The sequence below is a fragment of the Phaseolus vulgaris genome, chromosome 2 (genome assembly GCF_000499845.2).
Source record: "Phaseolus vulgaris cultivar G19833 chromosome 2, P. vulgaris v2.0, whole genome shotgun sequence".
NCBI lineage: Eukaryota > Viridiplantae > Streptophyta > Magnoliopsida > Fabales > Fabaceae > Phaseolus > Phaseolus vulgaris.
Genome location: NC_023758.2, coordinates 25,432,537 through 25,501,290, shown reverse-complemented (window position 1 = coordinate 25,501,290; position 68,754 = coordinate 25,432,537). Strand labels below are relative to the sequence as shown.

Below are 68,754 nucleotides of genomic sequence, written 5' to 3'. Positions count from 1 at the left end.
GGGATGTATGATTTCAAAATATTTTAAAAGGTTTTTTAATAAAATTCTTCTGTACTTAATTGAAAATTTTAAATATTAAAAATGTTATCATAAAATTATGTTTGACGTGAATATAATTTATACAAAATATAGCTGATAATTTAAATCTCTATTACTTAAGAAAATAAAAAAATTATAAAAAAATACCATAATTATACAAAATATAGTTGATAATTACATTTGATTTTTATACGAGGTGTTAGTTTTGTAATTTACTGATTTTTAAATATTTTTTTATTATAACATTGTTATTATGGAATTTCAACATTAGATCCAAATTTGTTTATGGTCATGGAACAACTACAAATAAGTAAAATCTAAAAAGTAATGTCACTACTCAGTTACATTTAATGCTAAAAATAATTATTTTTCTGATTTCTTGCTCATTTTAGATTGCCAAGATACTGCAAGCTGGAATTCTCTATAGCTTCTAGAACTTTAGAGATGTAAAGTATTTTTTGTTTTTAAAAGTATCAATGATATTTTTATAATTATGATATTTTTATAATTTTTTTTTATTTTCACAATGTGCAATACTTACTACTTTTAAAAAAATATATAGTTTCCATCTTTAAAGTTCTAGAAGCTAAGAGAATTTCAGCTTCCACTAGAGCAATTAAAAAAAAAGGCAAGAAATCATAAAAATTCCCTTTTTCAAATTTGTTTCCTAAACACTTTTTTTTTAATTTTAAAAATAAGGAAATAAATTTAATTGTTTCATCTTTCTTAGCATGTACTTAAGTTTTCACTAAGAACTATAAGATTGGGACACTTCTCTTGAATGGTGTATCCGTGTCAGACACACGTATCGGTGTCAACACTCATAGAACACTTATCGGTAAAGTGTTCAATTTAAAAAATATTTGTTGAATTTCTAAAAATTCTTGTATGATTTTAACACAATTTTAAAAAAGATAAATACAATAATTTTCTAAAAACTCAAATTTGTTGTATAAATTTTTATTATGATTATAGAAATAAGAAACAAATTCTTTTGAAACAGACATGAAAAACATCTTCCTGCTCCCAAAGAAATCTGAAGCATACTTATGCATATAAATATTTATTATCAATTTATATAATTTATAATTATAATATTTATATTCATATCCTCATATACTATATTTTAGAGATTTTATGTATCTCCATATCTATATACTACATAGCTAAAAACACAATATTTATAAGATACGTAGTAACAAACATTTAATATATGATATAAAAATATTTCTAGCTTCAGCAAACTTTTAACATGTAAAGTTAAAAATATTTCAAAACAAGTATTTCTGATTTAAAAAAATATAAAAGGAAATAATTGAATATAAACATTTAAGATTTAGGATAAAAATATAACAATGAATCGTTTTTATAAAAGGCTGATGTAAAGTTCAAAGAAAAATTTATTTGAGAATTTTAAAATATAAAATATATTAACATAAATTAAAGGTGTCACTTAAAATATTGTATTGGACCTATTTAATCTGTTTTTTAAATTAACTGCAATTTTTTTAATCATGTTTTATTTTCTGTCGAGTCAATATATTATTTTAAAATAGTTTTACAAAAAGAAAATTTATATATATATATATATATATATATATATATATTAAATAGGTTGGAATCATAATGAGTGACCTAAATTGGGTTGGGGAAGTAAAAGGAATATGAAAAGAGAATATGAAGAAATAAATTTTGTATCTTATTTTATTAATATATATTTATAAATGTAAAAGTGGATATTTCTTATATAGAAAAAAGATAAGAAACTTTGGTGCTTATTAAAAGTAAATACTAATCATATTTTATTTGAAGGAATCATACCAAAATTAACAAATATTTGACTATCTAAAAAATAATTATATTTACAACACGCTCTTCTTCTCGAATGTCCATTCCTTAAGTAATCTCATTAAACCTTATTATAGAAACTATATTACAAAAATACTAATTCTTCGAAATCTTCATTCATCATACATTATTAAATATTTTCCTATTAAAAAACATTATATATCAAGAAAATTCCAATTAAACTGTTCAGCACGTCTAACAATTTAGATCAATGTTTTATTTACAGTGAAATATAATACTTTGGAACAATAACTTTTCATCCTATTTTCTTGTTGATCGTGTTTATAATCCTATATATGTTCAAAATAAAAAATCATTCTTCTTAAATATTTTATTTTAAAATAGTGAAAAAACATACACAAACGCACATAATTTGAATGAGTTAGAATTTAATATTTATGTTAATTATAAGTAAATATTGTTATAAATTATCCTTTTAAGTTTTGTCAAAATATTAAATTTTCAATTTTTTTGTTTTTCTAATGAGACATGTACTCGTAAAAAAATTCAGTTTACTGATCGTATTGGTTATAAAATAGTGAAAAAAATCATATATCTACAAGAATTATGATTTAATGACTCGCATCTAATAAAAAAATAATCCTTTTTATTAAGAATTTATGGTTTTCTGTTTTTTTCTTGGTTAAAAGAAAAAAAAAAGAACATGGGAATATGAGAAAGTTTAATTTATAAAAACAATTGCATGTTAGCAACCCTTAATTATGAAAACCAAAATAAAGACAAATAATGATCGAAAGAATAATTATTAATCATGACATTAATAGAGACATAATCCTTGATAACCTAATCACCCTGAATGAGTCTTTTAACTTAATCACTTAAGTTCCTTTATCATAACACCATGTAAAAGAGTCTCCCTTTTTTGTGAAATTTTAGAGAAAACTTATTTAAGATTAGAAAGAAAATCTTAAACTAAAAAAAAAACTACAAATTAAAAATTTAAAACTTTTGCATTAAAAAAAAGTAAAACCACATCTTAAACACCAACTTTTTAAATTTAATTTACCATGTAAAGCACTGTGTTAATTATCTAAATGTAAGAACCTTGTTAGAACAATTTAAACTATGGGACTAATTAAATTTCTCCAAAAGAAAAAAAAAAGACGTTATAAAATTTTATGAAGAAAAAGGAAATAATAAGCATTATATATTATATTGTATCTTCTTTTGTGAACATAATATTACATGTTTATCTTCTTCCACCACATACGAAAATTCACACTAAATAATAATAGGTGATTGCTATCACATATGGAAAGCTTTAGATAGTATTTTAACACTACATCATAAAACTTGAAAGAGCCATGATTTTGGATATATAACATTGAAGAATCTACAGAAGAAGTTGAGAGGAGATAGTGGTGATGCATATGTAAATGAAGTTGATGAGTATTAATGAGTCATTTGGTAGTGTTTTTGGAGAAGATTTGTTGTATAGTGGGTGGAGGTTTAGTAAGAGCAGAGCTTGAACCATTTTCTCCCATTGAAGGTGGAGGATTTTTGGGAGAAAGAGCACTTTGGACTGTAACCTTTTTAGGTGGTGCCATGAATGCTACACTTGCAATACCTGCAAATTAAAGGCTTTCACAAACTTGTCCTTTGTTAAGGTAGATTTATAGGGATGTATATCATCTGAGTTTGTATTAAAATAGTCCAACATGTTGCTGTTTTGCCCACCATATATTCTCATGCATGCAACCCTAGATCACACCAGATTCTCCTTTATTTTATATTTCTTTCATACTATTATGATAATGTACCATGCCAATGAACATATTCAATCGGTAATGTTTGTTTCATCTCTAAAATCAAAATATAAGTAAAAATATTTAATTTTACACTAATTAATCTTTTGATTTGTTTGACTAGCAGTTAAATACTTTGTGTTCTTGCAAAAGGAGTTGAGGTCTCTTATTCAAGCTGATGACACAAACTTCACGGGTTGATTTCTCGGCTTCTCCTTTCACAATGCTACTGTCCAGGTTGGGCTTTCGGCTTCTCCTCTCACAGTGTTGCTCTCCAGGTTGGGCTTTCGGCTTCTCTTCTCACAGTTGGGCTTTCGGCTTCTTTTCTCATAGTTGGGTTTTTGGCTTCTCCTCTCATAATTGGGTGTGTGTACCTGAAAGGCGCTCCGATGTCAAAGTCAAAAATAGTTTATATATTCATCAGATAAAATTCACTCTTACTTACCTCTTGAATTGAACCTCTATTTATAAGGTTCTCTTATTAGACTTATAACTTATTTGGACATTTCTTTTTGCACCACTTATTATTTTAAACACACCCATGAATTTGGACTTTATTAAATTGGACCTTGTTACAGTGATTATATAAATATATATATATATATATATATATATATATTATCATTTATATGTATATAGTTTTCGGCATAACCTCTCTCGGTATATTCTTTCGGTCACACCTCTCGGTCCTAGCAGTACACTAGTCCTTTGGCATAAGGATTTTTGTTTATTTAGAAAAACTTTGTCTAAAATTAAAAATGTGTCAGAGAAAATCTTTCTTTAAAAATCATTTTTGATTTTGCATTAAATACCTCGTTTTGCGTATTTTAGGTAAAGGATTCACCTTACCGTTAGATGAGAAGTATTTTAATGGTTTAAGATGTTGTGACGTTTCAAACTTAGGGTTTTACTACCATTATAAATACCTTACTTCATTTGTTGTTTTTGGTGCTATCTTGTCTTCTTATTTTCTGAAAGTTCCAACGAATTGTTTCAAAGGTATAATGTCTATCTCGAGCTCTGTTTCCATTTCTGATAAATTTACAGGTTTTTTTAGCGCGGGTGGTGAATCTACTAGACGAGTGATACGAGTCGATCGAGATGCCGATTCCATCTCATCATCTGCCACTCTTTCATGTATGAAAGATTCAAATGAAGCCACTACAGCTGTCGTAGCCAACAGGGCCAAAAGGATTGTACCAAAAATAAAATTTTGCCCTGGTTATAACTGGGTTAATCCTAAAGTCCGAGAATTTTTCTCTCGGTACCGTTCCTCAAAAGATCTCCGTGATTTTCTTTCTAATACCCATATCTATTCTTCTAATATTATTGAGGATATAATTTCTTTTCGGCGTGCTGGGAATGTTGATAAGGTTTGTCATGGTCGTGAAAATGGACAGCAGTGAATTTTTTAATTTTTATGCATGTTTTTTTTACTGATCTTCACATTCGATTTCCATTTAGTGATTTTCAAATGGGTGTACTTAATTTTCTTAACATTGCTCCTACCCAACTTCATCGTAACGGTTGGGCTTCTATGCAAGCTTTTAGTTTCTTGTGTAAATTATTATTGTTTTCTCCTAGTCCGAAATCTTTTTTGTATTACTATAGTTCTCGGCCTGGTAAACGACCAGGCTGGTTGTCTTTAATTAGTAAGTCTAGAATTTGTTTTCTCAAGCCCTTTATGATGGAAGAGGCCCCGGCACCAACTTTATTGAAAGGCCACTAACATATCAAATAGAGTCAACCACTAGAGTTATGGTCAAGATGAACCAAGAGGACGCATTTTACATGCCATAAACTCTAGTATAGAGTTGCATTTTATTTCTTGTCAAAAATTAGCATAGGAACTTTATTTGTAATTTTCTTAGAATTAATTTTGGCACCTAAAACACCAACCTAGGTAAACTTAGAGTTTCTAAAAACCTCTAAATTTACCTAGGCCAGTCTAGAAAGCCCATGGAGGGGGTGAACATACAAACTAGACACACCCCTCCCCATGTGCTCATTTAGGCTCCACTTTTGGGAGGGAATTCATTTGAATTTCCCTCCACTTTCTTTTGAATTTCCAGCCCTCTAAACACTATAAATAAGAGGGCTTGGCTCATGTATTTTTAAGATTAATATACTTAGTGAATTACTGCCAAATTGTGCCAATTTCACTTCTTGTCCAAAAACCTTAGGTTAGGTTATTGATCTTCAAATCTCCCCCTTTCCAAAGAGAGTTGGTCTCACCACTCTCAATCCCTACCTTTCATGCACCTTCAAGGTCACCATCACTCCTAGGAGGACCTTGCACGCTTCCAATCCATAGAGCTTCCGCCGAACATCAATCAAATTTCCAATTCACGAAGGCATTTCTCCATCATTTGGTATCTAGAGCCATGGTCTTTAAGAGATAAGTGCCTTATTTCGTTTTTAATTTTTGTGTTCATTCAAATCCGTGTTGTTCTTCATGAATCCTTGATTGTCTTGCTGTTTTTTAGTTTAATTTTGTGTTAGATGTTGTTTTGGTTCAATCCAATCGGTGCATTCATGTTCAATTTGTTCTTGAGCTTCTATTTTGCAAATTTTGTGTAGGATCCATATAGATTTGAGTTGTTATTCTGTTTTTGGTTTATTTGAGTCTTTATTGCAATTCTAATCGGTTCATATTGTGTGTTTTGAATCATTTTGATTATTGAATCCAATTGTGTTTTTTCTAGTCATGTTTCTCCTAAATTGTCATCAATTCCATGTAGTGTTGTTTTTCATAATTTTGGTTTCTTGATTTGATTTGAGTCCAGTTTTAATCTGAGTTTGTTTGATCCTTTGGTGCATTTTTCTTTTTAGATTTCAGTTCATATTTTTGTGTTAAATCCATACAAATTCATATACATCAATTTCATTGTGTTCTTGAAGTTTCTTCAAACTGTTTTTAATTCCAGAATTAGGATCATTCTATTTTCAATTCTGTGTTGGCTGATTTTTCTTATCAAATTAAAATACGTTGAAGAAAAATTATGAAACTCTGGATTTATACAGATTGATGTATTAGAAAAATAAGAAAAAAATAATCAAATCAAAAGATAAAATATAAAAAAATGATAAATCAAACAAAAAAAGTGTACATCCTAGCGCCAACAGTAATTTGACAATATATTTGAAAACTTTATCGCAATTATTTGGTGCATTATTTTGGTATGATTCCAGCGCCAAAAGTTTTCTAAGATCTTGAATTGTTTGTGGTTCAAATTTCAGATTCAAATCTCAAATAGCCAGCTCGACATAAATTTTCTAAGTCACGCTTTTTGTGCCAAAAATTTCCAGTAGTACTGTTTTGTTTTGTTTTTAGTCAATTCTAGTGTCAATCTTTAGGTTCAATTTGTGTGCCATCTTTTATTGAGTGCTTATTTGATTGCTTGTCAAATTTATTCAACATTCCTTCTAGTTGTGTCATACAAATTATTCCATTTGTTGTTGTCCTATTCTAAATTTGAATTGTTCTTTGCTTTAATTTGTTGACCTCTAATTGTGGCTGAAAGAATTTCAAATTGGTGCTTGTTAAGTTGGAATTAACCATTGTGGTGAGTCCATCCCTACTTAGTAGGTACTGTTTTGAAGATTTTAATTGACTAACCATATAAGGTTAAGACAAGGAGCTGCAACAAATAGAAATACAAATACATACGCATTGTAGAGCACATCAAAAAAGATCAACCGCAAGCCAAGGAGTGCATAGTTTAGGAAATCTGAATTTTATTTTGTGTAATTCAATTTCTATTGTATTTCTTTTTGAATTGTAATTGCATCAACTTTGATTAATTAGTGGAATAATTACGTTTTAGACGATGAGTGTGTCTTCAATGGCTCTAAGTGTCTAGAAGCCTCACCTTAGGATTTGTCTAGTTTAAAGCTTTTTAGTTAGTAATCTTTAATTGTGCTTAGTTAATTGCTTTGCTTTAATTACTTGTTTGTATTGTTTAATTGCTTTGCATTTTCTTTCTTGCATACACAAGTGTTTTCATTCTTAATTGTGATATAAGTAAATTACTTAGAAAAAGATTTGTGAAAAGTCTTGAGGGATAGATTTTGGCAAGAAAAGACTTGGTACTTAAGAGATCCTAGTGATCCACCTCTATTTCCTAGAAAGCTACCTTCATTACTCTCCTTGTCTTTTTTTGGGGTAAATTACTTTTAACACAAAACCTTAACCATGTCTTCTCATTCTCGTCATTCTAATGAAAGTGAGGGAACATTTATCAAATCTCTTTTGGAAAAATAGCACAAGATGTTCAAGCACTTTCATATAGACAATTGCAACATGAGACCCAACTCAAAGAAGGGTATGCTCAATTTTCTTTGATACAAGATGAGTGGAAAATGGTTAAATAAAGATATGAATACAACAAATAAAAAGTAAGTTCTCATGCATCTAGCTCTAGGGTAGATAATTCTTTTGGGAAACAAAGCTTTAGAATTAATGAATATTATCAACCATCCCCTAGGAGAGCTAGAAAAGAAAGACAAGAAAACCCAAAGGAGGTTAGGGTAGAGCTACCTCATTTCTATGGAAAAGAAAATGTTGAAACATATCTAGATTGGGAAATGAAGGTAGAACAATTGTTTGCTTGCCATAGAGTAAGCGAGGAAAGAAAGGTACCCTTAGCCACCTTAAGTTTTCAAGGAAATGCTATTAATTGGTGGACTGCCCTAAAAATAGAGAGACATCTCCACAAGGAACCTCCCATTACATATTGGAATGACCTTAGGGGAGCCTTGAGATGTCGCCATATTCCCTCACATTACAATAGGAAGTTGATGGACAAGCTCCAAAGACTTCATCAAAGAAATATGAATGTAGAAGAATATTGGCAAAAGATGGTGTTATATATAAAAAGGGCAGGGATTAATGAAGAAAATCATACCACCATATCTAGGTTTTTAAGTGGTCTCAAACTTTAGATAAGAAACAAAGTTGAATTTTTACCTTTTAAAGATTTAAATGACTTTATTCAACTTAGCATTAAAGTTGAAAAACAAATTTTGAGAAAACAATCAAGTCAAAAACAAAGTTCATACTCTGTATCTTATGACAAGGAAGAGGTCCAAAGAGGGGAAGAGCATATAAAAGAAACATCTCTAGAACTTTCCCAAAACCTATCCGAGCATATCTCACACACTCAAGCTAGAGAAATTCAATGTTTAGAATTTCTTGGTAAGGGTCATCTAGCATCTCATTGTTCCAATGAAAGATCTATGATCTTAAGGAACAAAGATGAATATAGTAGCCAAGAAAAAGAAACTAGTGAGAGTGAAGAAAATGAGAAAGAAATAGAAAAGTCAAGTGAGGGGTTGTGTGAATCTAGAAAGGATGAGGAATATCATACAATACCCCTTACAAGCATAGTAAAAAAAGAATCTTTAAAGAGGGATTGCATAGGTAAATATATAGTAGTTTATTTTGATGACTACCTAAGACACCTTAGGCAAGTTTTCTTAGTGCTTAGAGTTAATAGTTTGTTTGCTAATAGTGATAAATGTACTTTTTGTGTTGATAGTGTAGTAGTGTCTTTGGGTTTTATAGCTAACAAAAATGGGGTACATGTTGACCCCGAGAAAATCAAAGCCATCCAAGAATGGCCAACACAACAAAATATAGGAGATGTTAGGAGTTTTCATGGTGTAACAAGTTATGATAGGAGATTTGATCCTAACTTCTCAAGTCTAGCTTCACCACTCAATGAGTTAGTGAAGAAAGATACTCCATTTTGTTGGATGGAGAAGCATGAGCAAGCCTTTCAAAGGTTGAAAGCTCAACTCACCAATGCACCTATTCAAGCTTTACCAAACTTTGTAAAAACTTTTGAGCTAGCGTATGATGCATCAGGAGTAGGAATAAGTGTTATGTTGTTGCAAGGTGGGCACCCAATCGCATAATTTAGTGAAAAACTTCATGGTGCAACCTTCAACTACCCCATCTATAACAAAGAACTTTATGCACTTGTGAAGGCCCTGCATGAGTCTTTAAAATATTTCAAGAGTCAACACAAGTTAAAAAACATGCAAAGTGGATGAGATTTCTTGAGCAAATTCCATATGTTATCAAATACAAGAAGGGCAATACAAATATTGTGGGGGATGCTCTATCAAGGAGACATGCACTCTTTTTAAAACTTGGAGCCCAAATTCTTGGATTTGAAAACATACCTAAACTTTATAAAGAAGATCAAGATTTTGCACCCACTTTTGCTAAGTACCAACATAGAGCACATGGAGGGTTTTATGTTTATGAGGGGTACTTATTTAAAAAAGAAAAACTTTGTATAACCAAAATAACACATAGAAAACTCCTTGTAAATGAGTCACATGAATGAGGATTCATAAGTCATTTTGGAGTTGATAAAACTTTTGAGCTTTTGAAAGAAAATAAAATTATGAACTCCTCCCTAAAGAAATCTTGTAAAAAGTTTCCAAAAACAATAGGAAAAAAAAAAGAATGGCAACTTCATAAAACTGATTTTTATACTGTGGAAACTAACACATTTGCTTTGTTTGATGATTCCCAAGATGGACATTTGATCCGGGAGGATGAGCATAGTTGTCAAACCAAGAGGCTGCTATTCGAGATCGACCCTGTAGATCTGAGGATAGATTTTCTCAAGAAGGAGGAGATGATGGACACCATCCAACCACATACATTCCCCTACTAATGCGGAGGACGAAGCCTTGGATTTGAGGACAAATCCTTTTCGAGAGGGAGAGGATGATGGAAGAGGCCCTAGCACCAACTTTATTGAAAGGCCACCAACATGTCAAATGGAGTCAACCACTAGAGTTATGGTCAAGATGAACCAAGAGGACGCATTTTACATGCCATAAACTCTAGTATAGAGTTGCATTTTATTTCTTGTCAAAAATTAGCATAGGAACTTTATTTGTAATTTTCTTAGAATTAATTTTGGCACCTAAAACACCAACCTAGGTAAACTTAGAGTTTCTAAAAACCTCTAAATTTACCTAGGCCAGTCTAGAAAGCCCATGGAGGGGGTGAACATACAAACTAGACACACCCCTCCCCATGTGCTCATTTAGGCTCCACTTTTGGGAGGGAATTCATTTGAATTTCCCTCCACTTTCTTTTGAATTTCCAGCCCTCTAAACACTATAAATAAGAGGGCTTGGCTCATGTATTTTTAAGATTAATATACTTAGTGAATTACTGCCAAATTGTGCCAATTTCACTTATTGTCCAAAAACCTTAGGTTAGGCTATTGATCTTCAAATCTCCCCCTTTCCAAAGAGAGTTGGTCTCACCACTCTCAATCCCTACCTTTCATGCACCTTCAAGGTCACCATCACTCCTAGGAGGACCTTGCACGCTTCCAATCCATAGAGCTTCCGCCGAACATCAATCAAATTTCCAATTCACGAAGGCATTTCTCCATCATTTGGTATCTAGAGCCATGGTCTTTAAGAGATAAGTGCCTTATTTCGTTTTTAATTTTTGTGTTCATTCAAATCCGTGTTGTTCTTCATGAATCCTTGATTGTCTTGCTGTTTTTTAGTTTAATTTTGTGTTAGATGTTGTTTTGGTTCAATCCAATCGGTGCATTCATGTTCAATTTGTTCTTGAGCTTCTATTTTGCAAATTTTGTGTAGGATCCATATAGATTTGAGTTGTTATTCTGTTTTTGGTTTATTTGAGTCTTTATTGCAATTCTAATCGGTTCATATTGTGTGTTTTGAATCATTTTGATTATTGAATCCAATTGTGTTTTTTCTAGTCATGTTTCTCCTAAATTGTCATCAATTCCATGTAGTGTTGTTTTTCATAATTTTGGTTTCTTGATTTGATTTGAGTCCAGTTTTAATCTGAGTTTGTTTGATCCTTTGGTGCATTTTTCTTTTTAGATTTCAGTTCATATTTTTGTGTTAAATCCATACAAATTCATATACATCAATTTCATTGTGTTCTTGAAGTTTCTTCAAACTGTTTTTAATTCCAGAATTAGGATCATTCTATTTTCAATTCTGTTTTGGCTGATTTTTCTTATCAAATTAAAATACGTTGAAGAAAAATTATGAAACTCTGGATTTATACAGATTGATGTATTAGAAAAATAAGAAAAAAATAATCAAATCAAAAGATAAAATATAAAAAAATGATAAATCAAACAAAAAAAGTGTACATCCTAGCGCCAACAGTAATTTGACAATATATTTGAAAACTTTATCGCAATTATTTGGTGCATTATTTTGGTATGATTCCAGCGCCAAAAGTTTTCTAAGATCTTGAATTGTTTGTGGTTCAAATTTCAGATTCAAATCTCAAATAGCCAGCTCGACATAAATTTTCTAAGTCACGCTTTTTGTGCCAAAAATTTCCAGTAGTACTGTTTTGTTTTGTTTTTAGTCAATTCTAGTGTCAATCTTTAGGTTCAATTTGTGTGCCATCTTTTATTGAGTGCTTATTTGATTGCTTGTCAAATTTATTCAACATTCCTTCTAGTTGTGTCATACAAATTATTCCATTTGTTGTTGTCCTATTCTAAATTTGAATTGTTCTTTGCTTTAATTTGTTGACCTCTAATTGTGGCTGAAAGAATTTCAAATTGGTGCTTGTTAAGTTGGAATTAACCATTGTGGTGAGTCCATCCCTACTTAGTAGGTACTGTTTTGAAGATTTTAATTGACTAACCATATAAGGTTAAGACAAGGAGCTGCAACAAATAGAAATACAAATACATACGCATTGTAGAGCACATCAAAAAAGATCAACCGCAAGCCAAGGAGTGCATAGTTTAGGAAATCTGAATTTTATTTTGTGTAATTCAATTTCTATTGTATTTCTTTTTGAATTGTAATTGCATCAACTTTGATTAATTAGTGGAATAATTACGTTTTAGACGATGAGTGTGTCTTCAATGGCTCTAAGTGTCTAGAAGCCTCACCTTAGGATTTGTCTAGTTTAAAGCTTTTTAGTTAGTAATCTTTAATTGTGCTTAGTTAATTGCTTTGCTTTAATTACTTGTTTGTATTGTTTAATTGCTTTGCATTTTCTTTCTTGCATACACAAGTGTTTTCATTCTTAATTGTGATATAAGTAAATTACTTAGAAAAAGATTTGTGAAAAGTCTTGAGGGATAGATTTTGGCAAGAAAAGACTTGGTACTTAAGAGATCCTAGTGATCCACCTCTATTTCCTAGAAAGCTACCTTCATTACTCTCCTTGTCTTTTTTTGGGGTAAATTACTTTTAACACAAAACCTTAACCATGTCTTCTCATTCTCGTCATTCTAATGAAAGTGAGGGAACATTTATCAAATCTCTTTTGGAAAAATAGCACAAGATGTTCAAGCACTTTCATATAGACAATTGCAACATGAGACCCAACTCAAAGAAGGGTATGCTCAATTTTCTTTGATACAAGATGAGTGGAAAATGGTTAAATAAAGATATGAATACAACAAATAAAAAGTAAGTTCTCATGCATCTAGCTCTAGGGTAGATAATTCTTTTGGGAAACAAAGCTTTAGAATTAATGAATATTATCAACCATCCCCTAGGAGAGCTAGAAAAGAAAGACAAGAAAACCCAAAGGAGGTTAGGGTAGAGCTACCTCATTTCTATGGAAAAGAAAATGTTGAAACATATCTAGATTGGGAAATGAAGGTAGAACAATTGTTTGCTTGCCATAGAGTAAGCGAGGAAAGAAAGGTACCCTTAGCCACCTTAAGTTTTCAAGGAAATGCTATTAATTGGTGGACTGCCCTAAAAATAGAGAGACATCTCCACAAGGAACCTCCCATTACATATTGGAATGACCTTAGGGGAGCCTTGAGATGTCGCCATATTCCCTCACATTACAATAGGAAGTTGATGGACAAGCTCCAAAGACTTCATCAAAGAAATATGAATGTAGAAGAATATTGGCAAAAGATGGTGTTATATATAAAAAGGGCAGGGATTAATGAAGAAAATCATACCACCATATCTAGGTTTTTAAGTGGTCTCAAACTTTAGATAAGAAACAAAGTTGAATTTTTACCTTTTAAAGATTTAAATGACTTTATTCAACTTAGCATTAAAGTTGAAAAACAAATTTTGAGAAAACAATCAAGTCAAAAACAAAGTTCATACTCTGTATCTTATGACAAGGAAGAGGTCCAAAGAGGGGAAGAGCATATAAAAGAAACATCTCTAGAACTTTCCCAAAACCTATCCGAGCATATCTCACACACTCAAGCTAGAGAAATTCAATGTTTAGAATTTCTTGGTAAGGGTCATCTAGCATCTCATTGTTCCAATGAAAGATCTATGATCTTAAGGAACAAAGATGAATATAGTAGCCAAGAAAAAGAAACTAGTGAGAGTGAAGAAAATGAGAAAGAAATAGAAAAGTCAAGTGAGGGGTTGTGTGAATCTAGAAAGGATGAGGAATATCATACAATACCCCTTACAAGCATAGTAAAAAAAGAATCTTTAAAGAGGGATTGCATAGGTAAATATATAGTAGTTTATTTTGATGACTACCTAAGACACCTTAGGCAAGTTTTCTTAGTGCTTAGAGTTAATAGTTTGTTTGCTAATAGTGATAAATGTACTTTTTGTGTTGATAGTGTAGTAGTGTCTTTGGGTTTTATAGCTAACAAAAATGGGGTACATGTTGACCCCGAGAAAATCAAAGCCATCCAAGAATGGCCAACACAACAAAATATAGGAGATGTTAGGAGTTTTCATGGTGTAACAAGTTATGATAGGAGATTTGATCCTAACTTCTCAAGTCTAGCTTCACCACTCAATGAGTTAGTGAAGAAAGATACTCCATTTTGTTGGATGGAGAAGCATGAGCAAGCCTTTCAAAGGTTGAAAGCTCAACTCACCAATGCACCTATTCAAGCTTTACCAAACTTTGTAAAAACTTTTGAGCTAGCGTATGATGCATCAGGAGTAGGAATAAGTGTTATGTTGTTGCAAGGTGGGCACCCAATCGCATAATTTAGTGAAAAACTTCATGGTGCAACCTTCAACTACCCCATCTATAACAAAGAACTTTATGCACTTGTGAAGGCCCTGCATGAGTCTTTAAAATATTTCAAGAGTCAACACAAGTTAAAAAACATGCAAAGTGGATGAGATTTCTTGAGCAAATTCCATATGTTATCAAATACAAGAAGGGCAATACAAATATTGTGGGGGATGCTCTATCAAGGAGACATGCACTCTTTTTAAAACTTGGAGCCCAAATTCTTGGATTTGAAAACATACCTAAACTTTATAAAGAAGATCAAGATTTTGCACCCACTTTTGCTAAGTACCAACATAGAGCACATGGAGGGTTTTATGTTTATGAGGGGTACTTATTTAAAAAAGAAAAACTTTGTATAACCAAAATAACACATAGAAAACTCCTTGTAAATGAGTCACATGAATGAGGATTCATAAGTCATTTTGGAGTTGATAAAACTTTTGAGCTTTTGAAAGAAAATAAAATTATGAACTCCTCCCTAAAGAAATCTTGTAAAAAGTTTCCAAAAACAATAGGAAAAAAAAAAGAATGGCAACTTCATAAAACTGATTTTTATACTGTGGAAACTAACACATTTGCTTTGTTTGATGATTCCCAAGATGGACATTTGATCCGGGAGGATGAGCATAGTTGTCAAACCAAGAGGCTGCTATTCGAGATCGACCCTGTAGATCTGAGGATAGATTTTCTCAAGAAGGAGGAGATGATGGACACCATCCAACCACATACATTCCCCTACTAATGCGGAGGACGAAGCCTTGGATTTGAGGACAAATCCTTTTCGAGAGGGAGAGGATGATGGAAGAGGCCCTAGCACCAACTTTATTGAAAGGCCACCAACATGTCAAATGGAGTCAACCACTAGAGTTATGGTCAAGATGAACCAAGAGGACGCATTTTACATGCCATAAACTCTAGTATAGAGTTGCATTTTATTTCTTGTCAAAAATTAGCATAGGAACTTTATTTGTAATTTTCTTAGAATTAATTTTGGCACCTAAAACACCAACCTAGGTAAACTTAGAGTTTCTAAAAACCTCTAAATTTACCTAGGCCAGTCTAGAAAGCCCATGGAGGGGGTGAACATACAAACTAGACACACCCCTCCCCATGTGCTCATTTAGGCTCCACTTTTGGGAGGGAATTCATTTGAATTTCCCTCCACTTTCTTTTGAATTTCCAGCCCTCTAAACACTATAAATAAGAGGGCTTGGCTCATGTATTTTTAAGATTAATATACTTAGTGAATTACTGCCAAATTGTGCCAATTTCACTTATTGTCCAAAAACCTTAGGTTAGGCTATTGATCTTCAAATCTCCCCCTTTCCAAAGAGAGTTGGTCTCACCACTCTCAATCCCTACCTTTCATGCACCTTCAAGGTCACCATCACTCCTAAGAGGACCTTGCACGCTTCCAATCCATAGAGCTTCCGCTGAACATCAATCAAATTTCCAATTCATGAAGACACTTCTCCTTCACTTTACTTCCTCATATAAGAACTTTAAAGGGGGTTTTTTCAAGATTCTGATAGAGGAATATGGAAGGAAATATTCCTTCAATGGTGATACCCCAAAATTTCCTTTCTATTGGACTAACCAGCCTTTGAAGTTCAACTCTTGGTCATATCACTCAATGGATGTCGAAGATCGTCGCGTTATCGAAGTTCTCAGTCACTTCTCTTACCAGATTCCTACTCGCGCTCTGTTACGATTAAACACTTCAAAAACGCCACGGAAAGATTTCATTTGTATGTATTTGTTCTAACTTTTGTTACGCAGCAAGAGATTTTTAACTTTGCTAAATGTTTTATTGATTTTCATATTTAATGACGGCCAATAATCCAAAAGCTCGGTCTTACTTCTCCAAAATCATGAGCAAAGCAGGTGATTTAACTCCTCGTCTTGAACCAGTTGTCGATCATGCAGTGGAGATAGAAGTTGTTGAACCTATCTCTCGGATCGAAGCAGTTGAGCCATTAAATGATGATCATATTGTTAGTCCTTCAAAGAAAAACAAGAAAAGAGATCGAAGTTGTAGGAGATCTCATTCGTCTTCTCGGCGTCATTGCCATGCCCAAGGAAGCCCGTCACAACCACTTCCAGATTCAATCTTTGTTGCTACTACTAGGTTTTCAAAATTTATTCAGACTACTGTTGATGAACCTTCGTATATTATGCTCAAGGCATCCGATGCTCCATCTTTGACTGATTCTATTACCGAGCTTTCAAGTCGGACTTTGCTGATTGGAAAAATGATGAAAGAAAAAAGTGCAAGCAATATTTCTTATGCTGAATTTGAAAAAATGAAGAATGAACTTGTTGAAGCGAATGAAAAGATTAAGTCTTTAACCTTTAAGGTGAAAGAAATAAATGTTTTGAATATTCAGCGTGAGACCAAAAAAGAGAATTTCAAAAATAAGATTGCTGAGTTGAATGCCGAAAAGTTGTAGAGTGGTGAAGAAAAAGCGCAAATTCAAAAATGAAAGTCAAAGCTTGAAGGATAAGCTGTTGGAATTGTCCACTACTAAAGAGATTGACAATAACACCATCCAACTCATGGAAAAAGAAATAAATCAACTGAAGGTGAACCTGTTTGAAGCCGAGAGCTTTGTCATTGAGCAACATAAGTTAGGTTTTGACAAAGCTCTTCAACAAACAAAGTCTTTTTACAAATTCCTGCTGATGAAGGAAACTTTGATGTCAAAAAGAACTTTTATAATGGTGAACTGATTCCTATCAATGAGATTCCGGATGAAGATGCAACAAAAATTAACATCATGAACTGAATGAGTATTAACTCAATTTTTTGTTATATATCCCACTTAGTTATTGGGTTTCAAATCATTTTGAGTGTCGTTATGGCTACACTAATGTATTATTTTGTAGTTTATTTAATTTAAAACTTTTCAGCTTTATTATTTATTCTTGTGTCTTTACCATGAGCAACTCAACCAATTTAATCTTTAAATGGTTTGGGTAAGTAAATTAACAACTCCTTTCGGTCATACCTCTTAGTGTAACTCTTTTCGTGTTACTTAAAATAATTGTTAGAAAGATTTTGACCATGAATGAAATTACTTAAAACTAATGTTTTTTATGGTACTTTTCTCTGTAAGGATTTATCTGAAAAAACATACATGTTTAAAGAACTTGATAACCTTTCAGCCATACCTTTCGGCTAATTGGTTGAAAACATAAGTGCTTAACGGACTTCACAACCTTTCGGTCACACCTTTCGACCAATGTGATTGGTTGAAAACGTAAGTGATTAACGTACTTCACAAGCTTTCAGTCGCAACTATCGACCAATGTGATTAGTTGAAAACGTAAGTGCTTAATGTATTTCACGAGCTTTCGGTCGCACCTTTCGGCCAATGTGATTGGTTGAAAACGTAAATGCTTATCAGAATAATAATTTTGACTTTTCGTTTTATTTGTAATATGCTTTCCAAGTTGCTTTAAATAGATTTCATTAAGAATGACTTTATTCATAATTGAGATACTTTTAAGATAGATTTGTCAGGAGGGTTTCACCTAGAGTGAAATCATCCAAGCCTGAGAAATCTTTAGAGCGTTTTCTTTGGCAGGGTTTCATTTGTAATGAAATCATACATGACCAAAATATTATAATATATTTCTCTCGGGAGGGTTTCACGTGGAGTGAAATCATCCAAGACCGAGAGGCTCTTAATACTGAACTTTATTGAGACAAAAAAAAAAAATTCCGGCTTGTGAAATATCTTCATTATATAATAAGTTTGTACACAAAAAGAAGCTTTTTGAATTATCTTCTAGCTAAAATAAAACTTTAAATGACTTGCATTCCACGTTCTCGGTATTGCCTTTTCTTCTAGTGTTTCCAACCTGTAAGCTCAATTTTTCAAATTTTCTAAAATTCTGAAAAGGCCTTCCCAATTAGATGATAACTTCCCTTGCTGTGGATCCTTTCGAGCATCAGTTCGCATCCTCCACACTAAATCTCCTTCTTTAAAACTTCTAGGTTTTACTTTGGCATTAAACTTTTTGGATGCTCTTCTCTTTACTGCATTTTCTTTTATTTTTGCTTTTTCTCGAAGTTCTTCAATAAGATCTAAATCTATTCCTAAACATTCGTTGTTGATATTTCAGTCTTCTATTTGTCTTCGTAATGTTAGCTCATTAATTTCTTTTGGTAACATGGCATCAGTGCCATATGTAAGATTGAATGGTGTTTCGCCAGTTGAAGTTTGCGGAGTACACCTATATGCCCATAATATTTCTGGTAATTCCTTTGCCCATAATCATTTCGCCCTTCCTAATCTTCTTTTTAGTTGTCCAAGAATAATTTTGTTTGCTTTTTGTCCTTACCTATTTGTTTGTGGATGCTCAACTGAAGTTGTTGTGGACTTAATTCCTAAATCTGCATAGAATTCCATAAGCTTTTTATCAATGAATTGTCGGTCATTGTCAGTTATAATAGTGTGTGGGATACCAAATCTACAAATTATATTTTTCACACAAATGTTTGAACTTGTTGGGCAGTTATTTTTGTCAAAGCTTATGCTTCTATCCATTTAGTAAAGTAATCAACAACGACAATCATGAATTTGGTTTGCCCACGTCCGAATGGAAATGGACCAAGTATATCCATTCCCCACTTAACAAATGGCCATGGAGAAATGATTCCTTGTAACTCTTGTGTTGGTATATGATTAAGACTTCCAAACACTTGGCATTTTTTGCATGCCTTGATATATTGATAGCAATCCTCTCGGACTGACGGCCAATAGTATCCAGCCGACAAATCTTTGTTGCCATTGTTCAGGCTCCACAGTGTAGTCCACAAATCCCTTCATGAAGTTCTTTGGTCACATATTCGGCTTGTTACTGTGAAAGACATTTTAACAAAGGTGTTGAATACCCTTTTTTGTATAACTCATCACCTATTAGAACAAAACTGACTGCTTTCTTTGCTATCTTAGAATCTACTTCAATGCGATGTTCTTGATTTTTTATCACTTTTACGTATGCTTTGATCCAGTCATCTTTTGTTGTTGTAACATTGAAGCATTCTTCTAAACCAACTGTAGGATTGTTAAGAGTTTTTGTATGACTGAATTATGTTGAATTTGCCGTTGTTGACTTGCCAACTTGGATAATGAATCTGCCTTTGAGTTTAGTTCTCTTGATATGTATTTTATCTCGGCCTTACTAAAGCATTGCATAATATTTAGAACTTTATAATAGTATTTCATTAACAATGGATCTCTTACCTGATATTCTCCTTGAATATGACCTACTGTAAGCTGAGAATCACTTTTGCATATGACATTATCAACTCCCATGTCTCTAGCCAAGAGTAGTCCTGCGATTAAAGCTTCATATTCGGCTTGATTGTTGGAAGTTTTGAATTCAAGCCTCAATGCCATCTCTATTTGGAAATTTCCTGGCCCTTCAAGTACTATCCTTGCTCTGCCTCCCTTCTTATTCGACGAACCATCTACATGTAAAGTCCATACCTCCTATTGTGTTAGTGTTGGCAGTTGAATAATGAAATTTGCAAGAGATTGTGCCTTAATTTCTCCTCTCGGTTCATCTTTGATTTCAAACTCTGAAAGCTCCACTGACCATGCTACCATTCTACCTACAAGTTTTGGTTTTCTTAAAATTTAGATATTGGATAATTAGTTCTCTCAATTATCTGATGATTCTGAAAATATGGTCGAAGGCGTCTTGTTGTGTACACAAGTGTTAAGGCTATTTTTTCAACCAGGGGGTATTTGGTTTCAGCATTTTGAAGGGATCTACTTACAAAGTATATTGGTTTTTGGTCTGGGTTCTCTTGGATCAAGGCTGCTCCTATAGCTTCGTGTGAAGTTGCTAAGTAGACTATGATGGGTTGAGCTAACATGGGTTTGACTAGAATGGGTGGTTCGGCTATCATACTCTTTATTTGGGAAAAGGCTCGCTCACATTGTTCATTCCACTCAAAAGTTTCTGTTTTTTTCAACAGTTTTACTATTGGTTTTGTTCTCTCGGCTAGAATTGGTAAAAACCTTGCTAACGCATTTAACTTCCCAACCAGTCTTTGTACCTCCTTCAAATTTGTTGGATTTCTCATTTTCATTATTGCTTCAAACTTATCAAGATTCATTTTAATTCCTCTGTTGGTTAGCATAAAACCTAAAAATTTCCCTCCCCTCACACCGAAAACACACTTCTTAGGATTTAAGCGTATGTTATACTTTCTTATTCGTGCAAAAACTTCTTCAAGATCTTTTACATGTCGTTGCACTTCACATGACTTAACAATCATGTCATCAACATAAACTTCCATGTTCTTTCCAATTTGTTCCCTAAACACCTTGTCCATCAACATTTGATATGTGGCCACAACATTTTTTAAACCAAAAGACATAACTTTGTAACAATAGTTAGCCATATCGGTTGTAAAAGTTGTCTTAAGGATATTTGGTCCATACATCTATATTTGATTGTACCCCGAATAAGCATCGAGAAAACTCATCATCTCCTGGCCAGATGCTCCATCAACCAACCGGTCAATACTTGGTAGTGGATATGAATATTTTGGACATGCTTTATTCAAATCAGTGTAATCAGTACACATTCTCCATTTACCGTTTGGTTTCTTAACAAGTACCACATTGGCTAACCATGTTGTATATTGAGCTTCTTGAATGAAACCAGCTTGCAATAACTTCTCGGTTTCTTCAATTACTGCCTTTCGTCTTTCTTCCCCCAACTTTCTTCGATTTTGTGCCACTGGTTTTGCTCCTTGACAAACAGATATCTTGTGAGAAATTACATCAAAATCTATCCTTGGAATATCAACTGCCTTCCATGCAAACAGATCTTTATTTCTTCGCAACACCGCAATCAATTTACTCAACAACTCTTCAGGCATACTTCCACCTATGTATGTACATTGTTTCTCATCTTCTCCAAGCATAATAGACGTTGTTTCCTCTTTTGGTTCTAATTTCTCATCATTCATTCTTGGATCCAAATCCACCATGGCCACCATATTCCTGCCATCTTCTCTATCCGTTTCTTAAGTCATTTTTAACCCAGCTGCATAACACTCTCGGGCATCTCTCTGATTAACATCAATGGTTTCTATTTCACCTTTCTCGGTTGGGAATTTCATCGCTAAGTGTGGCGTTGATACTATAGCTCCCAACTTATTTAAAAAAGATCTTCCCAATAAGCCATTATATGATCCACTACCAAATACCTAATTTTAATTTTCTTTGTTGCACTTCCTCTTCCAAATGTTGTTACTAAATCAATGTACCTTTTTGTATCCACCATTTCGCCCGAAAAGCCAATAATTTGTTCTCGGAAGGGCACCATATCTTCCTCTTTCATGTGTAACTTCCTAAAAGTATCCCAGAACAATATATCCACTGAACTTCCTTGATCTACAAGAGTTTTCATAATTGCATACTCTGTTATCTCTACTATTATTACCATTGGGTCATCATGATCAGGATCAATTTCCTAAAAATCTTCATCTGTAAAAAGCATTGGTGGCAAAGTTCTCTTCTTAAAAACATGATTAACTGTTCTGACGCTTCTCCAATATTGTTTTCTTGCCGGCGATGACTCCTTTCCAGAAAATCCTCCCGAAATTGTGCTGATAAAACCTCTTATAGGTATTCCTAAACTTCTCTCTCTACTTCTTCTTACCAATTGAGCATTCTGATAACTTCTTTCATTCCTTGCTTTCGGTCTACCTTCTCTTCTTTCATCCCTTTTTTTTCTATTCTTCTATTATCTTTTCTCTCAAATCTTTCTCGCCTCCTTTCTCCTAATTCTCCACCTCTCGGTTCTCTTTTTGGAATTTGCCTTGTTCTTGTATTTCCACTTCAGACAAAACGCCTCAATTGTCCAGCTTGAATCAACTCTTCTATTTTATCTTTCAGGCCGATACATTCTTCTGTATGATGACCATGTTTTTATGATACTCACAATGCTTGTTATGATCTACTCTCTCAGGTGTTCTTGCTTTTCTTGGTGCTGGTATGATTTATGTTGCCATTGCCTCCTATAAAATTCTCGTTCTGTTGGAGTTCAATGGTATATATTGTTGGAACTTACGGCTCTGAAACTCCTCTTTTGCTCTTTTGGCAAAATGTCCGCCTTCTCTCTCAACTATTTTTTTATCGCTTCCATCTATTCTTGCTTGATTACGAAATTCTCTTAACTCTTCCATCTGTATAAACTTCGATGCTCGTTGCCTCAATTGATCAAGGTTGGTTGTTGGTTTCTTACAGAGACTATCGGCAAATGGACCTGGCTTCAACGTTGTTATCATATGATGCATTGTGACTTCTGGACTAAGATTTCAAATGCCCAAAGCCACCTTTCCAAAACGTTCCTTAAACATCCTCAACGACTCTCCCTTTTCCTGTCTTATATTCACCAATGCAATCGACGTCAAATGATGAGGCCGACTAGTCACAAACTAAGCTCCAAACTTTTCTACCAACATGTCGAAACAATCAATACACAACAATGGTAAACGTGTAAACCAACTCAGAGTTGTTCCTTTCAATGTGGTTGGAAACACTCGGCACATTACAACATCATTCCATGTATATAAACTAATCTGAGTTGTATAAACTACAATATGCTCATCAGGATCTGTACTTCCATCATACTTGTCTATGGTTAAATTTTTCCAATTATCAAGCAATGGGGTTTCCACTATAACATCATAAAATGGATGTTTCTTAGATGACAGTCCGGTAAAAGTTCCAGATGTTTCAGGTAACCTTTTCCCTGTGGTTTGAAAACTTTCATCATTATGAATTCTTTCATTTGCTGGCACTTTTGGTTAAACAATTTCAAATGATGAGTTCAAAATTGTCTCTTCATGCAACTTTATTTTCATATGTGCATTTTCTGCTCTTAACATACTTAATTCTTCTTCATTATTTTTTTAATATTTCAAATTCTTTTTGTAATTGCATCAACATTTCCATCGACATCATATTTTGATTATCTCCCTGCCTTTCACATTGCTCCTCTCCTCTACTCATATCTGCTTCAGCTTTTTAATTATCTCTCGGCACCCAACGGTGGACGCCAAAATGTTCTTGCAAAAGGGGTCGAGGACTCTTATTCAAGTTGATGACACAAACTTCACGGGTTGATCTCTCAGATTGGGCTTTCGGGTTTGGGCTCTCGACTTCTCCTTTCACGATGTTGCTCTCCAGGTTGGGCTTTCGGCTTCTCCTCTCACATTGTTGCTCTCCAGGTTGGGCTTTCAACTTCTCTTCTCACAGTTGGGTTTTCGGCTTCTCCTCTCACAGTTGGGTGTGTGTACCTGCAAGGCGCTCCGATGTCAAAGTCAGAAATAGTTTATATATTCATCAGATAAAATTCACTTTTACTTACCTTTTGGATGTACCTCTATTTATAAGGTTCTCTTATTGGACTTATAACTTATTTGGACCTTTCTTTTTGCACCACTTATTATTTTAAACACACCCATTAATTTGAACTTTATTAAATTGGACCTTGCTACAATGATTTTATATATATATATATATATATATATATATATATATATATATTATCATTTTCATATATATTTTTATATATATAGTTTTCGGCATAAACTCTCAGTATATTTATTTCGGTCACACCTCTCGGTACTACGTGTTTGTAATTTGTTTATATTCAACTTTTATCTTATGTAAAAAAAAATACTTTTAGCGCGAAAGAATGAATTAAATTAAAAAAATATTTAATTGATACTGTAATCTGTATACAAACCTCACCACAAAAACATCACTCCAAAACAGCCTACATTATAGCATCTAAACAAATGCACTGTAAAGAAGCTATACACCCTAATCAAACCCACGGAAAATTATGTTTTAAAAATAATCCATCAAACTCAAAAGCTTAAGATAAAAAAAAAAAGAAAAAATAACTAATATCAAAGAAGGTAATTTTTTTTTTTGAATTAGTGTTAAATTAAATTTAAATTAATAATAAAAGAGCATATTTGAAATAAAATTGATAAATAAATTAGTATATGTCAGTATAATTTAAATTCGTCTCCATATTAAAAAAAGTTAAATTAATCAGGTATGTAAGTATCGGTAATTGAGAAAGAAAAAGGTTTTATTTTATTGCGAGTTGAATGCACGTTCAAATGGAGTTAGTTAAACATACAGTTACTTTTTATTAATAAATCTACCGAATTAAGTTCATAAATACTTTTTAATATTTTAAACACATATTACTATTTATAAACTCGATGTTTCTTGACAAAATAAAGTTTAAAAAAAATAAAATTCAAGCAATATGAAACAAAATATGTACGTGTTTAATGAAAACAGATCTTATTTAAGGCTTTCACTTTCAAAGTTAATTTTGTTCACTGTGTTTTGTTATTACAAGAATATATACTAACCATGGGCAAAATAATGTTATTCATTTTCTTGATCACCTTTTAGACAATGGTGCAGGAATTCAGGATAAAAAGGGAGATATGATCCTTTTTCAAGGTTGGAATTGTTTGAATAGACTCTGTAGATCCTTGAATGTCATTTGAAGTTTTAAAGCCTTTTCACTATTTTTCTTCAAGATATACATTGCCTTCTAAAACATATCAACTCAAACTTCTCAATCGACTCTGTCAGGTTAATGCATTTATGCAGGTCAGCTTCAAAATTATGATGTGCTTGTGCAGAAAGAACATGAGGGTTAGAAATTTCCTCTAGCCAGCTTTCTCAACCTCACTAAACAAGTACCTACAACTACATCAAAGAAATACATGCATCAACTCCATTATTGCCAACCACAAATACTCTTTCACTCCCAACTTAATCTTCAACATTTTACAAAAAAACCCCAATAATCAAAATACCATTAACCTCTCATCAAGACACTATCTTTGTTGAAAAATTAGAGAGTACAGGTGCATAATAGAAACACACACGGCAAACGCATTTCCATGTAAATGGCATGGTTTCAGAGGGTGCATATTGGACATAAGGATCCACCAACCTTTTACATTTCTTAACAAATCAGTCAATTCATCCAACCTAACAAAATCTAAAATTTATAAATAAAATGTCAAGCATGTCATAGAAGATAGGGATAGGAAATTGTACCGTATATGTTGTGTTTCCAACTTTTTTGTATTATTTAGTAGCATAGCATCAGAAAAGAAATAAAAATTGAGTAACTAACTAATCCAGCACAACTAGATTCTGATATTCTGGCCCAGAAATTGCAGTTTCCATGGCTTCTAAGGGGCTTAGCTCCCCCTCCTTATCCATGAACAATGTGAGTAAATTCTTAGAAAAGCCACTAAGCAGTGCCACTCCTTTCGCAGTAGCTGGCACTGGGGTGGCCTTAGAGTCTCTCAGATTCCAAAAAATTATCTGAGGCACGACATCACCAAACCCTTTCTCTTCAAACTTCCTAGTGATTGCTTCGTAATCAGTCTCCCAAGGATTTTTTGAGGCTTGATCAAACTCCATGTCACTGAACACAAACAACCTCTTTATCATCTGATCCGGCCTCAGATTCCCACTCACGGCCACCTCCAACATGAGATCAAACACCTTCTGAAAATCAGTGTTCATCCCCCAATCCATGTCCCTCATAAACTGAGTCTTGGACTTGAGATCTTCCCCTTCAATCAAATGAAGATGAGGGTCAGCAGAGAAAGTCACAACCTTCCCCTTCCAAGGCTCCTCACACAACTCAGACACCAACAACCCCAATGCCACACTCACATCCATGGGCACCCCGTCCATACTCCCAGACACATCGCAAACAGCCAAACTACTCTTCATCTTTCCTTTCTTCACCAAATCATCTACAACCCTCTTCCACTGCAACTCAGCCACATCCCCACCATCCTCATCATTCAATGATTTTATGATCTCATGGGGAAGCAAAGCACCAGCAGCAATAGTAGTCTTCCCTGACTTCACATCCTCCAAGTAAGCCTTAAACCTCTCGGAATCATGCTTCACGAATTTCTCTTTATAAAATTTCATAGCCACAGAAGCAACCCTATTGTAACGAATCAAATCCCAACGATTGGCCCCAATAAACACCTCAGGTAACTCCAACACCTTCCTCAAAGGCACCAACACCTCCTTCCTCAACCGATCGCGAACTCTATAAGCATAATGCGCCTCCTCAACCCCCACGTATTCATTATACTCCTCACGAGGAAAAATCCTCTTCGCAATAGTTTCACACAACAAAGTGTGACGATCGAAAGATGAGTCCACAGAGGGACACCATTTCGCGGCAAGACTGACTTTCGTCACCGACCCAGATTTCAAAAACTCGAGATCCTTCCTCAAACACTCAGCAAAATGATCAGAGACACGATCGTCAAGGAATCGGAAATCTGGGTCGCTCGTATAACGATCAACGAGCTTCTTCGCCAATGCCACCTTTTTCTCTTCTCTGGCAACATGTGCAATTTCTTTCTCCGAAGACTCGGTTTTGTCCTTCGCCCCATCGACCCTTTCGTTCAAAGCCTCCGTTTTTCCCTTCTGCTTCTTCTCAGTCTTAGTTCCTTCCCTCCTGTCCCCCCCACGTTTTCTCTTAAGCCACTCTGTTTTCTGAATTTTGCGGGCATCGGAACCTTCTAGAAGGAGGTAAAGGATTTCGGGGAGGTCCTTGAAGTATCCGAAGTCAGCGAGGGAGGGGATGTTAGCAGCGAGGGTTTTGGGGTGGTGGCGGTGGAGCCATATCGCCGCGCCGTAGAAGTTACTGCGGTCGGACTTGCCGGTACCGCGTATGCCACGGAGGTTGCAGACGAGTTTTAGGGCGGTGAGGGGGCTCTGGTCCCACGCAAGTTCGAGTCTTTGGAGGAGGGTCTCTGGTGGAGTGTCCGGAACCACGTGGAAGAAGAAATCCAGACATGGGTTCCCCGTGGTGAGAAATGTTAGGGATGAATTTTCGGTTAGGGTCATGTTTGAGGTTGCTATGGTGTTGAATGCTGCCACCATTTGGTCCATGAAGGGGTCACTTGGAGTGGTGCTTGTGACTGCTGGGGCTGGGGCTGGGGCTCCTTGGGTTAGGGTTGCGGTGGGTTTCACGATGTAGAGTTCAGGTGGACCTATGAGGGTTGGGGTGCCCATCGTTTTGTGATGACAAAGATAATGGATGATGTGAATTTAGGGTTCTTGTGAATGAATTGTTGCTAAGAAACTAGAATTGAATGAAAGCTTTAGGTTTTGATGAGGTCGACTTATTCAAGGAAGCTGAAATTTTGGATTCTGGGGATGAAATGGACGCAGGTGTTACCACACAAACATTAGACGAAAGGTAAAAGTGGCCTTTTATGGGATTCGATGAAAACGATGATGGGAACATGGCTGTATTTATAGCTTACTCATTCCTTGGGAATCAAGTTTCCCAGAATAAGTTTAATAAGGTTCTATAAAACCCAAATTCATTAAATAAAATTTTAATGTTTTATTGCATTTTATTATCTATTACATTTTTATACTTTTTCTTTTATACTATAAAATTTATACTTTAATTTTCATGTTTTATTTGGTTTGAAGTTGATATTAAGATATAAAACTTTTATTCTTATGATTTATATTTAAAATCTTATATTTTATATTATATCAGTGTATTCCAATTGAGAGATCTTACCCTTTTACATGACATAAAATTCTCACAGTTTTAAGGTTAAGATTAATGTGAAAGTTATGAGGTCTTAATTTTCTTTTTAATGAATTTCACTTTGTCGCGTCGCTTATAAAATTTCTTTACAACTTTTAAATCATGATAAAATGGTATGATTCTCCAACAGAGATGTTCTTATAAGACTTTTATTTTATTTTATTAGGTTGATGATATTTAAATAGAGAAACATCTTTTTTATTCTCATGACTTAGGGTTTTAGATTTTACTTACTTTAATTATGTCAATATTCTCTAATTGAAAGGTTTTATAAGTTTTAGTCTTAAAGTATCACGGTATGTATAAACTTTATAATGGATATGTCCTAACAAAACTTGAATAAATAAGAATAAAATATTATTAAAGTGAAGGTCAATGAGGTTTGTAATGGAGTAAAAATTATATTGATGTATTCAACAGATTAATATCCACAAAAAATAAACTAAAACATTGCATTGTAATATTTTGAAAACTTTTTTTTGTAATTATTGTTAAAATCATTAATGATTGTTTTCAATTTTATAATCTATTAATATATGTAATAGAAGTTATATTAATTTACATAGATTTAAGAATTGAGCATTATAAAACCTCTTTATTAGCACATGATGCAATAACATAAATTTTAATATTTTGATCTTAAACAAATAAAAAATTGTTCACAAAAATATATTTTTTTTAAAACATGTGTTTATCAACATGTTGCAAGAAAAATACAGTTATTCTAAGTATTTTTTTATTTTAAATAAATTGTGTGAATCTTGTAATTATATTTTTCTATTTTTGTGTAATATTATTTATTGTGCTTAATATTTAAAATTAAAAAAACGAATTAATTAATTAACTAAAATTATAATATTATAGATAATTTTTTAGTTATAATATTATTCTTTATATGATTAAATTAATATTAAAATAGTATTTAAATATATTAATTCAATTATTAGTTAAAAAATAGAATATAAATAACAAAAATATTAAAGTATGAATCTTGTAATCTCTTTAAAAATGAAAAGGAGATGCTAAGAATAATATGACACAACCAAGTCCACAAATTAGAAAAAATTTATAAATAAGAAAGGAAGTTGAATTTTATTTATTTATTATCGATTTTCTTACGTAGAATAAAAAACTTATTAAATAAAAAACAATTTTAAATACTAAAAATAAGTAACTGAGTAAATTGGATATTATTTTAAAGAAAAAAAACATATTGATATCAAAATTAATTTATGTTATTAATAAATATTTTATAAATTAATATCTAGTTATTAAGATTTTAACTACAAACTTTGAAATTCAAAATAGTTAATAACTAAAATTTTTGATAGTTAACTAGATACTAATTTATAAATGTTATTAATAATAAAAATTATTTCTGATAATAATATTTTTTTAATCTCTAAAAATTATAATAAAAATTATTTCAGATAATAATATCTTTTTAATCTCTAAAAATTATAATTTAGTAAGTATAGTGACTGATTATTTTTTTATAAAGATTGATTTCTATTTATAATTTTCTTGTAGTTAAATAAACAAATAGGATTTATTTAATTATTTTTTACATACTTTATTTAGTTATTTATTAAAGTATAAAAAGTATGAAATTTAAATGTGACATTAAATACGAAAAAAATTATTTGTGTATACTAATTATACATTAATCAAAATATTTAATATTCATTAAGACATGCATTGAATACTAATAATTATGATTTTTTATAAATCATTAAGACATGAATACTAATAATTATGATATTTTTTTATAAATCATTAAGACATGCATTGAATACTAATAATTATGAATTTTTTTATAAATCATTAATGCATTGAATTTATGGGGACATATTTATTGTTGTGCATTTTAGTATTGATTAATGTAACCTCCAAAAAAATTTAAGTATTTCATCAACCATTAAAGAATAATTTCATGTTTTTAGAATTAAAATTAGTGTTGCTCAATGTTTTATATACAACTTTATTTACATATTTTTTTATAAATCATTTAATTTATTAATATATTATTGATATTTACTTTATTTTATTAGACATTAAACCCTTTTTTATTAAAATATTAAAGTTTGATTCAATTTTATTACTCTTTCTTGCAATTTTTTATTGTTCAAAAAGTAATATTAATGACTATAACAAATTGAAAAAATTGAAAAATGAAAAAAAATATAAAAAAAGTGTCACGCCAACCCGTCAACCTGTCAACCAGCCCTCTGATGGGGCGAGTTACAAATTCCAACTTGTATCACCTTGGTGGACTAGTGGCGGGTCTAGCCAAAATGGGTTGGACTAGCCCGTTTTCCCACTTTTGATTTAGAGATGTTGGAGAGATATATATATATATATATATATATATATATATATATAATATTATAGATTTTAAAAGCAACTATATTAGATTAATTATCCAAATCTAATAGGAAATTATTACTTTGGTTTGGTATGTTTGATAACATAACACTATGAATGGAATTTTTTGGGTGAAATAAATAGTTAAGATTTTTTTTTGCATATCTCGCTCAGGCAAGATAATCCTCACTCAAGTGAGAATAAAATGAAAAATAGGGTGTTCTTGAGTTTGTTTTCGCTCAAACAAGAAGGAATTTCGCCCAGGCGAGACCCATTTTTGTCAAAGCGAGAGAGAATCTCGCTCAAGCGAAAATGGGGTGCTCTGATGTTGATTTTCGCTGAAGCGAACTCATTCTCACTTAAACTAGATGATTTTCGCTCAAGCTATCCTAAAAAAGCTGAAAACTATAATTTTTAGTTTCGCTTTTAAAAGGCTGGATTATTCCTGTTTTATTATTTTTTTAATTTTACTGTATTATTTTATACACACACAAATCTATCCAAGAAATTACATAATGTCTCAGTTCTCGTGTTTTGATTTGTTTTCCACATACTTGAATTTCAAACTTAAGCCTTTTATTAATTTCTTTATTAAGTAGATTGAAAGATGCCTTTATTTATTTCAACTTTAAAGGAAATCTATAGGTATGGTGCTTTTAGAAGGACTTATCTTTTCTCCCGTGCTTTTTGCCTGAATCATTTATAAGTGCTTAATTTCAATAATATTTCATATTAAAATATAGGCACTTATGAGTATTAATTGTTAAATTACATAGAAAATAATTCCTAATTCATGAAGTTATACCTTTATTCAGGTTTCTAGCGAAGAATGAAGATGATAGAGCTAAGGAGGAATGATATAAGCTAAAAAGAGAAAGTTGGAAGGTTCCAAAACAAATAAAAGCGCCAAAAAGCCAAACTTGGTAATAGGGAATCTCGAATAAGCGAGCTCATTCTCGCTTGAGCGAGAATGCATCAGGCAAATTAGGTCATTTTTATGTTTTTATCAATAAGCTCATCAATGCGACGCAGGAAGTCACCTAACCCTATCAAATTGTATTAAATAAGGGGTTAGAGGCTCAACCATAGTGTGCCAAATTAAGAGGAAAACACCATTGAGTGACTTGTAATCCAATTGGGAGAATAAAAGGTGTAGGAAACATTAGAGGAGACAGCCGTCAAGGAGAAACATCTTGAATCTTCTTTTCATGTCATCCTTGTGTGTACTAGTCATCATGAGTGGCTAATTATATCCTTTGGGATTTGGAAATCTATTCGAACTCTTATGTATTGAGGTGATATTTAAATATGATATAATATTTTGTTCTTGATTGATTATTGGTATTGTTGTTTTGTTTCTAATTCCTGATTTAAAATCTTAAATCTGACTGAAAAATATTTTTAGGATTTTGACCTAAACAACAATACTTAACATATTTGAGTGTTAGGAATAGACTTGAATTGTTAATTGTTATTAACGTTTGAGCTTGCTTATAAGTTGTTTTTATAAATATGTAAGAAATCGATATTTGGAAAACTTTCTTAATAATTTTATATGCAAGGAAATGATATAAATAAATTTTATATCGGCGTCAATTTCAATCAAAGAACATAATGTTACCATGCTAATCAAAATACATAAGAGTGAGAAAAATGAAACCTAATCCCTATTTTTCCAACTTGAAACAACAAATTCTTTGTTTGTTTTCTTATTAATCATCGCCAACACAACCACTTTCAACACACTTTTAATTGTTCTGTTTCATATTTAGAAAGTATTGTACTTAATAATTCAAATGTTCCTTGTGGAGAGACAGAAGTATTAAGGGAATGGCCATAGGAATGGGCGCATCATGACATCGTAAGATGTCTCGCCCGAATGAATTAGTTGGTACTAGAAATGTTAGAAAAAGTGAAAGAAAAGAGTAATAAGAGGTGAAAAGAACAGGAGACAAATTATTACTTCTAACAAGGTTGTGCACTTGTCCTAAAAAGTCATCAATCATGAGGAAGATGGAGGAAAATGACTCGAATCTTTTGTGTCTGTGTCATATCATTAATTGATTTTCCTTCTCGATCACACATTCAAACACTTCAAAGCTTTTGGATTATCAATAATCATAATATCTAAATTGAAGGGAAAAAAATCAATCAATTTAAAATTATAAAAAAAAAATTATATTAAGAGTAAAACATATCATCTAGGTCTCTTGACGACGTGATGACAAATATACACCAGAGCTTTTATCTTGGAAATTTTCGAAAAGTTAACCTAAAATCAACAATGTTTCCAAATCAAAGATCTAAACATATTCTCAAATACAATCATCCAACTATAAAATACCTTTCAAATTTAATGTCAAACATAAAATGTGAAAAACTTACTATAACATCCAATTGTTGGAGTGTAACTTTCTCATAGTCATGTTCAACACCGAGAAAGTAAACTTATTTCAAAATTCCCAAAATATATAACTAGAGTACTTCAAGAAAGTAACACACTCTTTTACCATTAACTATTGTTTTAAGTTAGTAAATTGTTCAATATAAATATTTTTTTTGTATAATTAAAATATGCTTTTCAAAATTATATTTTTTAATTCATCAGCAATACCAATTAATTTGAATAAATTAATAAAAAAAATATAATTCTTAAAAAAGTGAACATGATTAATGTTGTTATTTGACCATAAAAGATAAAAACAATAACGAAAGAAACGAGTTTATTAGTTAAATTTTAAATTAAGCATTAAAAATAGTAACTTACAAATATTGAGAAAGGAAAAATGATACTTTATTTAAATTTATAATCATAATTGCTAAGTTGAAATTTTAGTCTCTCTATTTAGTAATTTTAATTTTAAATATTTTAAATTTTTAATACATTTAGTTTAGTTTAATTAAATCTTAAATATTGTATTGGGTCGAGAAGTTGGAAGACAGGTAAACAAAAAGGTTGACCGAAAAACATAAATCAAATAAAAATAAGAAAAAGGATAAAAAACAGAAAGGGTGTATTTAAAGAAACTAGGTGCAAAGAGAAAAAAACTCAGTTGAGTTTAAAGTTCAATAAGAAAGTGTTATAAATAGATGATCAACCCAAGAGGTAAGTAAAATGAATTTATCTGATAATTAAGTAATACCAATTCTGACTTTGACATCAGAGCATACCCACTCGTGAGAGGAGATCGAGACCAAGAACTGAGAAATTCAGTTGACATAGCCCAGAGAACTTAGACTCTACAAGTCATCTAAGCCCAAGCCTAAAACAGAAAAACAACAAACCGAGAGAAGATTGTTTCTATGTCATAGCAAGAACATATATGTAAGACCCAATTTATTTAGGTTAAAAGATATGATTTTAAAATAAATGGAGAATGAAAATATTTTTAAAAATATATTAAAATAATTTATTTTTTACTGATTTAAAATTTCATCTCTTCAAACTTCTAAACAATCTACCTTGTTATTGAGATTCTTAGTTGATCTTTCATATTTCAACAATCATATTACACCAACAAAGAGTTATCAATGAATAGATTAAAACTTTTATTTCTTATATAGTTTATTCTATCTTTTTTTTAGTGGTAGAGTTTTATAATCTATATGTTTGAGTCAAATAAGGAATGCGAATATCCTAACAATTTTGAACAAGTGAAGATATTGGTGTATGAGTTGAAGCTTTGGAGATACTATGAGCTTATTTTGGAAGTTGTAAATACTATAGTTGTTTCTCGAGGTAGTTGATTCTATCAGCGTGCTCGCGCACTTTGTTACTCCAAACGACGCGGTTCCCTCACACCCTCGGAGCTCGGACTATGGCGGCCACTGACGACGGAGGCGCGGCGGAGAAATTCATAAGCGGGAGAGAAGAATTCGGCGACTCATCCAACACGTTCAGCGCGATTCTAGCAATGGCGCTGTGGCTTGGAGCTATTCACTTCAACATTGCCATCATCCTCTTCGCGCTCTTCTTCCTTCCTCTCCCAAAATTACTCTCGTTCGTTTTCTATCTCTCTCTAAATCGCCGTTCTTCATTTTTTGATTCACTTTAATTGAGTTTTGGTGTTTCGTGTGCCAGGGTTTTTGGTTTTCTGTTTGTGTTTTCGGTGCTTCCTATCGACGAGAAGAGCAGATTTGGCCGAAAATTGTCGAGGTAGTTTTTCGACCTCGTTACCTTTTCGTTTTTCACAAAGAACGGTTCGAATCTCTCTATTTGTACATTTCAGGTACATATGCAAACACGCTTGCAATTATTTTCCCATCACGCTTCACGTAGAGGATATGAAAGCCTTTCATCCTAACCGTGCTTATGGTTAGTTTACGCTCCTTCTTCCCAGCCTAAGATGAATTTATCTTGAAATGGAGAGATAAATTAGAAAAAACTGAACGATTTTGATTCAGTGGGCGGAGTTGTTTTTTGGTTCCTTGCCTTTGCTTTAGGAAGCAACATAACTCTTAGGAAAGTGGGACGATAGAAGAATGAAGGTTTAAATCTTCATTTCCTGGAATGGCTGATTCGTGAAAAGTTTATCGAATCCAAAGATAATTAATCAAATGGTGAAATCCTATTTCGGTTGTGATTAGCGAAGTGACTGCAATCTTGCAATGGACGTTACAAATTTTAGTCTAACTTAAGCTTATCTGTCCTCTTTCCTGTTGCAGATGCAGCAGAGAAATGTCTTTTTATTCTTTATTTACAAGTGTAATCTTATTATTATTGTTTTTATTTTGCTTAACCCAATGCTCCTTGATGTGCCTCTGCATAGGGTCCTATCTTGTATGGGACTTTTCTTTTTTGTGTTGTTTATTGCTATAACCGACAATTAGGATCAGTTAAATTTCATGAAATTTCTACTTTTGTACCTTTTCCTTCCCCAAATGGATTTTTGCTTATCTGTACAAAATTAGGCTAACCATTAAATATTTACTATTAAGATTTCGTGTTCTGTTGGCTGCATTGACCATCTTTGCATTTCTGTATTTCACCATTTAATATTTAGGATAGAGCTTCTCATAAAACTACATATATTCTTTTAATTAAAACCTCACATATGATGCTAACCGTCCTTATTGAAATAACTTCTCGCTTAACCTTGAAATGAACTGGATAAATTATATGATTAAGTTTTAAGCAAGCACAGTCTCTGATTTGCCTCAGTTGCTGGAGATCTGCATATATGTCATTAGGACAATTTACAATATACTTTCTCGTTGGTTAAGCCAAAGATAATTCCTATAATTGCTTTCTATGAAAGAAAAACTCACTGTTTCTTTAATTTTTTTAGTTTTCCTGGTTATTTTGCTCCTATGCTTGAATAGGGTTTTAAGTTAATTTGGCAGCAAATTTGGCCCAATAAGTCATTAGAATTCTGTTTAATTGTATCTTTTTGTTCGTGGCTCTTTTAAAGTAACAACAGTGTGCCCAACATGCAGTTTTTGGTTATGAACCACATTCAGTTTTGCCAATTGGCATTGTTGCACTAGCTGACCACACAGGTTTCATGCCTCTTCAAAAAGTTAGAGTTCTTGCTAGCAGCACGGTAAACTTTTACTTGGGACCTTGTAAAGATGAATTATGGTAATTGAGGATTTCATTTCATGTTTTTCTCTTCACATTTAATGGATAGGTGTTCTACACACCATTTTTGAGACACATATGGACATGGTTGGGTCTTACACCAGCAACAAAGAAAAATTTTATCTCCTTGCTCGCGTCTGGCCATAGTTGCATTTTAACACCTGGTGGAGTGCAAGAGACATTCCTCATGCAGCATGGCATTGAGGTGCATTGCTTTTCACTTCTCTTACTCAATGCTTACGTGATTTTTTTTTACTAAATTAAAAGTTCTATATAATGTACCATTTTGTATTGGTTTACATTTAAGTAATTGAATCAGATGTTCAGGTTGTGGATGCCAAGTTTAATAATACAACAGTTGGTGCATGCAATTTTCCCAGCTTTTGTGTCACTGGGGCTCAACTGAGAATTCCATGTGTTTCAAATTTCAATAGTATATTAATTTTTGTTTCCTATTATCTGTCGTATATATGTAGTCTTAAGGGAGGAAAGAGAAATGCAGTTCGTTTACTTCATTTAGTCTGAGTTTTATGATCAATAACCTGAAAATTCAGCCTACTTATTCTATTTCCGGCATGCCAATCACACTTGAGCTATGTCTAGGTGTGATAAACAAAATCTTGTTTAATTGACGATAAAAGATGGTGAATGCACAAATATCAGTACAAAAATGTGTATATATATGTGTGAGAAGGAATCGAATGATATCAATGTAATTTACACCAACTACCATCACTTACTTTATACAAAATATAATTTTAATCAATCCAACTGTTGAATATAACTATGTATTATGTTGATTGTGTGTTAAATTTTATAAAAAATAAACAAAAATGAGATGATAATAAAATTATTCATATTTGTGTATATTTTAAGAAGCATATGTCCCGTCAATTTTGATATATATAAATGGAGTATCAAATAATTGTGGATTAAAATAAATTTTCGTAGGCATAATTTATATTTATGTAAAGAAACTTTCAATCTAAGGATAAATTTTGAGAATAAACTTCTAATTAAAAGTTGTTGAATATTGTAATAGTTGGGGTAAGTTACATCAATGTTATTTGTTCCTTCTATATAATTTTGTTTTCTAGCCTCCACCAAGTATGCTTCTTCTACTATAGGGATACTGTCCAATAAGCTTTGGTTCTTGGCCATGCTGATTTTTTTTACTTTATAAATATAGTCATACTTAAAAATAGGCCTTTTAAGAATTACTTTGCTCTATTCAATGTATAACCATTTCATAGAAATAACAAAGCTGCTTGAAACTCTTCTCTTTGTAGATCGCTTTCCTTAAGGCCCGAAGAGGATTTGTCCGCATAGCAATGGTGAAAGGCCTACCTTTGGTTCCAGTTTTCTGCTTTGGTCAGGTATTTGTTGCTGATGGAATCAAATTTCAGTTTACTGTGCTACAATCATTTGTATTTGTCCCTTTCTCTCTCTAGATTTCTTCAACTCATTTTCTTATATCAGGAACCATAGTTTCCAATATGGTATATCATTGAGCTCCTTTTTTATTTATGGATGTATTCATGATGGCTTCCTCTGATGTTTTTCTCTTGGATTCCAATCAAGCTTGATGATAACAATTTCCCTCAATTGAAATAGTAAGTTGAAGCTGTGATTTGAGACCGCAAGCTTCAATTTTTCATGTGAATTCTTCCATGTCATCCCGTTTTAATCAAAAGAAGATTGTGAAACTGGAAGTGAATCCAGCATGTCTAGAGTGGAATCACAGGAATCTCCCTCTATCATGACTTCTCTCATCTCTATGATTCTCTCCGCTTGCGTAGTTGGATTCTATCATTCTTAGCAAGTTTAGGAGAAAATGCACATTCACTACCATGCTCTCACTCATGCGCAGAATCACATCAATTCTTCTAGGACATTGTCAGGTGAAAAGGGAAAATAAATTTGAGTTTCTTCTTTGGATGGAATCCGTTGCTGATGTGCTAGTGCCTATTGGCGACCTATCTCTCCTCCCGATCACCTAAATGGTGTTTTGGGTGGACTACCCAATAAATAAGACTCATTTGTTACCTCTGTGCTAAGTTGTCTTGATCCTATTTCAATCAGAGATTGAATCCTTTTTGTTGGCTCACAAAGCTCAAAAGGCAAAGCACAAGAATCTGTCTGTCTCTCTCTCTCTCACTAAGTCGATCTCGGTAAATGTTGCACAAGTTCTAACTTCAGTTCAACTACCTCAGTTTAAGTGGCACGGGTTCAAACATCTACCAAGTATAGTTTCCTACTGGTGACTATCAAAATGCAACTCAAGATTGTGGTAACAGTTTTAGCGGATCATGTGGAGGACACTAGCCCTCAGTCTCCAGTCCAATGACAAATATGTCACAAGACAAGACATGAGGTCTCCATCTATTATTACCAAGGGCTGGGACCTCTAATGTCCAACTTTTTCCTTTTGGCTATGGTTCTGGCTTTCCAAGCTAATGTTCCTTCGATACTTCATCTCAGTGTAGCCATTCCATGCCCAATGCCCCTTCACATCAGTATTGTAGAAATGCTGACCAAAGTTGCATATAATCAATTGCTGCATCTCCACAATTGACACAGGCCTTACTTACGGGCTTTGAGATTTATTATTTTCAGATTCTTGCACCACCGATCATGTTACATCTGACCCATGCACCCTATTCAAAGCACTCCCTTGTGAAGATCAGTTCAAGTCGTCATGAGGAATAGGCAAGTCTGTCCATCAAATCAATTAATTTACACACTTCTTTGGTCCTCAAAAGTTTACACCTTATTCCTGACACTAAGAACTTTGTTGGCATAATTCATTGAATTTCTTCTCTTCAACTGTTTTCTTAAATGGCAGGACTGGTATACAGTGCAGCAGCTGGCATGCACTCTGGGACACGATGAACTGTACAGGTTCACAATTATTGTCAATTTGTCATTCCAAGAGATGATCCTCTTGCTAGTCCCCAGTATGTAGAATTCCTAGATTTTATCCTCTACCTTTTTTGCAGTATATACTACTGTCTGTATCTCCTACGTTTTGCTCCTGTAATTCCTAGACATGTTAGTTCACCCACTGCGCTTAGTTCATTTGTGAATTGGCATTGTTAACTCGGGCATCTTCATCATGACGCAAAGCAAAAAGTTATGCCACTTTGCAATATACCCAGGCCTAATAAATATGCCAATGGTTTTGCGCCTTATTGTCTGAGAAAGACCCATTACCATCCCTTTTCCCAATCCACTATGATATACTCCTAACTTCTTGAACTCTGGTGGCTATCGGTGACATTTGGGGACCTTTAGCTGTAGATTCTTCTGTGGCTATAGGCTTTCTCACTACTATAGATACTTGTTTTGTTGTGACATTTCTTTGCATATACAGTACAACTTGAAGATAATTATCCTTTTTGCTATAACTTTTTTGTAGTCAAATGTCTATAAGTGGTGGAAACCAGGTGGGAAGTTCTTCCTGAAAGTTGCAAGGGCTATCAAATTCACCCCAATATGTTTTTGGGGAATTTTCGGGTGAGTGTTTCTTTGGTGACAACCTGCAAGTTTTTCTCATTACAGCTGTTTTCACTAGCTAAGTTGCTAAGGGTTCTTCAAAAAGGAATGAATCCAACTAATATTTTATGCTTGAAGTTGAGGTTGTGAAATTGCTTAAATTGGAGAGAATGAAACGTGCAATATAATAATCCGACTGTAAAATGTGAAATCGTGTCTTCCACATTTAAAATGTTATGGAGGATGGATAGAGGTGAGAGAAGTTAATTTCGGCTATACAAATATTCAAGGATTGATGAAAATTTTCACTTAACTTTAATCTTAGCCACTCATTTTGGCTATATGATCAAGATTAATTTCTTACTTGTTCTCACCTAATAATATTAAGCTAATACTTGAAGAAACAATAGTCAAATGAATTGTTCGAGTTTTCTTGGGAATAAGCTTAAAATATTTGCTAAATGTGATTGAAAAGGTGGATTCAAATGATATTATGTATGATGTATGTCTTTCCCCGATCGGTTTTTTTAATAGAATAAATTGCACAGACCACCCAAAGTTTCTTGAAATTACCCGAACTTTCTCTATTTTTTTTTTTCTATCCTACAATAATTCTTTGCATGTTTAAAAAACATTACAACGACATCTTTTACACACCACACTATTTCCCCTTAATTGTTTGAAAAATATTTCAGTGAGTTTTCCTATATGAAAGGTTGATGTAAAGGTAAAAAATGCTGAGGAAATTTGTGCAAGTTCACGATATTTTAGAGATAGTTAATGGAATTCACTTTTTTTTCATAACTTGCAAGCTTTTGGTGTGTGAAAATATTCATTCTATGTTGAAGACACTCGCACAGCATTGAGTAATTGATCTGAGACATATAGTCATTTATTGGTACAGAAGTATAGAGTATGAACTAGCTAGCATGGACGTTTCTGTTTTTATTATTAGCTTTTATTTTTATAAAGCAGATTTTCTTATATCCTTTTTCAGGTCTCCATTACCGTTCAGATATCCGATGCATGTGGTGGTGGGAAGACCAATTGAGCTCACAAAGAACCCCGACCCTACCACCGAGGAGGTATGTGCCTATTGGGCAGCGTTTATGTTAAAAAGAATTCACGAGGATCCAGTTATTTAGATCCACTCCCTAGTTAAAATACCTCATTAAATTCTTTTGTTAAATTGTAGCAAAGATGGTAGTGAAAGGAAGTTGGATTAATTAAACAATAAACTTGCGTCTGGTTTGATCGATTAGTCTTATCCTTGGCTATAGTGTTTGAGTAAAAGATGCAATCTCCCCTATATAACAAACTACAATCTTCCTTCTCAGTAGGATCACCCCCATTTTGTGATACAAATATTCTGGGTATATATATATATCAAGCACTACCAATATTATTTTCTTGTCAATTAATTATTTATTTATCCAAAGACGACTTCTGTTTTCCTTATTTTATTTAATCGAATGATCAAATTTATTCCATTAACATAAGGCATAAGGGAATTTACAAAATGACTAGTTAATAATCTTGTATTAGCTAAACTAATTTTTTATTTTTCAAAAGTAAATTTCAAATGTCTGAATTTTATATTTTAATCTATATTTTTAATGAATTAAACCAGCTTTTATCGATCAAACTAACTTTCTCTTAGATATGTTTTTAATTTATATTTTTTGTATATATCTCTAACACCTAAAAGTATGCGTTCAATCCATTGAATACTTGTCTATAGAGTTTCATAACTTGATTATCAATACTGCCAAGATGATGAATTGTTTCTATATGGGAATTCTTGTTACTGTATGATTGATATCTTCAAATATTGGGGTTCAGTTGGCTGAATTTCTAACCTCTTTCATTATTTAAACCTGCATTTAGGTTGCTATGATACATGGTAAGTTTGTGGAAGCACTTCAAGATCTCTTTGAAAGACACAAAGCTCTGGCTGGCTATCCAAACCTTGAATTAAGAATTGTTTGAACCAGGCCTCAATAATGTACCATATTTTCAATGGTTTATTTATTTATTATTTTTGGGGGGATGGAGTTGGTAAATGTAAGTTGGGTTATAAATTGCTTGTAATACGAGCAACTACCATCTTCGGAATAAAATTGAAGAATAAAGGGTAATGAGGTAGTTGCCATCTTTGGTTAGGTTTATGTATTATTTTTTAGTATAAATAATAGATTTCAGTTCATGGACATGTTTATACGTAGCCTTGATATGGTGAATGCTGTCAAGTATTGGTTAGTCTGGGAACCTAAAACTAAGTGTTGATTAGACCAACCGGGTTTAATTGGGCTGAATTTGTATAAACCAGGTTGACTCTGATCGGATTCTATGTACACATTTAACAATATAAAAGAAATACTTAATACGATTTAATAAATGCTTTATAGTATAGTATCTTTAAAAAATGATGCCAATTTTCTTTCAAATTTTAGTTTTAATTTTGTCTCTATTTTTTATGTTTCACCGTTTCATTTCAATTTTATTATAGTTATTTTTCTTATTTTAATGACAACACTGCCTGTTTTAAAGCATTATCCAATAGGGGTGATCCGGAAAATAACTCGAAAATTTATTTATTTATTTTTAAATTGGGACATTTATAAGATATGTTTATCTATATTTTAACTTTGTCCAAAATTTTGATAAAGGTAGTAAGTTTATTTGTTAATACAATATATTAATTTTAATTTTAATATTATATATGATTAAAATGTAGAACTTTAAAAATATACAGCTACACTTAAAATGTATATTTTACAAAATATATTTTAAGATAAATTTTATAAATAAAAATATAATATAATGTGCTGAAAAGTTGTATTATTAAAATATAAATGTTTGAAAAACTATACATTTTAAGAGAATATATTACATTAAGATGATTGAATGGACTTCAAATCAACCTAAATTCATCCTAAAATATACAGAAATTTTCTTAAGGTTTGAATCAATCAAATATTCCTTTATGTCAAACTGTTAGTTAGTGAAATAGGTTGATCTCACATTTTGATTTTCTTTTATCTAAATATTAGTAATGTTCTCTTGTAGTTTTGATATATTCTATTTTACCTATTTTTATTTCTTCATCATTATATATATATATACTAATATTGTTTTGAAAATTAAAACAATATTTAAATTGTTAAATTTTATGAAATAATTAGTTAATTGTATTATATATTTTAATCATCATTATAAAGAAAGAATTATTCCCTCCAGTCCTTATTATAAGACATTTTAATCGTACATACTAATAAAATCAATTAATTTAGTTGATTTTTTAAAAATATTACCAATGTACAAAATTATTTTTTATCGATGATTTTTAAAATTTGCTTCTCACTATTCATTAATACAAAACACAAATACTTAAAATATTTATTCGTGATAAACAAGAAAAAAAATTAAAGTTGTATAAAATTATAAAATACCTTATGAAAGGGACTAAATTTCTTCTAAATTTTGTCTGAGAACTGAAGGGAATATTAATTACTCTTCTTAATGTAATCTCACTAAAGAAAGTTTTAGAAATAAATACTAAAAAAATGTCATTGAAATTCAAATGTCTTAAAAGTTGTGCTTTTAATTTTCTTTAAAATGTTTTAGATTAAATTAAAATACAAGTTCAAACAGTTTTTCTTCTCCATTTGAATCTCGTAAACAACGGATACTAGTAGTTTAACAGAAAATAGAGAGAACCAAGTGAATTAATAGCACTAAATGGGAGAATGAAAGAGTAATTGCATACTCTATATTGGTAGAGAATAAAAAGGTTGAACTAACATTCTAAAGTAAATTTATAAAGAAGATAGATTAAAATGTGTAATAGAAAACGTTAGGGACGAATATTAATTTAATTATACAAAAGCAAAAAATTAGTTTATATAAATTTTTGGTTTCAGTCTGATTTAGACTCTAATAAATTGGCTACTTGGTATGAAATACTCTTGTATCTCTTATGATGGTGGGATAGATGTGATCAACTCCATTATTTTGAAGATTTTGCTAATGGGTGTTAGTATGGTCCTCCCACTTATATTTTCTTTCTTTTGTTTTCTAAAAATTTGTAAAAATGTTGCATAAGATTGATGCTAATTGTGGTGTTGACTTAATTAGGATTACAACAAGTAGAATGATGTTATAGCATTCTTATTCTTGATTAAAAAAAGATTGGGTCACGAGACTGAAGATTTGAAAACCAATGAACCCAACCCTCAGTAAAACTGGTTAGATATTGTCATAAAAAAACTGGTTAGAAATTTCCTCTAGGAAGCTTTCTCAACTTCACTAAACAGGTACCCTACTAAATGCTTTACAAGAGGGTGAACCTACAACAATTACATCCATCAACTCCATTATTGCTAACCACAAATCACTCTTTCATTCCCAACTTAATATTTTGGACTTTAACTGACAATTGTAGCTTCTGCTCTTCAATGTCTTTTAAAATTGACAGCAAGTTGGACCTATAAACTTCACATTTCCTTCGAGCTCTGTCAAGTTGCCGTGTCAACTTCTCAATTGTCCTATCTTGCTCATCCTACAACAGAAGAAAAGAAAATGAGCTTAGAGGATAAGTGTTTGTTTTAGAATATCTAAATACATGTGTAATCCCTCTGAAAATATCATACAGCAAATTAATAAGATTCACTATGATAAGGGTTACACTTAAGGGTGGAAGCCTAAATGAAAACACAGTTAACAATGGAACTGTTACTCTTTTTCAAAAATAAATCACAACGAACAGTGTTATCCATAGAAATTTTGGAACAACACTATTATGATTAATGGAAACTTCAAAAATATATAACCTTAGCTCATAACATAAAATGTCTTAAACGTTAAAAACATTTCATACCAATGGGGAGAGTTTATAATATTGCACCATTTATCATATCAGTTTAACTGGTTCATAAACAACCTTTAAGAAACCGTCTTTACTACTTAAGGAAGAGGAGAAGTGGGATTTATTTTCCTTTTAAATAAAATGTTAGAAGAATTACTGTCCTCTCGTATAAACCACTTTCCTTTAAACTTGAAAAGAGCACAATAATACAAAACTGTCACGATTTTTGCATATGAGAAACTCTATGAACAACAAAAGTACGGATTACAGAATTTTCCAGCAGAAAAATATACTATGTCATAAATTACCAAAAAGAACAGACCTTATATGGAGATTGTTGCGTACCAAATGGAGGATCACTACGTCTTATAGTTGCTTCATTGCTCTGATGAAGGTCTTCTTCACAAGTTCCGTTTAAAATAACCTGTCTTCCACCATTTTTTGTTGCAAATGCCACTTTATTCGCAGCCTCCCGAAGAGCACTTATTGCTACATCATAAACTTCTGAAGAGGTTACTCCCTCGTCAACATATTTAAGGGCCTGGTGACGAAGATTGTTGAATCGGATGGTAAGAGATTCTTGGGCACCATTTGACAAATTAGTAGTACGTTCCTCCAATATGACACCACTTTTAGCAATCCTGGTCCATCTTTTTAATATATAATGAGATGGTAAAGTAAGAAGGTTTGTCACCCTAAAAACAGTTAATATATGTCTACAAACTAGACCAGAAAACTCAAACATCTGGCAGCTACAAGTAGCTTTCATCTCAAACGAATTAAAGTTGACAAAGTAGGCTCGGTGCATTTCCCCATATTTGGCTACTCTATACACGGTTATCATTTCTTCTTCGTCTACTTTGTTTGCCAAGAATGTTAATGTCTCAACCAACTCTTCTTGAAATTTGATAAACAACCTCCTTGTGTAAACTCCCGCTGTCTGTTTTTCCATAGGTGATGGAGTCTTCAGAATTGGAGTAGTGTTAATTGTGTCATAGTCAGCTTTGACTTCTTTTTCAAAACGACTCTCCAGAGCCTTCTCATACTGCTTGACAAAAAGCAGGAGTGTCGTTGATGCATTGATATATCCATCAAAATAAGAGTTTATGCTATCACTTCGCTGTGTTATTGACATTTCTGCAAAAAATGTGTCCCTCAAGTACACTGGTACCCAATGCCCCCTATCACCATAAATTGCTTGGAGCCATTCATGTTTCTTGAGATCATACCTATCAATTAGACAGGACCAACAAGACTCAAACTCCTCAATGGACTCAGTCAGGTTAATGCATTTATGCAGGTCAGCTTCAAAACTATGATGTTCAGAAAGCACATGAGACAACTTCTCTTGGCACTCCTTAAAAATGTGCCACTTACAAAATCTGTGACGGGTACCAGGAAATACATGGTTGATGGCTGCACATATCACCCTATCATGATCAGTAGTAATTGAAACTGGAGGTCTACCCGACATTGCTTCAAGCCAGGTTTTGAAAAGCCAGACAAAAGATGCCTCGGATTCATTTATCAGAAGAGCACAACCAAATAATACAGGCTGTCCATGATGATTTATGCCAGTGAAAGGTGCAAAAGGTAATCTATAGCGGTTTGACCTATATGTTGTATCAAAGGTGACAGTGTCTCCGAAGTAAGTATAATTAGTCCTAGCCTTGGGATCAACCCAGAGGATATTACTCATGCAGTGATCATCGTCACCTTGTACATCATAGAAAAATGAAGGATTCTCTGCTTGTTTGCTCTTCAAGTAATCCAAAAGGATTTGAGTGTCACCTCCAAGGGTCCTTTGCCTACTACTTCTCATATAATTCCTACAGTCACGCTCAGTGAAACCAATATTGCTAATTCCACCGTATTCCTTTATTAGTGCAGACATTATTCCACTAGGTCCTATTCCAGCACTCTGCAAAGTATCAATCAATGACTTAGCTGGACCCGAAACATGGCGATGAGAACGAAGGCAATGCACCTTGTCAGGCGGAACCAATTCATGATTATGTTCTTTGACAAATGAAGAAACAACCCATCTGCCAGAATCTTGAATTTTCACAACCAACATGGCCTTGCAACCAACGCGGGTTTCGGCACGCGGCCGCTTGACTCTGCCATCAACCAAATGTTTCTCCTTCTCCACACGAAAACCTTCCTTGGCACACACAAAAGACCTCTGAATTATGGAACCGTCGCGCCTGGAGCGCCGAGACATGCTCACCCGCGTGCTAAAGCCAACACGGCGAGCATACGAATTGTAGAAGGCCTTTGCAGCCTCTTCTGATTCAAAGTCCATACCTTGACAAGGTTCAAGATTAGTGTCCCCTCCAAAAATGTGAGGTCCCACACCAGCAGCAAGAACAGAATTAGCAGCAGCTGAACTATAATCAATATTAACAAGGTCCTCATCATCCTCAATAGGGTGCTCCATGTCAATGGTAGCCTCATACCCCAAACCAATCATGTCAAATTCAATAACCTCGTTGCCTAGACTCAAAGGCTCAAACTCCATTTTACAGAAAACCCAGTAATCAAAATAGCATTAACCTCTCAACAAGACACTATCTTTGTTGAAAAATTAGAGACTAGAGGTGAATAATAGAAAAAGGGGTTAAAGGGTTCAAATGATTAAACACAACTGCAGCCACAAAGAAAACATACCAATCCTTCATCATCACCATCATCGTTTATGTGCATGGATGACAGTTTGAGCTCTATGAAACCATCACAATGGAGATGCATGCATGATTGGAACAGAGGAAAGAAGAATGGACGAATGAATCGACATGAAGATGGCGGAGACGAATTATCCAAGGGGGAATAACGATTTAGAAATAAAAATTGGAAAAGGAAAAGGGACAAATGCGGATCTTGGAAAGGAGAGGGAGTAGGAGTAGATGTTGAAGCTGAATGAAAGTGAAAAAAAAAAAAAAAAACAAGAACGATTGTGCTTGATTGCTTAGAAGTAGTGGGTGGAACAGAAGTTGGGTTTTGGGTGAGGTAAGTGAAACACGACAATGAGAAACACCAATTACTGTGTTCAGCGTCACAATTCAAAAAGTGGAGAGAGAAACTTGAAGAAGAAGAAGAAAAAGAAGAATCAAAATGTTTTACATAAAGCCAAATACTACGATAATCCATTTTTATTTATCGGGAAAATAAATATCACAGTGAATTAAAAAAATGGTCATTATGAAAACTGATTTATAACGGAATTTATTATTATAAAAATAATAAATTTCTGTACACATATAAAATAAAAAATAGTAATATTTAATTATTTACGATACAAATTAAAAATAATAAATAAAAATAGTAATAATAATAATAACGCGACTTATAGTTTGTAATCTCAATATTTAATTTGACGTGCTATAATGAGACAAATTTATACAATTTCTTTAGTTTAACTCTATTTATTTAGACCTCTAATAATAGTGAAGTTATCAAGCACATCTCCTTTCTTTACACAACACTTATATTTGGTAAATTTTGTAATATGTTACAGATTTCATCCTTTTGAGGAAGCTTGTATGAAACTACATACCGGCTAACCATGGCTGAAAATAGAGAAGTTATAAGCCAAAATAATGAAAATAATAATAATAAAAATTAAGCCACAAGCCACATGAAGTAGGTTGACCATAAAGTGACTGCAACTGACGCCAAAACATATGTCCATAGCATGATAACAGAACATTCACCTTCACCTGCTCCAAACAACTGGGCAATGGTACCTGAACATAGTTATATATGTCAAAATGTATACTTCCTTATCTAAGACAACTATTAACATGTTACCATGTAGTGAGAAAACATTCAAAGACATGTTGTGTGTGTTTGGCATGATCCACCAGAAACAATTATGAAGTAAAGGTTTGATATTGTACCTATAGCCATTGCTGGAGGAAGTGCATATTCAAGGAGAAGCACAAACTGATACAAGGGATCTGGTTGCACCAAACCCAATTCAGTTGCTCCTTTAATAACTAGAATACCCAAAATTGGCAGAATGATATATCGAACTACTAATATTCCAATGATTGTACAAAATGAAGTGTTTGCTCCCTTCAAGCCTGTTCCAATATTCATCCAAGAAATTAAGAAATTATTCAAAAGCTGTCATTGCCAAAGAAGAGCAGAAACAACAAGGTATGGCTTGCCTTTAAGGAGGTTTGCTCCCATTATAAGAGTTATGACTGGGATTGCAGCTTCACTGCATGTAATAACATAGTGTAAGGAAATCAAATCTCACCAAATTAAGGTTCAAACCGAATTCAGTGATCACCAATGACAAGTAAGAAGTTGGTGAGAATTTTCTAGATTTTATAAATTGGTGACAAGAAGTTTTGGCATGCATACAGACCCCAACATAGTAACAGAGTCTTGAATCACATGAAGTGGTGCATCACTGCCAATCATCAGTTTACGTATCAGAGGAACCACCCCAACCATAAAGCCAACAATCTGCATAACCAAAAATAAAAACTTCATCTTTCTATTGGATTCATAGCAAGTTCAATATTTTATCTCCCTATTATATTAAAACTGCTTTTTTTTCATTATTCTTATTGTTATTTCCATCATTAACAATAGTGATGATGTCAGTTATAATAGTTAGAATAATAATACATGAACACTTCTTTGTTCAATTGTATGATTTTTCCTTACCTTTCTCTTTTTATCACGTCATATTCGTTATGATATTTTTCTCTCTCACTTGTTGTTTAGTATTTGAGATTTTCATGTATATTTTTTTCTAATAATTATGATATGATAAAAGTTGTGACAGTAATAGAGAGATGATCAAAAGATAATTGAGGTAGAAAAGATTATGAAAACAATACTTTAACCCATTTTTAAAATAACATAAGAAACTATTGCGGCCACTTTAATTATTTCACTTCCTATATATCTGCATAACAGTATTTCACAAACATAAGTTCAGTTTAATGATGTCCAAGGGAAAAACATTGTGTCATACCGATCCAAGAGTTGTTGGTGAAAATACAGCTTTGAAATTGGAGTTGACTAAAAGCTTTCCTAATAGGTCTTTGATTTTAGCTGAGATTGATACCTGCAATGAAACATCCCAAACTTTTTGGAATTGTGTTTCTAGTCATTCCACAATTGTAAAGAAACAAAAACTGTTTGACCCTTACAAGGAGCTTTACTGCTCCTGCATAAGTTAGAAACTCAAAAAACTTAGAATCATGAGTACTTCAGAAACAGATAAATTTTTGATAATTAACTGAAAGATCCTAGGTGATACTTATTATAAGTGTTATTGGTAGCAGCAACCTTCACTTTCTCCTCGGATTCATTTGAAGAAAGCAAAAGGGTGTATGCATCATCATCCATGTTGTCCTTTTTGGGGTCTTCTTCCTCAGAGAGGAAATCTTGTATCTCTCCTGAAGCCTCCTGTGTGAAGGAGCTAGTTCTATACTCTTCTTTGGGAACTATACTTGCGGAAATTCGCATTATGTTGTATACATAAATCCATATGTAAACAGCTCCAACCTACAGTTTCACAGTGAACACCACTTCTGAAATCAAAAGGGAAAAAGTATAGCCAAATAAACGTTATCATTTTTCCCAGTTTTGGTTGGAAAACTTCATATTTATATTTGCTACTGTATCTTAAGATTTAATATGAAAGAATCTGATGAAGTTACAAACCGCCATAGAAAGTGAAGCATAAGCCATTCCATATTGATAGCAGACATTGGAGTCTCCAAAAGGACTACCTTTGTCTTTACATATAGCCGGGATAATGATTATAGGCAAGTTTCCTAAATTTCCTGTTCATGCAAGTCTGAATAAGCTCAACAAAATGATGTATCCGGCAAGAACCTATGCTACAGCTTGAGCTTTAGATAAAATATGAAACATTTCAAACACAATGGAAAACAACAACAGGGCAACAAGAAGTAACAAGTTTTTGTGGAACTTTCATGTATGCAATTAATTCAAGGGCCTTTCATTTCTTTTTGAAACTCAGAAATATTTGGACTCTCAATCATAGCAATAAGTAGCTTTGCTTACAAGATTAGTAGATATGCACACCATTTATATTAAGGAAATTATGATTCGAATGCTGATTTATAAACAGTTAAACTGTCCAAACACCTGATTAACACTCTCAATTTTCTCTCTTCTATGTCACTATGGACATGAAGATGTGTTTCAGACCCTTAATCATATTTTAAGATTAGAGTGTTGAGTTATTAACTCCCAAAGAATCAAATACTGTTGAGGAGAAGTTATGAAGTGATCTTTAACTATTTACTAATTTTTTCTTGTAAATTAAAAAAAGAGTACATATTACATAAACTATTCAGTGATAAAATTCAGTGGAATTAAACAGTGAAAGCAACACACTGATACATGTTTGGCTTCCCCAGGATTGGTTTATTTATGAAGAGAAAACTCTACCTGCAGAACAGACACCAACTATTAGTCCCTCCAAATGTTTGGGAGCCCTTGTTAATTTGACAAGGATCCATCCTAAGGCAGAGCCTATGATAAACGTGAGGAGGATATTGACGGGCATGAACCACCTAAATCACAACAAAAAATGTTAGAAACCGCAATTCATAAGAAGAAAGCAAAACCTCGATCAAATCAATACTCACAATGAAACAACATTCTCAGAAGTAATCGTGTCAGCCAAATTGCCACCCACCAGAGCAGGATAAAGCACGTAATGTACAAGCTTTCATCATAGATGAAACACTGTTGTCAGCAACATATATATAATATACAGATGGAAATAAGAAAAAAGAGGAAAAAATTTGATTAAGAGTTCCTGGAGTTACATTGTTCACTTGTATCCTTGCATCTTTTCCCAATAAATTTATGTTACCCAGTGCAAGAACTAAGCCAACTGCAGTGATTAGTAGTACTTTGATCACTGGCATAGATGCCACCCACAAAAGCTCCATAAGTGCCATTTCCACTATTCTTCCAACCAAAATATGTGCTAATTACAAATCCTACACGCAAACAAAAGACTTAAAAGCAAACATATTTTAAGCAAACAACAATGAAAGATCTTGGAGAACACAAACTTTGGATCCAAACTATTGCCATAAGAAGGCCCCAAAAGATATAAAGAGCATATTCATTTCATGAAAGGTGGAATTGTGAAGAAGAACAAAACCACTTGGTGAGAACTATAGATTACACTGATTATGATTATGTATGACAGACAAAAGAAACATAAGTACATGAATACAGAACAAGTAAAACCAAAAAAAATAAAAATACCCTCTATAAAATTCTACCAACACGTATCAGCATATACAGGCCAATGAGCATAATCCAGTATATATGAACCAGATGCTACTTCGTTCTATCAGAATCAATACGAAGACGAGGAGGGAGAAAAACGCAGAAGAGGACAAAAAAACTATAACCTGGCAATAATGCCGCCAGATGACATGATCACAGATTCCACATCATTGGAATGGACCAATGTATTAATTAATTCTTTTACCAATGTCATTTGCAAATGCTAATATTTTAGGTTTCTTTTATTAGGCCAATCAGAATTCAACGAAAAAGCACCTGCAAGCAACCTACTTTGGTCATAGGTGAACACACACTTCACATTAGTTGTTCAGTGAAAAGAATTAAAAATTACTATCATCAAAACTTTTTAATTCAGCTTTTTGCACGTTTTTTAATGGTTAAACCTTATTATAAAGATCACAGAAAATCATAGATCTCTCATCACAATTGTATATCAAGATACTCGAGACTAATTGTTGAATAAGAATAATTTTGCATATACTAACATGTGTGCATGCTGACATGCCAAATAATATAATATAGTTTAATGAACCTTTGGTGGAAGCTAAATCTACTCACTCTTATAAAACCGGTTTTTAATCAACAATAGGTGTAAAATTTACTATAAAAGTAAACATGTGAAAGAGAAAAAATTGTGAGAGGAATAAGTAAGCATTTATTAAAGCCAACTTTCTTAACCTACTAAAAGATGTTCAATAATCTTGGTGTCTTGTTACCTTCAATTCTAGGTGAAACAGGGGTAAACAAGAAGGGAGATTTGTTAGTGATGATGAGGTGCACGAGAAAGATGAAACCCACCAGAGTTATTTTGTATGTCTAATAGTCCTACGTGTTTAAAAGTGAATGTAAATGGTATTCTTTAATCCAAGAGATAAAAGTTAAAATAAAACTGTGATAAAACTTCAAATTTTGAAATAAGTGAATGTAGTGATTATCTAACTATTATTATTTGGTTTATTTGAAATGACAAGTTGTGCGTAACCAGGATTCTTATTTCGTTACTCAAATGATTAACCTTCTCTCGTTATCGTACTTACCCAAATGGTCAACCTTGTATCGTTTTCAACCGTAGCAATTTTCTAAAACCCAACAAGAAACATACGTATTTGATGTTGCATTATTTTTATCCTTAAAACTCTGGGATGACGATCAACTTGGACAAACATGCATGCCTCACATGATGTGCCAGAAATGTTATTTTTCGTCTTAGTGGATGAGAGAGATTAAATTGTATGGTCACATAAGACTGAAATCTAGATAAATTTACTCAAATTTATTTTTTCTTCCAAATAATTATCATTCTATAAAAAAAACTAATTTCTTATGATTTTTTATCACTAGATCCAAGGATTTTTACACAGAAAGTAATAAAAGATAAAAATTCCCCCAAGTAAATGCTTTGCACACAGTATATTTAGTAATAAAATTTGTATTTAAATTTAAAATAGTTTATTCTTAAGCCGAAAAAGAAGAGGCAGAATCCACAGTGTGGGTGAGGAAGAAGTATGAGACAATTTCAAGTGTCGTGTAGCGAGTAAATACGCAATGTTTATAAATTCGACGAGGGCGATTTCGATGATAAGAACAATGGGTTTTTATACATTTATTTTATTTAAATAAAAATTCTAAGTAAACACTATTCGCTTCCTATATAATAAATCCTTCTGTATTTTCACTTTCAATACATTAAATCTCTGTATCGAAAAGTCTAAAGTCTTCTATTTTGTTTTTTTCTATAAATGAAATTTATCTAATTTTCATAAATTTTGTATGAGTTTTATATGTTGATGGATTAACAGAAAATATTTTGTAGTTACATCTTGTCATGCTTCAAATATGAAATAACATTCTCATTAACTTTTGTTTTTAATTATTTTATTCAATTAATTATGAAAAATAGTAATAAAAATTTAAATAGTTTTTACAAAATTAATAAGTTTTTTTTCACCAATATTAATTTTTATTATTAATAAATAATTTCTAAATTGATATCTAATTAGATACCAACTTTTTAGAATTTAAATAATTGGTTGTTAAAACTAAAGTAGCTAATTAGATACCAATTTAGAAACTATTTATCAATAATAGAAACTAATTTAGATATCAATAATTATTTTAATCTTTAAAATAATATCTAATTTAGTTATTATAGAAACTAATAATTTTTTTCTCTAAAATTAATTTATATTTAATAATTTGCTGGAAATATAATTTTTTTTACTAAATTTGAAATTATTGATTTTGGTTCAAACATCTATTTTAGAACAAATAAATAATATATATATATATTAGACAGATCTTAATTTTTTTTTAAAAGGATTACTTCTTAATATTATACTATAACACTAGTTATTGAATTATTATTTTTCGAATGGGACATGATAATTTGACAACCTTGTGTCAAAAGACACTTTTAATAAAACTTTGATTCATGAAGTAGGTAGATTTATTGATGGGTAAAAATAATCTTTAAATATATTGTAAAAGCAGTTGTCAAATAATAATTTTTCTTTTTGAATAATTATTTAACTTGTTTTCATTGTATGTCATATTTGCATATTACATGGTATTAAAGATATAAAACGTAATAATTTATAATTTTAGAGAAAACTGAAAAATAATCCTAAATGCACATACTGGACAATAATATACTACCACAAATTAATGAATGTGAGTGAAGATAAAACAAAGAAAGCTCAATTTTGTGTAGAACCCACCACCAGCCACCCCACGATGGTGGAACTGTGTAGAACATGTCTGCAGCACGCAGTCAAGAAGACTATTGATGGAACCAGACACAAAAAAATCTTTGCTATTATTGAGAACGACTTAGGTAAATTTAGGAATGATTGCTTCAAAAATCTTTTCTCTGCAATGATGATGGTGTTAATGTTAATGGTGTTATTCAAAGGCTGATGCATGGATTGATGCCTTCTTACCATTCTTTTTCCTTTATTAATTGCCACCATATGACTATCAAATCTACAATCATGATGTTCAACTATTTTCATTTTTTTTTTTAATATTTTTCACACGAAAACTAATTTATAAATTGCGAAGAATTAAAAAAAAAATCCATGAACAAAAGGAAAAAAGGGGAATAAAATGTAGAAAGAATATTTCTTCACGTGATCGTGTAATTTTTGTGTTTTCTATGGTTCTTAAGAAATATGTGTGGAGTAATCTTGTATTGTAACGTGTTCTTAGGAGTGTTTGCATAGGTTAGTTTGTAGAGAGAAAATTAATTCAATCTGATAATAAATTTCAATTTTGTTTTGTAACCATCCAAATCATTATGAAATTAAAATACAACATATATATAAATTAATTGAATTTATTTCAGATTATAAACTAGTGTTTTTTTTTCACAATTTCATCGATTTTTCAGTTATGATGAAGTGGTTTGCATAAAATTGGGTGGCTGAATATGGTGGACGGATAATAATAGTCTTAGGAGGGTGATGTGAGAGTTAGGATACGTGTTCCTCATTCATTTTCTTTAATAATCCTCTTATAAATTTGGATGTTTCTTGCTACGTTTCCTTACTTTATTTCTGCACTTCTATAAATATAAAATCTTATTTTATTTTCTGATTTAAAGTTATTTTTAAATTTTGTAATTTAAAATATATGGTTGCACCACTTGGAAAGAAAAAGTTTGGAATCATGATCAGGATAAGAATTTGGCTGTTGCTGATTGCTCACTATTTAAGTAAAGTGTATCCCTGCCACCAACAAGATATTTCCTTCGTTAAAGTATTCAGATCAACAACCGTGGGAAAATTTACGTGTAATTTAAATGATATATTTTGGGAAAGAATGGGTAAAAAATTATATTATATAAATAGATAAGTTGTGTTAGTGTGACATTAAATTTAAATTAATTGAAATTATGATAATAGACTGTTTTACTAATAGAAGATGAAGTCGTGCGAATGTTGGACGATTTTGATGAATATGTTAATGCAACAAAAATTTAATTACTTTTATGTGAATTCGTGGGAGGAAAATTTAATTACTTTTTAATGATACAATCTTCTCCACCCTTGTGATATTATGGCGGTCACCATCTTCACTACCCCATACGCCTCTGGTCTCTTAAACTTCAAAAATATTGCAATTGCAGTCATCGACCTCTTTTTCCCTAAAATGGTGTTAGAAATCTCTTGAGAACACGAACAAACTTCCCTTCATGTTTCTCTTTCATGCCTTTGTTATCTCCGCATCACTCATTAGAGATGTGGCAGTCCACGATCCGTTGAAAAAAATGCGAGGTGAATTGTTTATTTCAACCTATTGGCCCGCTTAGACTCGCCTTGCATAATCCGCAGTCTGCATGGGTCAAGTGCGGGACAGAGCGGATTGACTTGCATAATCCGCATAATTTTAAATTTCAAAGCAAGGAAAATTTCAACTGCATAACATTTTTCCTTCAAATTGAGATCAATGTACTCATAATTACCATCTGTTCATCTTCCGTTTTTCTCCCACTTAGATTTGCAAAGTCCTACAAAGGGAGCGTATAATTCATGAAGGTAACATAATTTCACTTAAACATGATGTCATGTTCATTAGTGTGATAAAATTCACGAAAGTCATCTAATATTGGCATGACTTTATGTTCAAATAGTACAACTATTTGAGCTTACCACAATTTTAGTTAATTTCAGTTGGGTGAAGTTGTGATACGTTGGCACGACTTACCTATATATGTAATAAAAAAAATTATCCATTTTTGTAATATATCACTTAAATTACATCAAAAACGTAAATTTTCCACAACTTTGTACCCTTTCTTCATTGCACATGAAAAACTTTTAAAAAAAAATGTTTCCTTTTCAAAGTGGGAATAATCCTAACATGCATTTACAAAGGAGAAAAAAATTGATAATAGAAAATGAAGCTAAAATTGACAAATCCATCTCAGTACTGCTATATTTTGATGGCATGAGCTTCTCTTGTGTTTTCGCTTCTCCTAGACTGTAATATGTAAGGATACCATTGAAGAGAGGTTACATGACTTTCTAACTGCACAAATTGGAAGTTGTAGTGTCGAGTTATTGAGAAACTAAGACTACATTCATCATTTCGCCATCTCGATCTTATGTGTTATCAAGATCTTAACAGCATAATTAATAAATGTATAACAATAAACAACATGTAAAGTCATTATTAAAGGCTCTTAGTCTAGGTGAGTTTAAGTTAATCATTGGCACATGCAAGAGTTCAATATAATCAGTATAAATAGGTGAATACCCTAAAGTTGAAAGGTAGTGAATCTTTAACTTGTGACTCATACATTATTTACTTGGACCAACTGATTTGAGCATCGAAGTATAATCACGAGTACCCTTGCCACAAACTTGAAGACCGAGAGACAAAGAGTCAAAGACCGAGAGGTCGAGAACTTGAAGACCGAAGATCCGAGAATATGGACGTCACATGTAAGAAATATTCGGTTTTACAAAACTTTTTGGTGTCCACCATGGGGCTAAAGAATACCTTATAAGGAGAACTCGTGGCAACTACACGAAAATGACAAGAAACAACAAATATACTCCAAAAGTTGAGAACCACTAGGAAGATCACATGGTGATATGCTGGAACTAAAAGAAAGGAATTAGAGACCTTTAAGAGAAAGTACACGAAAGAGATGGACGCTCTCAGAGCTGAAAATGCCCTCATGAGACAAAAGCTAGAAAGCAGTGGCACGAATGTTCATGCGGAATTGGATATTCCTTACATGTAATGTCCTTGTTCTCGGATCTTCAGTTTCTCAATCTTTGGGTTCTTAGTCTTTTGATTTTCAGGTTTGTGGTAGGGGTACCTACGATTATACTTTGACGCTCAAGCCGGTTATTGTTTCGTGTAAAGGATGTATATATGAGTAAGAAGTTAGAAAATCATTACCCTTCAAACTTAGAATGTTAACCTATTTATAGTGGCTATATTCAACTCTTACATGTACGAATAATCAACTTAAGTTCACATAGACCCAAGTGCCTCTATCACAATTTTACATGTTGTTTACTATTCAAGGTTTGTTAAAACATTGCTCTTAGGGACCGATAATGTATATCGGCAAGATGCCAAATGAAGTATTGGCATCTCGATAACTCGATATTACATTGACCCCATACTCAAGCAGGCGAAAAATTTAAACCAAAAAAATAATGAGTATGTCGTTGTGTAATGAAATTATATAATTTCAAGATAATTTTGACTTTGAGATTATATAATTGAATTTTTTTAAAATTATAAAATCTAAAAAAGAACTTTAAATTAAAAAACAAAATAAAAATTTGCATATTTATATTTATAGGATGCAGAAGAAAAGTACGGAGGTAGAGAAAAGAAATAGTGATAAATTTTCTTCTCGCTAGGCCCAAATGCCTTTTCTTCCTGCTATATCGTCTTCCATTTATAAAAAGTGTAAAAGATAAACTTCTTCTTAAAAACTTTCCAAAATTTGCTGTAATCCATATATATTTTTTTCTAAAAAAACTTATTCCCAAAAAAAAAGTTAATTTTGATCATTTAACACTTTCTTTTGGAGGTGCTGGACTAAGTGTTTACGGTAGGGGAAGAAAAGACTCAGGGTATTTCTTTCTGCACCCAAACAAATTTATCCTTACACTCCATCGTTTTCTGAAAATACTATTTTATTCATTTTAAAAATAATTTTTGGATTACTCTTTATGAAATATTCCTACGACATACTTTCTGGAATATATTTTATGAATTCAGATTTATTATTCCAGAAATAAAAAAATATGTTTCATAAAAAGTATTCTAGAATGACTTTTTTAGTTTTTTGGATTTTCTATTCTGGAAATGCCTTTTACTTACATAACACCCCTATTCCAGAATCATCCAAAACTATCAAAGGTAATTTGGGTATTTTAAAGAGTGTAGGGGTGCAGTAAGAAAAATGTAGGGATACATGATCTTTGGGCTGAAAGAAATAAGATACGAACTAAATGCTAGGCCCAAAATTCTGAGATCGTTTCAGAGTCCTGACAGCAACGACGTCGTATGGTCAACCCCTGTAGTTGCGCGGCGCGTGGCGCGTGCACCCAAGCACGCATCAAACTCTGCCGCTTCAACCAGCAATTGGTGTTGGGATGAAAATTCCTGTAAACCGCAGAGAAGAGGACAAACAATTAGGGTTTTTCAAATTCATCTAACCTCCGTTTTCTATTTTAGTTTTTTTTTTTTCTGCTCACGCTGTTCCCTTGCCCTTCAATTGCAATTTGTACAGGTAATGCTACATAGTCTTCCTTCCATTTTTTTGTTGTCTTACTTCGAATTGATTTATTCTGTTTTCCTAAATGCCTGCAAAGAATTTCGTTAGCAAAATTTTCAGTTTTGTGAATTTCATAAGCGCATAGTTCTGTGGCGCCTTTTTCATCTTTTAATGGCGGTAATTCAACCATGATTGTCTGCACTCAGTAGGATTTAATTTTTTTTTCTCTCTCCTTATTTTCAAAATTTCCCTTCTGTGTATTTTGGTTGCTTTTGTTTTGAGTGTGAGCTTTATTTTTTGAAATCACTGTCATGGGTTGGTGTAGGAGGTTGCTGTGTTCTCATGCACGATTAAAATTGGCAAATGAGTGATGCAAAAGAACACGAAGAGGCTGGCCAGGGCAAGCCCTCGGTCGTGGAAGAGAACAAGCTGTTGGTTGATACAAAGGATCGAGTTCAGCCTGAAGCTGTCTCTGCTCCTGTTCCAGTAGAGGAAACGTCAAACCTTGTTGAAAATGGGTTAAATCATGCTGAGAATGGGTCAAATCTTGCTGAAAATAAGAAGGAAGAGCCACTTGCTGAACATAAAAATGTGCAACTTGAGGTTGTTTCAGAAGGAATTCCACAAGAGGATGTTCAAAGTACACTTCACTCTGTCCCAGCAGAGGCTCATACTCAGGTTTTGAATACGACTGAGTGTGAAGAAGCTTCTAAAGCGAAGGGGGAAGCTGAAGAATTTCCCACAATTAATAAAAAGGTTGAGAATAGTGATGATATTTGTCGGAATAGTATTGATGATGTTGAAATGGCTGTGGAAGTGAAGCCTGAAGGCTGTGGAGTGGTTGACAGTAAAACTTGCGACAATGGTGACCCAATGCCTGCAAGTCATAATGAACCTGCTATATCACAACCTGCTCCTACTGATACAAACACTGAATTTGTGAATGTATTAGAAGTTGAGAATAAGGCTGATGAAAAGCAAGCTACCGATCCTGCTGATAATGGGAATTCAAACTCAAAGCACTTGTTTTTCTTGGATGCTGACCATTCCTATGATGGTAACGAGTCAGGAACCGAGGAGGACCAGTCAGCATTTATGAAGGAGCTTGAAAACTTCTTTAGGGAGAGGAGCTTGGAATTCAAACATCCTAAGTTTTATGGAGAAGGACTAAATTGCCTTAAGTGAGTTATTCATGTTTATTTAAACTTCTTATCATTAAATATGACATAAATACACTAGTCCATAGTATGATCACTTTGAAATAATGCTTACTTGTGGGTTAATATTAGGTTGTGGAGAGCTGTAACGAGATTGGGTGGCTATGATAAGGTATTCATTTTTTTATTCCCTGTTGGATCTCTTACACAGTAGAAGTTCATTGCAATTTCACATGGAGGTTGCTGGTTTAGCTTGTTGACAGTCTTTGAGCTGTCTAGCTAGCATGTATTTATTGCAATTGAAAAACTGGCTGAGTTGTTGTTCGTTCGATATATCTCAAAGTGTATTTACAGAATACACATCCCTATTCTACGGAAGTCAACTATATAATCAATCTGACAACCAATGCCTTGAGTCTAATTAATTAATTCCTAACAGAATATGGCAAAAAAACCATCTAAATAAGGAAAAGTAATATTAACAGGCTGTACATGTTAACTATTCTTCACACCAGTACATGTCATACTCTGTTATCATTCTGTAGGTATTTTATTCTGCTAGTGTATAGTATGAAAACAAACATGTTAGAGATATGATTTGAATACATTAAATTGGGAGATCTGATATGATTTGATAGGGAAATATCTTACCTAATATTTTTCATTTTTAGATATTGATTTTGTTTCTTATTGTTAGATATTTTCTTCACTATAAATAAGAATGCTTGTGTATAATTATATTCCTTCTCAGTTTCTCTTTTCTCAACATTGTACCAGAGAGTACTATCATATCATCCATGACCTGTTTTTGTCACTAATCCTGTCAACTGAACATAATTCAAAATATACTTAGAACATCTTTGAGATTTAAGATTCCTAGTATCCTAATTGTATTGATGATATGATAGCATTCCTAACATAGAAATCCTAGATGATGTAGTTTCTTAGTGGTGTGAAGATACCAGCTTTCCAAATACTCAATTAATAATCCTGTAATCTGGTTTTGTTTAATTAATTTACAAATGAATAGTTTGTCATGATGCACCTAACACTTTGTAAATCTGGCTACTATTTTAGTTATACAATTTGTTTAATTTTCTTCAGTTGTTCAATAGATGCCCTGTACTTTTACAATTGGATGAGCAAAATTGAAGGAGTTGTCTTTTGAGCCAAATTAACTTCGGTTACACTCTAAGCAATTAGTTTGTTTATTTATCTCTTGTTTTGATGTTTCCAAGACATACACCTAACTGCCTTATATTTATAAATAGGTGACTTCATGTAAGTTATGGCGGCAAGTGGGAGAGTCTTTCAAACCTCCGAAGTAAGGATTGACATGCACTTTCAATATCTTTATCTTGTTTATGGCTCTGAAATCAAAGTCTTCTTCTATATGTATTTTTTGTATTTGTCTTCAGTGTAGATTTTATCTGTCTTCTGTTTATTTTTCTAAGTGTAGCCACACTGGAAGTATAGTATATATTGGAAAGGGTGTTGAGAGAAATTGAAGTGTTTTTTAAAGTTCTAAGTTTTGATGGGAAACAAGGAGTGCTGGATGCATCTATTGAACTGTGAATGGTTGACTTAAGAAATCATATTAGCTTAATTTTGAACCAGCTGTTTTCATTATTTAAGACATGGTTTTCTTGTGGTCTTCCAATATTTCCTCATTGTTTTGGCTTTTCCCCAGATCCTACCCAACTGCCCTTCTTTTTCAATTTTCTTTTCCTTTTCATTGGGTGGCTGGGGGTTGGGGAGGTTTTCAGAAAATAATTTGAGCCGTCTGAATGGAATTATTATAGATATTATAATGTATAATATATTAACACAGTGCAATGTTCTCAAACTATGCAGGACATGCACCACAGTCTCATGGACCTTCCGGGGATTTTATGAGAAGGTGATTCTACGTATATTAGTTATACTTCAGTTTCTCCTTTTTTATTAATTTGCTTTCACTGATTCTACATGGTTTATATATGTGCTTGGTTGATGTTCCTTTAAGGCTTATAAGTAGTCTTTTTATTTGTCCTTGAAGATTGACATTGATGTAGGTAATAAGCATACCTGAATTGCTTTTACAATTTGTTTACATTGTTATCATTCTCTTTCTGGCTGTTACAATGATGATATTCATGCTATGACCCTATCAATGAAGATTTCACACCATTTACATAGTTTCCTTGTGCCAAAATTTTCTCTTGACTCAGTACTTCTCAGTGACATGGGATACATTTCATATTTGTTTGCTTTCTCACAGTTAGCTATAAATACCTGACCATGCTTGTTTTAGAGGTTAAAATGAGATAAATGCTTATTTCATTAGTATTTTTTCTATTTGCTAATGTATGAAAATTGATCAGATATTGTGCTTTCAGAACTATGCAGCTGTTATCCATGCTATTTAACCCTTCATTCATGCTGTTTGTGATATCCTACCCCAGGCACTTCTTGATTATGAAAGACATAAAATAAAAGGTGGTGAGCTAAATGTGCCGATTTCTTCTCTCCCAGAGCCTATAAATATTGAAAATCAGGTAATTTGTAATTTATACCTTAGCTTTCTATTGCATGAGCAAATATAAGGCCCATTCTCATAAAATTCCCCGATATGAGAACGGGAATTATTGGAAAACCTCATTTGACATCGGCATAGTTTCATTGATTTTCTGCATTTGGATTTTGTTTATTTTGTACTATTGCTCTCTGTCAATATTCCTGTGATGTGACTCTTAGCTTGTGTCTTGCAACTTTTTTTTAAATGATGGGCAAATTTAGGCTTCAGCATCAGGTAGAGCCCGGAGAGATGCTGCAGCACGGGCTATGCAGGGTTGGCACTCACAACGTCTCCTAGGGAATGGTGAAGTCAGTGACCCCATTATTAAGGTCTGGAGAATTTTGAATTATTGTTTTTTGTTCTGTGAATTCTTTTTTATCGTCTGTTACTCTGTTTTGATCTCCATATAATTGTTTAATACTTCTCTTTTTCTTAGGATAGGAATTCCGTGTCTGTGCAAAAGCGTGAAAAGCAGCTTAAAAGCATCAGTATGTCTTTCATCCTATTGCTTCCATTTTTAACAGTATAGCAGGTTTTAAACAATTCTCAGAATTCGATTATCTCCATATTGTCTCAGATTTGCACAAACGTAAAAAACCATCTTCACCTTACATGGATAATGCAGTCAAAGCTGCACGCAGTAAACCTTCTAAACCACAGTTAAGACCGGTTACTTCATTTTCAATCTCTTTTCTTGTGTGTTCTGTGTACTTAATTATTGTTTATATATTTGTTTAATTAATTAGTGAAACGTTTTGCCAACCAGTTTCTTTACTTAAAATTAGGAGGTGTTTACTTTGGGACTTTGGTTTATCTGCTGACTTTCTCACCTTTGTTGATTTGTGTGGCTGCTAGATTGGACACTACTGTGATTGATATAGGACCTCCTGCTGACTGGGTAAAAGTCAATGTACAAAAAACTGTAAGTTCTGCATCTTGTGATCATATAGCCTATAAGCCATGTATGTAATACTGATTTCAATGGAAACTCTTCTGTGCAGAAAGATTGTTTTGAGGTATATGCTTTAGTTCCTGGCCTTCTGCGGGAAGAGGTATGCATTCTGGTGTCATATTTCTTTTGTCTGTACTAATCTGTGTTATTATAAAAAATTAAGCATATTGTTTTTTCTATTCCTCCCCTTTCCTTTGAGAGGAAGTTACAATATGGGAGGCACACCAAATTCATTAGTCAGTGCGAATTTCAGCATATATTAGGACAAGTTTACCTGTTGAATATTCTGGAATATTCCCCTTCAACCTTGAGCTTTGAAAAAAAAAGGTTCTTTACTTCAAATTGTTCCATATCCAGCCTATCAGTAGTTCATGAGCTAACTCAGGACACTTAATAGATTATCGGTTTTAGTTGTAATCTCCAGAAATAGGTATTTCATAAAAGCCTCTTCTCTTCAAAAAGAAAGTTACAATACTGAAAAAAATTACGAAAATCTGAAATGGAATTGTGGATGCTTTTTTAAAAACAGGTTCGTGTGCAGTCAGACCCAGCAGGACGCCTAGTCATAAGTGGTGAGCCAGAGCATCCCAACAATCCTTGGGGTGTAACACCTTTCAAAAAGGTATATTTAATTTTTCTTCAACAATGACAAAAAGTGTCTTACTTTGAAAATTTATACACTACTGCTTTTGTTTCAACCTGCAATCTGTGTTTTTACATGTTCTAACAGTCAGCGGTCTGTTCTTGTTGCTATTGTAATCATCATACCAAAACACCGAAGAATATAGAGTGAAACGACCATCCGTGTCTGTATCAAACTATTACATTGCTTCACTAGACTTGCAAGTTTATTTTCTAATATTCCTAGTTGTTAGTAATTGATACGGTTAAAGGCAAAATACAATCCTCATTTAAACCCTTTTTCTTGGGTTTGGAATATTATGTCATGTTACTCTTCCCTCTCACTCTTAACACGAAGAAATTTTATGAATTCAGGTTGTCAGCTTGCCCTCAAGAATTGATCCTCATCAGACGTCGGCGGTGGTGACGCTGCATGGGCAGTTGTTTGTTCGTGTACCATTTGAACAGTCAGAATAGTAGTTGCTTATGGTTTGCTGACTTTCTCTTTGACCAATATATATATATGTAGGATAGCTGACCCGGAAACCATTTAGAAGAATTATTTCTGCCTGTAAAACTCATGCCAATATCTGGCTTAGCGTAGCATTTATTTCATGCCAGTTAAGTTAAAAATCATGTATAACTATTAACCTTGTTAATATGAGTTAGGTAGAATTCTGTATTTGCTGGGGAGGATTAATGTTGTAATATTGTAACGTGGATAGTGAGATTACATTAAACTTTTGACCTTTTTGGTGTCAAAGTGATTAGTGAAGTAAGGATCGCTAGAAAAGTATGAACTAAGATTAAAAGAATATTCTGATCCGTGAAATAAAAAGGAGTCATACTAAACTCATACTAAAGAGATGTTTTGATGGGACATTTATTAAGAGTATAATGAGAATGTATGAACTTGTTTAAGAATTGAAAGTTAATTTTTCAATGATAAATTCAGTTTTGACTACTCGTTCCATTTACTTTCTATCTTTCTTCAAAATATCATTTGTTGTTGCTAGAAAGATAGTGGTTGTCCATAGTAGGTTTTTGTGGGGAGGAAAAGAGAGATAGAGGACGATATACTGGGCAAATGGGCAAAGGTTTGTTTACCGAAGAACCAAAGGGGATTAAATGTTAAGGATATTAATGTTTAATATTATTAGGGTTTTGGGTTTTGAGAACAACGACAATGTTTAACAAAGAACTAAAGAGGATTAAATGTTAAGGATATTAACATGTTCAATCAGACATTTGTTGGGAAAATGGAAGTGAAATTGTAGTGTTTACAGCACAACTACAATTTGTGGTATAATATCTTAAATTCTGTATATAGAGATTAGAGGAAAATGGAGAAAGTACAACAATACAAATATTGTTTAGTTTGCTGGAGAGATTTAAGAAAGTTTTGTGATACCGAAAGTACTTGAAGTTGGATTGAATTAGGATCGCAAAGAAGGGTAAAAAAATGGAAAAAAACACGAGGTTTTGAGAAAAACTAATGGATTGGGAAAAATAAAGTAGTTGATGATATATATAATTGATTATTTTTAATATCAAAATAACATTCACAACTCATTAATAATATGGGGAAATGAAGGAATGATAGATGAGTGTGGAAATATAGATAGAAAAGGAAATTGTTTGAATGGGAAAGAAAGTTGAGAATAAAATATTATTTCTGAATTATTACTAAAATAATGTAGAGAGATGACTCTCAATAGAGGAAAAGAAAGATAAATAATATATTATCAAATTTGTTTATGATTTTGTTCAAGATTTAAGGATAGAGAAAGAACAACAACATCAATATGATGAATTGTAGTGCCTCTTATGTAATGATAGTGAATAATCACTAGAACACCTATTCTACACGTGTATAACATAACTTTGTTTAACATTTTTTCTGGGGTTGGTGGAGTAAAAGTATAAGTGACAAACTTGATGGTTTAATATGGAGTATTTGGAAAGAGAAAAATAATTGTATTTTTAAAGGCAAGATGTCTTATGTTAAAAGAGTAATTCAAAATGTGAAGTTCTTTTGGTATGCATGGAGTAGCGAGTGAATCCTAGTAACAACTCGACTTTTGTTTTATGGGATAACAAACCTCAATGTTGTCTGTGTTGGTATTATTTGGATCTTTTCGCTTTGTAGGGGAATCTTTTGGTTACAATTTATCAAGTTAAGATTGACACTATATAGACTATAACCATTACATAAAAAAAAATCTTATTTGTGGGATGACAATTTAAATGAGTTGGTACCCTTATACTTAAGGTGGGAAAAAATCCAAATTACAAAATTCAATCCATAATTATCCAAATTCATATTAGTTTTGATCCATTTAAATGGATTTATTTCAAATCCAAATCCATATTTTTGGATTTTAAATCCAATCCATTTAATTGGATATGGATGAGATATGGATTGGATACATTTTTGGATTATCCAATTTGTATTTTGGGTTGGATTTTGACTTGGCCCGATCCAGGTTGAGCCAAGACAATTCAAGTGCAGGTTGAGCAAAGTTGACCCAAGTTCACATCGAGCTGAATGGGCCCGGACCAATGTCAAGCCGAGCGGGCCCAGACTGATGTCGAGCCAAGCGGGTCCAAGCCGATGTCGAGCCGAGGGGGCCAGGGCCGATATCTAGTCATTCGAGCTTGGGCCAATGTTGAGTCGTGCGAGCCCGGGCCGATGTCTAGTCGTGCGGGCTCGAGCCGATTTTGAGTCATTCAGGCCCAGGCCGATGTCGAGCCGAGCGAATCCAAATCGATGTCGAAGTGAGCGGGTCTGGTCGATGTCGAGACGATCGGGACCGGACCGCTGTCGAGGCGAGCAGGCCCAGGCCGATTTCGAGGTGAGCGGGCCTGGGCAGATGTCGAGCCGACCGGGCCCAGGCCGATGTCAAGCAAACTGGGCCCGAGTAGATGTCGAGTCGAGCGGTCCTGGGCCGATGTCGAGTCGAGCGGGCCCGGGCCATTGTCGAGTCGGGCGGGCCATTGTCGAGTCGTGCCGATTTCAAGCTGACTGGACCCGGGCCGATGTCGAGTCAACTGGGCTCAGGTCGATGTCAAGTCGAGCGGGTCGGGCAGATGTCGAGACGACTTGGCCTGGGCCGATGTCGAGGCGACCGGGCCCGGGTCGATGTCGAGCCGACCGGGCCCGGACCGATGTCAAGCAAACTGGGTTCGGTTAGATGTCAAGTCGAGCGAGCCCGTGCCATTGTCGAGTCGAGCAGGCCCGGGCCGATTTCGAGTTGAGCGGGCCTGGGCCGATGTCGAGTTAAGTGGGCCCGGACCGATGTCGAGGCGAGCGGTCCCGGGCCGATGTCGAGGCGATCGGGCCCGGGCTGATGTCGAGGAGAGCGGACCCAGGCAGATGTCGAGCCGACCGGGCCCGGGCCGATGTCGAGCCGACCGGGCCCAAACAGATGTCGAGCCAAGCGGGCCCAGGCTGATGATGAGTCGACCGGGCCCGAGCCTTTGTCGAGTCGATCGAATTTGGGCCAATGTCGAGTTGAGTGGGCCCGGGCCGATGTCGAGGCGAGCGGGCCCGGGCCACTGTCGAGCTGACCAGGCTCGGACCGATTTTGAGCCGATCGGGCCGTTGTCGAGCCGATCGGGCTCGTGCCGTTGTCGAGCCGAACGGGCCCGAGCTGATGTTGACGGGCCCGGGCTGATGTCGAGTCGTTCGGCCGAGGCTGATGTCGAGTTGTTTGGGCCTAGGCTGATGTCGAGTCGTTCGGGCCGAGCCGATGTATAGTCGTTCGGGCCCGAGCCGATGTCGAGTCGTCCGGGTCGGGGCCGCTGTTGAGTTGTCTGGGCCCAAGCCTATGTCGAGTCGTCCAGGCCCGGACCGATGTCGAGTCATCTGGGTCGGAGCCGATGTAGAGCCGAGTTGGTCTGTGTTCAGGTTGAGTCAGCTTAGGCCCAGTTTGAGCCAAGTTAGTCTTTATCCATATCAAAATGGATTTAATGTAATTGACAAAGTGGATTTAATATAATTAACAAAATGGATTTAATTTGGATTCAATCCACTTTAAATGGATTTTAAAAAAATCCAAATATATTTGATCTAGTTAAAGTGGATATGGATTTTAAATTCAATCCACTCCAGTTATTTGGATTTGGATTTGGATTTAGATTGGATTAATCCAATCCATTCCCACCCCTACTTACACCAAATATAAATTTTAAATTGTTTGTCAACTGATAAAAAAACATAAAAAAAAAACTTAAAAATATTA

At 33.3% G+C, this 68,754-nt stretch overlaps 5 protein-coding genes across 9 annotated transcripts; 2 read left to right on the top strand and 3 right to left on the bottom strand.

Moving 5' to 3' along the window:
- Nucleotides 1-25,667: 25,667 nt before the first annotated feature.
- Nucleotides 25,668-28,132, bottom strand: LOC137811064 (uncharacterized). Its single transcript, XM_068612645.1, has one exon. The coding sequence runs from the start codon at nucleotides 27,792-27,794 to the stop codon at nucleotides 25,875-25,877; it is 1,920 nt and encodes a 639-aa protein (XP_068468746.1). The 5' UTR covers nucleotides 27,795-28,132; the 3' UTR covers nucleotides 25,668-25,874.
- Nucleotides 28,133-34,191: 6,059 nt separating this feature from the next.
- On the top strand, nucleotides 34,192-42,185 carry LOC137811063 (diacylglycerol O-acyltransferase 2D). 3 transcript variants are annotated; one of them, XR_011081022.1, is made up of 11 exons: nucleotides 34,192-34,711; nucleotides 34,793-34,867; nucleotides 34,941-35,026; nucleotides 36,148-36,254; nucleotides 36,342-36,497; nucleotides 37,582-37,668; nucleotides 38,909-39,001; nucleotides 39,138-39,193; nucleotides 39,711-39,808; nucleotides 40,785-40,872; nucleotides 41,675-42,185. XR_011081022.1 is itself a non-coding variant. In XM_068612644.1 (9 exons), the coding sequence occupies exons 1-9, from the start codon at nucleotides 34,530-34,532 to the stop codon at nucleotides 41,774-41,776; spliced, it is 981 nt and encodes a 326-aa protein (XP_068468745.1). In that variant the 5' UTR covers nucleotides 34,192-34,529; the 3' UTR covers nucleotides 41,777-42,185. The 3 variants fall into 3 exon arrangements, 1 of the variants encoding a protein (XP_068468745.1); XR_011081021.1 differs by having other exon boundaries at nucleotides 39,138-39,249; XM_068612644.1 differs by lacking the exons at nucleotides 38,909-39,001; nucleotides 39,138-39,193.
- A 1,813-nt stretch (nucleotides 42,186-43,998) lies between these two features.
- Nucleotides 43,999-47,779, bottom strand: LOC137811061 (protein FAR1-RELATED SEQUENCE 5-like). Of its 2 annotated transcripts, none has more exons than XM_068612639.1 (2): nucleotides 44,977-47,779; nucleotides 43,999-44,348 (listed from the first exon to the last, which is right to left on the bottom strand). In XM_068612639.1, exons 1-2 carry the CDS (start codon nucleotides 47,173-47,175, stop codon nucleotides 44,181-44,183), a joined length of 2,367 nt encoding a protein of 788 aa, XP_068468740.1. In that variant the 5' UTR covers nucleotides 47,176-47,779; the 3' UTR covers nucleotides 43,999-44,180. The 2 variants fall into 2 exon arrangements, with proteins under 2 accessions (XP_068468740.1, XP_068468741.1); XM_068612640.1 differs by having other exon boundaries at nucleotides 45,000-47,779.
- Nucleotides 47,780-48,123: 344 nt separating this feature from the next.
- LOC137811062 (protein PIN-LIKES 3-like) lies at nucleotides 48,124-52,122 on the bottom strand. Of its 2 annotated transcripts, none has more exons than XM_068612642.1 (11): nucleotides 51,933-52,122; nucleotides 51,482-51,658; nucleotides 51,299-51,378; nucleotides 51,099-51,223; nucleotides 50,343-50,464; nucleotides 49,965-50,183; nucleotides 49,648-49,740; nucleotides 49,030-49,130; nucleotides 48,827-48,879; nucleotides 48,554-48,739; nucleotides 48,124-48,400 (listed from the first exon to the last, which is right to left on the bottom strand). In XM_068612642.1, the coding sequence occupies exons 2-11, from the start codon at nucleotides 51,614-51,616 to the stop codon at nucleotides 48,276-48,278; spliced, it is 1,239 nt and encodes a 412-aa protein (XP_068468743.1). In that variant the 5' UTR covers nucleotides 51,617-51,658; nucleotides 51,933-52,122; the 3' UTR covers nucleotides 48,124-48,275. The 2 variants fall into 2 exon arrangements, with proteins under 2 accessions (XP_068468743.1, XP_068468744.1); XM_068612643.1 differs by having other exon boundaries at nucleotides 51,734-51,967.
- A 6,865-nt stretch (nucleotides 52,123-58,987) lies between these two features.
- Nucleotides 58,988-65,259, top strand: LOC137811060 (AT-rich interactive domain-containing protein 6-like). The gene is made up of 13 exons (XM_068612638.1): nucleotides 58,988-59,238; nucleotides 59,549-60,404; nucleotides 60,513-60,552; nucleotides 61,652-61,704; nucleotides 62,235-62,280; nucleotides 62,825-62,917; nucleotides 63,159-63,266; nucleotides 63,374-63,425; nucleotides 63,515-63,596; nucleotides 63,793-63,859; nucleotides 63,939-63,989; nucleotides 64,419-64,511; nucleotides 64,886-65,259. The coding sequence occupies exons 2-13, from the start codon at nucleotides 59,587-59,589 to the stop codon at nucleotides 64,985-64,987; spliced, it is 1,605 nt and encodes a 534-aa protein (XP_068468739.1). The 5' UTR covers nucleotides 58,988-59,238; nucleotides 59,549-59,586; the 3' UTR covers nucleotides 64,988-65,259.
- The last annotated feature ends 3,495 nt before the right edge of the window (nucleotides 65,260-68,754 follow it).

Coding starts and splice junctions, on each gene's coding strand:
- LOC137811064 (XM_068612645.1), bottom strand. CDS start 27,794: ATGGGCACCCCAACCCTCATAGGTCCACCTGAACTCTACATCGTGAAA.
- LOC137811063 (XM_068612644.1), top strand. CDS start 34,530: ATGGCGGCCACTGACGACGGAGGCGCGGCGGAGAAATTCATAAGCGGG. Junction 34,868..34,940: donor TTTGGCCGAAAATTGTCGAG/GTAGTTTTTCGA, acceptor TGTACATTTCAG/GTACATATGCAAACACGCTT. Junction 36,255..36,341: donor GAGTTCTTGCTAGCAGCACG/GTAAACTTTTAC, acceptor TTTAATGGATAG/GTGTTCTACACACCATTTTT.
- LOC137811061 (XM_068612639.1), bottom strand. CDS start 47,175: ATGGAGTTTGAGCCTTTGAGTCTAGGCAACGAGGTTATTGAATTTGAC. Junction 44,349..44,976: donor CGCAACAATCTCCATATAAG/GTCTGTTCTTTT, acceptor CTTCTGTTGTAG/GATGAGCAAGATAGGACAAT.
- LOC137811062 (XM_068612642.1), bottom strand. CDS start 51,616: ATGGCACTTATGGAGCTTTTGTGGGTGGCATCTATGCCAGTGATCAAA. Junction 49,741..49,964: donor AATCCGAGGAGAAAGTGAAG/GTTGCTGCTACC, acceptor GTTTCATTGCAG/GTATCAATCTCAGCTAAAAT. Junction 48,401..48,553: donor TCCTCCAGCAATGGCTATAG/GTACAATATCAA, acceptor AACTATGTTCAG/GTACCATTGCCCAGTTGTTT.
- LOC137811060 (XM_068612638.1), top strand. CDS start 59,587: ATGAGTGATGCAAAAGAACACGAAGAGGCTGGCCAGGGCAAGCCCTCG. Junction 60,405..60,512: donor GAAGGACTAAATTGCCTTAA/GTGAGTTATTCA, acceptor GGTTAATATTAG/GTTGTGGAGAGCTGTAACGA. Junction 61,705..62,234: donor GAGTCTTTCAAACCTCCGAA/GTAAGGATTGAC, acceptor CAAACTATGCAG/GACATGCACCACAGTCTCAT.